Raw genomic sequence first — 72,089 nt, 5'->3', positions numbered from 1 at the left:
CAACAGTGCTGAAGGAGATGTACTATGAGGTGTGGGTAAGGAAGGCATCAAAGAACTGAGCCAGACAGTTAGAAATGGTGGGCTGAGTGAGGCCGCAGTGACTGACAGCACTGACTGCAAGCTACCAGTCAAAAAAAAATAGGAGACAACCCACTGCAAAATTGAATCACACAGCATAACCAGCAGCAGTGATCCAGGGAAGGATGAGTAGACAGGAGTTCATTCAAACAAGACTTTATTGGAAACAAACACCTAACCTGGCCAAGGTTTAGACAAACCTTCATCAAAGGTTTAATTCTATGCAGTTTGCCCCTTTTGAATTGAATCTTTAGTAGATTTATTGTTCAATATTTGTTCCTCCCCCCCCCTCCCCCAGGTGACAGAGGCTACCCCCAGTGAGCCTGGCTCATGATCCCCATTATACACCCCCAACATGAGGCAGAGGAGTGTTACTATAGAGCCCATGAGACGACCCGTTCCATCATAGAAAGGACCATTGGCCATCTAAAGAATCACCTTCAATGTCTCAACTGTTCAAGGGGGAGCTCCTCCACCCTTCAGAGAAGGTTGCCAAAATCTTCATGGCATGCTGCATGCTGCACAACTTTACCCAGCAAAGAAGACAGTCCATGCCATAGCCAATACAGCAGCAGCAGGCAGAACCGGATCCAAAAGGAGAAGGAGGAGGACCTCCCCCCCTTGCCTGCAGAGCAGACCAGGCACCACACCAGCTAGAGGTGCAAACCCAACAAATGATAAACACACATTTTAAATGACAGCATCTACCTGTCCCCTCCCCAACACCCTCTACCCTGACCACCACCACCACCACCTCCCCAACCCTGCTGACACACTTATCCACCCTAAACCAACCTACATCCAACCTACCCTACTGCCCACCCCTGATATACACACCCACCACAAACCAACCCACATCCAACCTACCTCACCTCCCACCTCCTTCACCACTAACACCATGCCACCACAGTGATTTGCCTCACAGTATACTCCCCATCCCGCTTCTGGCCAGCCCTGTGGCCCCAGTGGAAAGTCCAACCCCTTCCCTTTGGAGCCCTTACTGGCTTCATAGATGTTTAGGCATCCAACTGTTTCTGCTATCGCAGCAATATTTGGCCACCTGATAAGGCTTCTGCCTCGTCTGCTGCCAGTCACCATACCCAGGATTGGATTGTGCATCGCTCATGTGGGCCAGCTTTGTTCTGGGACAAACTTGGCCTGCCACTTGTGTGGCCAAGGCAACCACATTTGTCTGATGGGCCCATGTTGCTTGTTGAAGGGGATGTTGCCACGTCCACCCTGACTGGAGGCTGCTCAATGGGCATCTGTTGGTTGTGTGGAGGGTGGTGGTGGATGACTGTTGGTCCCCTTGGTGGCAGATGGGAGTGAGGGGGCCCGCTGGGTATTCCAGGCGGGGGTCTGGCTCTTGAGGTTAGCCTGTAAGTCCTTCTCACCACAAGCGTCCATCTGCAGCTGGTTCTGTCACAGGATATTGGTGGCCAGATTGAACATCTTCCATCTGTGGTGGGATACTTCCCTCCATGACACCCTTGGCTCCTCATCAACCTTCGCAGCCTTGTCATTACCATCCTAAAACAGGGAGGGTGGAAGGCGAGGGACAGCTTCCCTGTAGAGGTTTCCTGGTCTGGCAGCTTCTGTGCCTCTGTGGGCATGGTGGTACCCTCTGCTGCCACAGCCTGCGCCTCCACTTGCAAATTAAACTGGCCCTACTTCTGGCTGCTGGGACCCGTGTCCGCCTTGGAACCTGATTCTGGGCCTGCAAGGTAAGTAAGAACATTTGTCTCAGTTGCTACAGACACCATGTTAGACTGTCCAACCCTCCCAGGACACATCCCTCCATGTGCACTCTGCTCTCACAGGTGATGAGGTCTGTCACTGTCAGCCAGCATCCTATCTATGCCTCCACATCCCAAAGTGAAGGAGAAGATGGGAATTGTGCACTGTCCACCTCAGAACCCAGAAAGAACCACAGCCACACACCCAGGTGGGTAAAGGATATAGCTCAGCAATGTCAGGGGTCGGCGCAGGCCTGAAATGCTAAAGAGACACAAATGTCCATTTCAAAGGATGCACTTGCTCCCTTTATGCCATTCAGGCAGACAGAGTAGGATTTGAATGGGTGACCTTAGGGTTCCTAGACCACTGGGCTAACTATTATGCTGTGCTGATTGTTAGAGCAGTTCCCCTGCAAACCTAGTGCTCTTCCTGTAGTGTGCTGTGGGTGTTCCCTCTTGCAGATAACTATTAGGACAGACAGGATTCCTACCATGGCTCAGAATTTAATATCCGGTGTTATTTTAGCCGCTGCTGGCTTTCACACTGGATATTAAATTCCGAGCCATGTGAGGGCACCGGCATTGAATATGCAGGCATATGCAGTGGTTAAAACATATGCATGTAAGTGCAATATTCAGCCCTTAACCACATAAGGTGAACTGCATAAAGGAAGGACTGTGTTTTATGCAGTTACCTTATTCAGTTAAGAGGTGAATATCAGTACTTAGCTGCATCAGTGCCAACTCTGCCCCAGACCACCTACAAAATAGACAGTTTCAGTTTAGGTGCTAACTGGGCACATTCAGCAGCACTATCTGGTTACATGCCACTGAATATACCCAGGGAAGCCCCAGACAATTAATTTAAACTTCCAGGAGCCATTTCTGCCCATTTCAATTGCTTTGAATATCGACCCCTGTGTTTCTATGTGTGTTTTTCTTTATTATAAGGATTGTATTTATTATATTTTGTAATTTAAAATCATATAAATAACAAAAATGCATAGACAGACTAGTTTTGGTTAGATTAGTAAATTTCATTTTTTAATTTCTAATTTAGTTCACCATAGTGCTTTTTTTTTTTTCACAATAAGTCTCCCTCTGGGACATGTCACTTGAGGCCTGTGTTTGTCATGCTCATGGTGCAGAGGGAAAAACACACAGTAAATTCAATCTTTAAATTAAGCTGTAACCAAGCTTGTATATTCATTAGAGGAGAAAAATTCTCTTCTGAGAAGTTCAAATTGTTTATTGATTTTCATTTCTGTGTTCAAGTGAAGCTTGAGTAAGTCTGTCTCACTGCAGTCCCTCTGGGGTGGAGCAGTCAACAAGTGCATTGTATTTCAACCCAAGTGAGCAGTTGCCAAAAAAAATCTGAGAATTCCTTTAAAACTATATTAATAAATAGAGAATGAGATTTCCAGTTCCATAAAGCTGATTCTCAGGAAGCGAGTAAGAGTCTTGCCTTTGAAAGCTATAAATCACCAGCTCCAGGAAATGCTTGAAACCAAGCCTGACAACAGGTAAGTGAAAAGAGCCATTAGTGGAAGGGTGTCTGAAACCCCCCCCCCCCCAAAACAAATACATTTTTATTATGTTTGGCTTCAGTGTTGAAGCTCGTAGTAATGCTAATGATCTCGATAATCATCGGAGTGTGAGTTTATTATCATGCTGTGTGAGATTTTGGGAAATGGTGCCTAAATCCTTTAGAAATGATTGCAAACGCAAAATTCTGCATGTGCAATACCCTTGTTTTCAAAAAGAGAGCTGACCAATATGATAATGATAAACCTACATGTAAGAAAATTGGACAAATAAGTAGGTATAACGTCTCAGTGGATGTACCAGTTCAGGTATGAGTGTACAGGGAGGGCTATTTCTACTGGTAAAACAGTGTTTAACTCACTGAAATAAGCTTGTTGAAAACTCTCTGTCCTCTCTGCAGGTGTGTGTGTGTGTGTGTGTTGTTCCACAACATGTGTCCTTTCACCCGTATTTAGTGGGAGACATTGCCAGGAGCGGGGTTAGGGCAGAGATGGCAACAATATGAGTAATTTTGTATTTTCAAAAGTATGCACATTAGTGTAAGCCACTTTGAGCCTGCACACCTGTGGGAAAAAGTGGGATATAAATGTGCTAAAATAAAAATAAATACATAAATAAGTGTAGGTGTGCAGCTACTTTTTCCTTAGGTAATATTCAAAGCAAAAATCTGAACATACTTCTACTTTGTAAACTGGTGCAAACTCCAACAGTAAAAGTGGATTTTGCAGCTATGCAGGCAGTATGAAAATTGCCACCATGGAGGATGAGAGGAAGGTATGTTGTGCTTTGTATGTTTACTGTAGATAAGAAAGAATCAGCGCTTATGTGTAAATTTTATAATGTACGTCCATGTGAGCCAATCCCACCTCCACCCTACTTCTTTTTGATTCACAAAAATGCCTACATGAATATCTCATAAAAGTAGGCAATATATTTCCCCACTGCTATGAATGTGAATGTTCATGCCAGGGCAAAGTATAGATATAAGCACCTACTTGAGTATGTAAAACACTGATATCTGAGTAAACAAGAATAATTTTCCATAAAGATTTCAAATATAGGGACCTTTTTACTACGGAGTATTGGGGTTTGCTCCTATCTCGTTTACCTCCTAGACTACCAGGGATGCTAAGGTAGGCCCAGGGGGACCAGAGCTTATTTTGAGGGGGAGAGGTCTGAGATGGGGGCAGGTTACGAGGGGTACTGATCTTTTTTTGGGGGGGCAGGATGGGAGTTGGAATAAAGGGTGGGAGTGGAGGGCTGACAGAACCTTTCAGCTGCATAAGTGTTGACAGTCAGCACATGTCCAATCAGACTTGGACATGGCAGCATTGAATATCCAGGGCTAATTTAGTTGGTGACAGTCAGGGCTTAAAAAATACTGACTTTTGACAAATGAATATTAACTGGAAAGCTCCTACCCGTGAAAGGCAACATTATAAATATAACCAGGGCTTTTTTTGAGGGGGTACTTGGGGGTACTGAGTACCGGCACATTTTCCATTGTCTGCCAAAATTGACCCATGGTCCCCTAGTTTTAATGAAAGAGCTCAGGCTCTACACACCAATTCTGTCTTGTCATAAATTCTGTGACTGGTTGCAGGGGGCCTGGCTATTGTGGGGTGGGTCTCTCAGTGATCACCCCACCCCTGAAGGGTGGCCTAGCATTTGAGTACCAGCACCTTTTTCGCTATACAAAACGCACTGAATATAACACTGGACTTTAGAATACCAACACACTTCCTATTGGGAAAACAATACTAGTTGGGCTGCTGCAGATCCCATCACAGAAACTATGATAGCAGAATACTTCACCTCTGTCATCCATATGGGACACAAACAATCCTCATCAAATGCAGAATATGGACTGCACATTAGAAATAGAAAGCCTGAGAAATCAAAATCTGCATGCAGTGCAACATGAAAGAAAAATGTCTTCCTGTACTGTACAAAATAAAAGAGCATGAGATTCACATCTCCAAAGCTGATATTTTCAGTCAGCAAGCTTAAATTAAATGTTCTCTACATGTTTGTGCATTTTAGTTTTTCCTAATCATATTATTTCTGTTTTTTTAATACACATTCAGTGCCTTTTTCTATAAACTTTTCAAGCGCTGCCTTTCAATTTTCTGATTCTCCTCATTTATTTCACTTCTTTCTTTCTTCATATCTGATTCTGTCATTGATCTTTCACCTAATTTCACTGTCTTTTATTCAGCCCTTCCTGTCCCTGCTAGTCACCTTTCTAACTCTGCCCTCCATAGCTCCCTCTTCCCTCTCTCTTTCTTCCTTGTGATCCCCAGATATCTGACTCCCTTATCCTAAGAATATAAGACTTGCCATACTGAGTCAGATTAAAGGTCCATCTAGCCCAGCATACGGCTTCTAATAGTGGTGAATCCAGGCCAAAAATAAATGGCAGAATTCCACAAAGTAACAAGATTCAATGCACTTATCCCCAGGGATAAGCAATTGCTTTCCCCGAGTCTACATTAATAAGGGGTTGTTGCACTTTGCCTCCAGAAATTTGTCAAAACCATTTTTAAACACAGCTGTGCTAATCAGTTGCAGAGGTTAACTATACATCGAGTGAAAAAAGTAGGTTCTCCAATTTGTTTTAAAAATATCACTTTTGAAAAAAATATTTTAAAATATTATTTTTGAAAGAATAAATTTATTTTAAAATTTGTATACCACCATAGAATCTAGGTGGTTTCCAATAATATATACATAATAAAAATCAAACAACATAAAACACAAACAATCCTATCATTACCAACTGGAATTGATCAAATAAAACATAAATTATCCGGACTTTCCTCTGCAGGGGGTGGTCCGGATAATCATAAATCTGGATAATTGGAATAATAAAATTGCTTACCAGTACAGTGGTGTAACTTAGATGGGCCCTTCCACAGGCAAGGCACAGCACTCCATAGCCCCCCCCCCCCCCCCCCGAAGATATAAAAAAAACAATCATAGATTTTTTTCACCTACTCTGGTGCCTGCAGTGATTGAATTGTTGCTGCCTGCACCAGCTCCGCAGGCTTCCATCGGTGGTCTCAGCATCTGACCACCCGTCGCTGAACCCCATCTCTCCCTGGTGTACCTTACAGGCATCCCTGGTACCTGCAGTGATTCAATTATTGCTGCCTGCGCCGGCTCCGCAGGCTTCAATTGGCTGGATCCCACCAGCCAGGAAATGATGAAAGTAAGGGCAGGACTCGGCCAATGCAGGGCCGTGCCAAGGGTCTGTGGCGCCCCCCCTGCAGAAGATCAGTTGGCGCCCCCAGCGCCCCCCGCAGATGAACAGTTGGCGTGCACGCCCCCTCCCCCCATGAAAATGATTGCTGCCCTCCCATCCACGCTCCTCTCTCCCCTGCCCTCCCGCTCCCATGTCCCAACTGCCCGCCCTCTTCTCCCCCCCAACAAGATCCCTTTTAAATTTGCCTCTGTCCGGCAGCAAAGGCACAGCATCAGTGAAGGAGGCAGCGCTCCCGACGTCTCTACTAGTCTTCCCTTCGCTCAATGTCCCGCCTTCTTCTGACATCATTTCCTTAACTTCAGAAGAAGGCGGAACACTGAGCGAAGGGAAGACTAGTAGAGATGTCGGGAGCACCGCCTCCTTCACTGACGCTGCGCCTTTGCTGCCGGACGGAGGTAAATTTAAAAGGGATCTTGTTGGGGGGGGAGAAGAGGGCGGGCAGTTGGGACATGGGAGCGGGAGGGCGAGGTAAGCATGGTGCGGTGGGGCGCCCCCCAGAGGACGGCGCCCTCCTGCCGTACTTACCTCACTTACCGTGTTGGCACGGCCCTGGGCCAATGGCACGCAGGCACTCGCAATACAGTGGAGCTTCATGGGGGCTTCTTTCTATCCACCTCCGGATGGTTCCGCATCCTTCTGGTGAACAATTTTAATTTTTCAACTATCTGTGGGAAATGGAAACTGGGGACTGATGCCGGTCCAGATAATTGGACATCCAGATGATCAGCGTTGAGATAATCAGAGTTTTACTGTACACCATTCAATAGAACACTAATACAAATGATATGCACTTACTCATTCCACTCAACTCAGGATTTTGTAGACCTCTGTCATATCTCCCCTTAGCCGTATCTTCTTCAGGTTGAATTGCCCCAATCTCTTTAGCCTTTTCTCATATGAGTCATTCCATTCCATTAATCATTTTGGTTGCCCTACTTTGTTTTTTCTTCTAATTCCGATAGATCTTTTTTTTTGAGATGCAGCAACCAGAATTGCACATGATATTCAGGGTGCAATCTCTATGTATTAATAGAGGCACTATATTGTTCTTTGTTTTATTCTCTATTCGTTTCCAAAAAATTCCTAACATTCTGTTTGCTTTTTAGCTGCTACTACCTTTCATTGTTGAGATGTTTGGAGGTGCAATACAAGTTGTATACTGATGACATACAGTTTGTACTGCCTATGGAGGACTCTTTTGAAGATTCTTTTGTTAAATTGAGATTTTGGGGGGAAATCGTTTGAAATTGAACATTTCAAAAACTCAGATTATTTTCCTCTCTGGTACAAAGGGGTAAATTGCCCTAAGATTTTTTAACATTGACTTTGCTAATATCCCTATATAATGGAAGATGTAAAGAATTGCTTTTCAACCCTGCTTTCATCGAAAATGAACTCTGAAATCTTGTCTTTGACCGAAAGTAACTTTCCTTGTAAATACAAAAACAAGTTGGAATGCAGAAGATAAGACACAGCTCTAATTAATTTGGTAGGATGGTTCTTGTTTTCGGAAGTTCAGCCTGGCCACCTGGACTTGGAAAGCATGTGACCACGTTCCTACGGTATGGCTTGTTTACCTAAACAGAGAAGCATTCTGTAATTTTCCTTAGCTCTGAACATGAGTTCTGAGCCTAATAAAAAGGGGAGTTTCTTTCAGTGAAATCGGGAGCTCATCTGTGAATAACGTACGTACTGCACAGAGGACTTGTTCCTGGTCTAAAAAGCTCCTGGCTTTCGCTGTAACGGGCCCCCCTAGCTGATGATAAGAGCCTGGATGATGTAAGGACCAGTGATGATTGTATGTATAGTGTATTATTACTTCTTTTCCTGGTCTAAGAACTCTTAGCATTTCGTAGATGTAGAGACCAGTGATGTAACGATTGTTTATAAAGCTAATCATTGTATATACCTTAATCATTGTAGAATTTAGCACCTCTAATAAAGGTTTCATTTATCTAATATGAATCCAAAAGAATCCACGGTAATTATTGAGTAGTCTGTGTCAGTGAGACAGGCTGTAAATCCATAGCAGTACACCCTATTGTCCATCAGATTAGAAATGTGGAGGTGCAACTTGACACTACATTATCCATGAAAAACCAGGTTGGAAACATAATAGCAAAAGTATTTTATAAATTAAGAATTGTACAGCGTATTAGATCACTGGTTTCTGTCAAACTTTCATAAAATTGCTCAGTCTGTAGTTTGTCCACTGTTGGATTACTGTAATGGTTTGCTAATGGGGATGACCAGAAACAAGCTGAAGGCACTACAAGTAGTTCAGAACGCTATAGCCTGAGTGATTAAAGGAGGGTCTCATTATGATCATGTTACTCCAATTTTGAAATCACTGCATTGGCTCCCTGTAAAATTTCGCATTGAATTTAAAATTGTATTGCAAGTTTTCAAAATATTGAATGGTAATATTTCACCAACTCTTTGTGCCACTATAAGATGTTATCAACCTACTTGCTCACTGAGATCATCTCAGAAACAGCTACTTGACATGCCTTCATTTCAACAGGTTTATTTAGAATAATGCAGATCATCTGTTTTCTACATCAAAGGTCTGAAATTATGGAATGCTTTGCCCATTGAACTTTGTTCAATACAAAAAATGGACCAGTTTAAAAAAGCATTGAAAATTCATTTATTTCTTCAGGCTTTTGGTTCCTCTGATGTATAAATTATTTTAATACCATGTAAATTTTAATCTGCTGTATGTTTGAATTGTAGAGTTTTTTGTATAGTTTGTTGTTTAAAAGAAATAATTTTTATTGCTTTGTTTTTTTTATATTTTGTATGTGATTTGTTCCCCGCTTAGACTTTTAAAGATATAGCGGGTTATAAATAAAATTATTATTATTATTATTATTATTACTACACACACTGAACAGAAGACTTCAACATACTGTTCATAATAACAACATCTAGATCTTTTCCCTGACCTAATGATTAGTGCAGCCAGCTTTGATCCTCTTCAATGCTGCGTTTGGCACCTAACCCTTACCGTTCAGTGAATCCAGACTGCCCCAATTTGACTGCCCCTATCGGACCAACCGTTCACTTGTCTATTAGATTGTAAGCTCTTTGAGCAGGGACTGTCTCTCTTTGTTAAATTGTATAGCGCTGCGTAACCCTAGTAGCGCTCTAGAAATGTTAAGTAGTAGTAGTAGTGTATATGGAATTCTTAAGCGGATTTTTTACAACTGAATCAAGTTTTTTTAATACAGTTTTGAGAGACATATACAAAACATTATTAGAAAACTTGTCATGTTGTGACCATGGAAAATAGTGTAAAGGAGTGAAACTTGGAAAATTAACACCACCACTCAGTGGACAAGCCTTCAATTTTTTAGTAGATATTCTGGGTATCTTATTGGCCCACAAAAACTGAATTAGTTTTGATTCAATTTTCTTGTAAATTGTCAATTTTAGTAATATCGGTAACATACTAAGAGGCATATTTTCAAAGCACTTTGGGAGGCTAAGTTCCATATGTTTCTATGGAACTTTGGGAGGCTAAGTGCTTTGAAAATAAGCCTCTAAGTATATAATTGATTTTTGGTACAATCATCATTTTTATAGTTTCTAGTCATCCCCACAAATTCAGTCTCAGTGGTGACCATTTTTGAGTTAAAGCTTCAACAGTTTTAGTTATATTAGTGGAATTATAGTTAAGAGTGTCTTCTATTGTGGGGCCAAACAGAACACCCAGATACTTGATCTGGTGTTCATTCCACTGAAAGTGGTATTGTTGAATGATGTGTTTCATATAAACACAGTTTATAGGTAATAATTCAGTTTTTGTGGTGTTCAATTTATACCCAGATATTTCTGCATAATCCGATATAATATTCAAAATATGAGGTATTGAAGAAGGAGAAGTAAATAGTAATACATCTTCTGCATATGCAGCTAATTTAATGATGGTTTGACCGATCTTAACACCTTGAATGAGGGGAGCCTGTCGAAGAGCTGTTAGTAGGGGCTCAAGAGCTATATTAAATAAGAGAGGGGATAGGGGACAACCCTGTCTAGTACCTTTTGTTGGGTTAAAAGGTTTAGAGATACCATCATTTATTTGTATGCATGTGGTTGGTGATGTATATAGGACCTTAATTAATTTGATAGAATCTTCAGAAAAGCCATACCAGTGAAGAACTTTAAATAAATAAGGCCATTCTATACGGTCAAATGCCTTTTCGGCATCGAGACCAATTGCTACCAGCGGGTTTGAGCATTCTTGGCCATATATTAATATATTAGAAAAAATTCTTGTATTATCTGATGAAGATCTACCATGCATGAATCCATATTGATCTGGATGTATTAATTTGGGTAATATATTTTGAAATCTTTCTGAGATAATTTTTGCAAAGATCTTAGCATCTAGATTTATTAGAGATAAAGGTCTATAATTTTGTACTAATGTGGGATCTTTGTCTGGTTTCAGTAGCATAATAATAATGGTTTCAGTAAAAAAAAGCCTTTGATAATACCTGTTTCTATCATATGATTATAATAATCACATAGGATAGGAAATAATAATGTTTTGAAAGCAGAATAAAATTCTATAGGGAGGCCATCTGGTCCTGGAGCCTTTTTGGTTGCCATACATTGAATGGCATCATTAATATCATCAACAGTAATTTTTTTTTGATAGTAGCTCATTGTCCTTCTTTGTGATTGTAGGATGATCTAATTTGTCTAGAAAATCATATTTTACTGTTTCTTCCACAATTTCAGATGAATATAAATCCTTATAAAAGGATTGAAATCTATTTGCTATGTCTATATTATTGGTTAGGGGTTTATTATTCTCATCATTAATTAATGAAATGACATTCTTTTCTTTACGAACTTTCAAGTAATTGGCTAGTAGATGGCCTGCTTTATTACCTTCATAGTAGTATTGGGCCTTTTTTGCTAAAGATGTCCTTACTGGCCCTAGAGCCAAGTAATGAGTTATATTTAAGTTTGGATGATTTGAGGTTTTCTAATATTTGTATATTAGCAGAAACACATCTATGACTAGCTTCCAAGGATTTTTATTTTCCAGAAGCATAATTTCTTTATTTAGTTCTTTATTTCTTGACGCAGCAAATGTAATTATGGCACCTCTAATGAAAGCCTTGAAGGCGTCCCAAAAATTATGCCAAGAGGTATGGCTAGGTGAGTTAAAGGAATGATATTATTGTATTTCCTCAGAGATTTTTTCTATAAACTTGTTATTAGTTAGTAATAAAGAATTAAATCTCCAATGAGGTCTATTTTCTGTTGAATGACCTGTATGTATGAAGTTGGAGAGTGATATGAGCATGGTCAGATAATAATATATTACCAATACTGGTATGATAGACATCAGGTAACAGGGAGGACAATATTAGAAATAATCAATTCTGGAGTAAGAATTATGAAGATTAGAAAAAAACGTATAATCATACTCTGATACATGTGTTAATCTCCAAACATCACAGAGGTTAAATTGTGACATTAGATCGTGAAGTGTTTGCCATGCTTTAGGATTTTTATATGGATATTTAGACTTCCTATCTAGCGAAGGGTTTAGTATAAGGTTGAAATAACCACCTACTATGTAAGGAGTATTACCTTCAGATGCAATCAGATCTGCTAAAGATAGAAAAAATTCAGATGAATCAATATTGGGGGGCATAGATATTAAGTAAGGAAATTGTTTTATTGAATATTTTAATAGTTATTTTAACCCATCTGCCCATACTGTCAGTTTTACAAGAAAGTATATGCAACTCCTTATGCTTTTTAATTAACACTATAACACCATTTTTATTCCCTACTGCTGGGGAAAATATAGAAGGAAGGAAATTTTTAATGGAAATTTTACTAGACTCGATTACAGTTAAGTGAGTTTCTTGTCACATAATTATATCAGGAGTTAATTTTGAAATATAAGCTAAGATTTTTTTTCTCTTGATGGGATTCTTTAAGCCCTTTACATAAAAGTTATTATTTACTGAACATTCAAAGAATTTTAGGGATGTTCTGTTGAAATTTGTTCTAGAATAAACACTGTGACATAACAAAGAGAATGAGAGATATCTTAACAATCGTATGAAGATGATACTTAGACATGCATAACTGCTAATCTTGTGCATAAAAAATGGAAATGCACAAGTATCACGGTACAGGATGAAGAACACATGCCATGGGAGAGAGAGAGAGAGAAAAAGAATGCGCATTAGGAGAGAATCCCACCATTTTTTTTCTTGGTTACATATCTTGCATTCAGAGTAATGTACCATATCAACAACTACTACAGTAATATAATAGTAATTACTGACTTATATGAATATCCAGCTTATTTTCGAACGAGAAGGCCGGCCATCTTCCGACACAAATCGGGAGATGGCCGGCCTTCTCCTAAAGCCGGCCAAATCGGTATAATCGAAAGCCAATTTTGGCCGGCTTCATCTGCTTTCCATCGCAGAGCCGGCAAAAGTTCAAAGGGGTGTATCGGCAGTCTACAGAAGGCGGGATAGGGGCGTGGCTAAGAGATGGCCAGCTTCGGCCAATAATGGAAAAAAGAAAACCAGCTTTGACGAGCACTTGGCTGACTTTACTTGGTCCCTTTTTGTACACGACCAAGCCTCGAAAAGGTGCCCCAACTGACCAGATGACCACCAGAGGGAATGGGGGATGATCTCCCCTTAGTCCCCCAGTGGTCACCAACCCCCTCCCACCCAAAAAACAAAATATAAAAAACATTTTTTTGCCAGCCTCTTTGCCAGCCTCAAATGTCATACCCAGCTCCATCACAGCACTATGCAGGTCCCTGGAGCAGTTTTAGTGGGTGCAGTGGCGGACCCAGGCCCATCCCCCCCTACCGGTTACACTTGTGGTGGTAAATGTGAGCCCTCCAAAACTCCCCCAAAACCCACTGTACCCACATGTTGGTACCCCCCTTCATCCCTAAGGGCTATGGTAGTGGTGTACAGTTGTAGGTAGTGGGATTTGGGGGGCTCAGCACACAAGTTAAGGGAGCTATATACCTGGGATCAATTTGTGAAGTCCACTGCAGTGCGCCCTAGGGTGCCCGGTTGGTGTCCTGGCATGTGAGGGGGACCAGTGCACTACAAATGCTGGCTCCTCCCACGACCAATGCCTTGGATTTGGTCGTTTTTGAGATTGGTGTCAGTTTCCATTATCGCTGAAAACTGGGAATGACCATCTCTAAGGTCTATCTAAATGTTGAGATTTGGGCGTCCCCGATCATATTATCGAAACAAAAGATGGACGTCCATCTTGTTTCGATAATACGGGTTGCCCCACCCCTTCAGGGCACCGACCTTAGAGATGGGCGCCCTTAGAGATGGTCATCCCCGTTCGATTATGCCCCTCTAGGTCTCTTTGGCTTGAAAAAGATAAGGATGAGAGGATCTATGATAGAGGTCTACAAAATCCTGAGTGGTGTAGAATGAGTAGAAGTAAACTGATATTTTACTGATTTGAAAAGTACAAATACTAGGGAACACTTAAGGAAGTTACATGGAAATACTTTTAAAATAAATAGGAGGAAATATGTTTTCACTTAGAGAATAGTTAAGCTCTGGAACTCTTTGCTAGAGAATGTAGTAATAGCGAATCTGGGTTTAAAAGTCCATAGTCTGCTATTGAGACAGACATGGGGAAGCAACTGCTTGCCTAGGATTATTAGCATGGAATGTTGCCATGATTTGGGTTTCTGCCAGGTACTTGTGACCTGGCTTGGCCACTTTTGGAAACAGGTTACTGGGCTAGATGGACCATTGGTCTAACCCAGTATGACTACTCTTATGTTCTTATGTTATGTTCTTATCAAAAGAAAGCCTGCACAAAAAGCTGTGTTTTCAACATTTTCTTAAATTGCTGTATACCAGGGATCATATGTAACTGACCAGGCAAGGTGTTCCACAACAATGTTCCTGCAACTGAGAATGCTGTTGCTTGAGTAACTGCATAATGCCCTGAAGTCACCAATCTTAGATCCAAACATTTGGAAAAGTCAGATTTCAACGACTTACCAGTAGATGACAAAATAAAGACCTGATCAAAATACCATGGCACACTGCCATGAACCACTTGTAAAATAAGAATCAGAACTTTATACTGCACTCTATATTTCACCGGCAACCAGTGAAGTTGTTTTAACTCTGGTGTAATGTGATCAAATTTAGAAATCCCAATGATCAATCTTGCAGCCACATTCTGCACAACTTGCAACACCTTAAGTCGGTACTGTGGAACACCCAAGTAAAGAGAATTACAGTAGTTTATCTTTGACAAAACCATTGCTTGAATAACGGTCCGAATATCCTGTAAACTTAATATAGGTTTTAGTCGAAACAGCATATACAATTGATGAAAAGCTGATTAAACCACATGTAAGATTTGTTCTTTCATCGTAAGAGTGGAATCTAATATCACACCTAACAACTTAATTTCCTTCTTCACAGGTAAATGTATAGACCCCACACAAAGAGTGTGAGGCCAATACTCATCCATCATTCTCCGAACCACATGAAATTCCACTTTCACAGCAGGGATGTAGCCAGACCTCGAAGGGAGTGGGCCAGAGCCCAAGGTGGGGGGCACATTTTGGCCTGCCTCCCTGCCGCCTTCCTCCCACCACCACTTCTGCCCCCCCCACAGCCACTACCACCTCCCTGCCACCGCCTTCCTGCTACTGCTTCTGCCCCCCCTGCCGCCACTTCCCCCCCCCACTGCCACTGCTAAGGTACCTTGGCTGGCAGGGTCCCGCTATGCTTACATTTATGTTTTAATAAAAGTTATTTGTTTTTATGTGTTTAACTAAGTGAGCATATTTATGTGGTAAACTACTTTGGATGTTTTTCAGGAAGGCGGTATATAATCACCAATAACTGGGAGTTGTACATACCTTTAGCAATCATGGAAAATAAGATTCTAATTTCTGGATAAAGGTAAGATTGTAATTAATGTGCCATTTCTTGCAATGAAAGAGCATAAAGCATACAAGCCTATTTTCCATCATAATAAAGAAAAATCAAATAGAATAGAAACAGATATAAGCCTTTATATTTAAGAATGTATGTTAGAATGTAACATTCTTGCTTTGAAGACATAGGACCTAAACCTTTTCGTCATTACCTGATGCAGCAGTGACATTCATTGCCTTCCAAGCCAGCACCATACTTCACGCAGTAACTGGAAGCCATAACTGAACAATAACAGACTGATACATTAATTCCCAAAGCACCATGGGAATGTGGTTGCATTAGCTCAGGATGTTAATGCACACCCCTGTGCACTTTGGTAGACAAGATCTGACAAACGACAAGCCATAAGGTTTGATAAACAACACTTTGTGCGTGCCAGGTCTTTTCAGAAAGCTTGATGATTCCTGAACTGTTTGTGATGTGATTGCTAACGGGTATGAAACTTCTGTACTAAAAAGGGACCAGGGAACACAATATATTCTTGTTCCATATTTTTAAATCGAAGAGTACATTTGAAACTGAAGAGAGGAAGGAAGTTGGGGGAAGGGAGAGACTGAGGTGGGAGAGATGGGTAGAAGGAGAGGAAAAAGTCTGTGGGAAGGTTCTGTATGAGTAGAGAATCTTTCAAAAAATAGTTTTTGATGTAAACTTCATGAATTTTCCATAAAATTTGAGCATGTGGAAATTTTGGGGATTTTTGAATCTGGTGTGTACATTCCAACAGATTTTGAGATACTAGTGAGTTTGAGTGGATTTTCTTTAGATATTTTGGTAAAAGCTTAAGAAATATGGGGTCCTTATACTAAGCTGTGATAAGCACTAATGTGTGCTTACCACAGCAAAAACTGCCTTACCATGGTGCACGCTCAGGCATCCTACAGTAATATTGGGATCAGCGCACATTACCCACATGACATTACCCAAATTTAGCTTTTAGCATGGGAGTGGGTCGGGGGCGGAGAGTCGGCATGCTCTGTGCTAATGGGATGGAACAGCTACATTGTTGCATGTTAACCAAAGAGAGTGTGGTTAATCAATGATCCCTTAACACCTTCAAAATAGATGGCGGTAGAGGTTCATGCACTAATGGCCATGTGCTAATGGAAAAATTAGCATATGGCCATTAATATTGCAAATAGAAAAATTAGCCATTTTACACCTGCGGTAAAATGACCTTAGTGTGTGGGAATGACCTGCGTCAGGATATGCTAAGGCCACTTTTTACCACATCTTGGAAAAAGGGCCCCTAAGTTATTAGTTTAGTATACTAGGAACTATATTGAGCCTGGAGAGAGCTGGAACTTTGCAGGTTGTGATGCTTTTCCATGACACAATATGATTCCTGAAAGATCTTGTTTCATGTGATGTTTCAAATATTTTAAAAGTCCTGTGAGTGACCCATGAAAAGTCTATATTTTAAGCAGCAAAGAATCCGATGTTTCAGAAATGTGAATATTTTTAGTTCAACTTTCGTAGATTCTATTGCTGTAATTTTGCATGATGATGATCTATCAAACTGCTTTTGCTGAACACCTGGAGAATGGGTTGGAATTATAATAATGATCTAGAATCATAATTGTTTAGCTTATATCTATAAAGAAATGTTTTATTTTTTTTTAAAATCTAAGCCATGCCAAAGGTAATATTCCTTTACATTTCTCAAAATCAATACATTTTATAAATCAATTCAAACACCAAGGACCTGATTGGAAAAGAAAAGCTTAGTAAATCAATCAGAGCAGCATGGGTAAAACTCCTTTATGAATCAGGCCCTAAGGAACACAGATGTGCTTCATAAATATATATGGAATGATATGTATTGCAAATTATTGGGATAAGAATTGGCTCCTACCTGAATAAGTCTTACTGACTGGGTTATACCAGGATTTTATGCCGCACTTACTTGGATAGTGCCACTGAAAATCCAGGCAGACAGCCTTAGTACAGAGTCTGAGCAGATCTGGGAGTTACCCAATTAGTAGCATAATTCAGTCCACTAACTGGGTAACTATCCAGATAGATTCATGTGTAAATTACAGAACACACCTAGGCATATTTCATTTCGGTGCCAATTTTTTTTAGGCGTGATTATATAGAATCTAGTCCTAAGTGGCTCAGACAGCGTTCCTACTGAAGTAGAGTCAATAATGTCTGTAAATGTTTGTCCATAGGATCTACTACCAGGGAAGCATCAGTTAAGCTACTTTTCCCTTTGTTCTTCCATTTGCCCATCTTAATAACAAATAAATTAAAGATTACCCCAAAATAAACAACAGTCTCTTCCAGAAGATAGCTCTAAATTGGCTCCAAGGGGCTCCCAATGGGGCGCAATTTTTACAACCCTTTTACCCTGAGTGGCTTCACTGTGGCTCACACTTCTGCTGCATTAGATCCCAAGGGTCCTGTGATATGGCTGGGGGTAGGATCAGGGGATAGGGTGTGGAGGGAGTCTGGTGGGTGGCCTGCTTGAAGTTATTTTTGCCATGGGATGGGTGTTAGCCTTGGGAGAGAGCACCATATGGTGGGTACATGCCAACAAGTGGGAGGGGGTACTGTGGAGGGCTCATTTGGGGAGAATCCTTGGGGGCCTGCAGTCTGGAAGGTTGTCAAGGGGGCTAGAAGCCATTGGGGGGGTTTCATTCCAGGTGTAGCTGCCATTTCGAGCTAGTAGATTTGATTTATTTGATATACTGCTAATTATAATATATGTGTTTAAGTTGTTTACAATAAAAATTTAAATTAACTATATGAAACAACACAATGTCATGAAAAAACTAATAATATATTAAATGATATACAATAAAAATTGTAAATAACCCATATAAAACAACACAATCATTAAAAATCATAACTAAGTAATCATAATTAAATTCCATGTAACTAAAATATTATAAAAGCAAATCAATTTCAAAAGGTAATTACAAATAAAAATAAAAATATACAGAAAGTATAAATCTCATAAATCAAAACAGAAAAAAACATAATTCTTTTGAAACAACCAGGTTTTCAAAGCTTTATGAAAAGTAAGATAACTAGAAATCTCATGAAATTCAATATGCAAAGAATTCCAGAGACAGTTGCCAATATATATATAAAAAAGCCCTGTTTCTAGTACTTAACACAAGGATGGAAGTTGTAATAATTTTTTCTGCAAAGAATCAGTGGCGTATCTAGGGTAGTTGACACCAGGGGCCGATCATTTTTTAACACCCCCCTCCAAAATCCAGTACTAGGCATACCGAGAATACAAAACACTCAGGACCTATAGAGCAATTCTACCATACCATAAGCAGTCATTTCTATGAGTCACACAAGGAAAAAGAAAGCATCTTAAACACTACAGTGAGCACTAGAACATCAATTCACCTATTGTAAAAACGAAACCAGACAGATAGTACAGATCGTCAATGCTGCACAGTCACTGAAAGTCATGTCTTTTTCACAAACACAGATACACCCTAATCCACTATAGAACAAGTAATCATAAACTTTCTATTTAGACAAAAATTAAACTGAACCCCCCAAATGCCAGACTCTGCATACAATGCAACACCACAGAAACAGAAAATGTCCCCTAGTACTGTGCAAAATATAAAGACAGCAGATGTAAATTTGGAAAAAAAAACTAACAAATACCAATCACCGCTTTACAAATTAACAAATAGAAATAAAACAAATACAGAAAATAAAATACCATTTTATTGGACTAATACATTTAGCTGTCAGAGGCCAAAACCTTCTTCCTCAGGTCAATACAGTATAGTGTGTTACAGTATCCTAACCTGACCTGAGGAAGGGGGTTTTGTTCTCCGAAAGTTAGTCAAAATTTATTAAAATTAGTCCAATAAAAAGATTACCTTATTTACATGTTCTATTATAAACATTAACACAGCTACAATACTACTTTAACCTAAAGCAAAAAAATAAATAAAAATATATATTTTATTTACAGTTTGTTGTCTCTGGTTTCTGCTTTCCTCATCTTCTTTTCACTGTCTTCCTTCCATCCAGCATCCGTTCTTTCTCTGCCATCCAATGTCTGCCCTCTCAGCTGTCGCCGCCATCCAATGTCTGCCCTCTCTCCCTGCCCCTTCCATGCACTGTCTGCCCTCTCTTTCTCCCACTTCCATTCACTGTCTGCCCTCCCTCTCTCCCCCCCATCCATCCAGGGTCTGCCCTCCCCTCTCCCCCCATCCATCTAGGGTCTGCCCTCCCTCTTCCCCCCCATCCATCCATCATCTGTCCCCTCTCTCTCTCTGCCCCTTTTTTCAGCCCCCAGTTCCAGCCCTCTTATCCCACCTGCCCCTAGTTCTAGCCCCAGCCCACATCTCTCACTTGCCCCCCCCTTTTCAGCCCCACTATCCACCAGTCCGCAGTTTCAGCCCCAGCCCTTTCTCTCACCAGTCCTGAGCTTCAGCCCCAGCCACTTCTCCCTGTCCCCTTTCAGCCCCCAGTCCCCCCAGTCCCCCCAGTTTCTGCCCCTGCCCCTTTTCAGCCCCCAGTTCCAGTACTTAGCCCCCTTATCCCGCCTACCCTCCTTTTCAGCCCCCCAGTTCCAGCCCCCTTCATCCACATGCCTTGCATTAGGGACCCCTTTTCAGCCCCAGACCCATTTTCCCACAAGCCCCAGGCATGGCTCCCATTTTCTCGCATGGCCCCTTCCCCACCCCCCTTCTCCCCACCCGTCCCCTTCTCTCCTCTTCTCCCATCTGAGATCCCCCTCCCCTCCCCACCCCCTTCCCACCCCAGTCCCCTTCTTCCATCTGAAACCCCCTCCCCACCCCAGTCCCCTTCTCCCATCTGAGACTCCCCTCCCCACGTCCCCTTCTCCCCTCTTCTCCCATCTGAGACCCCCTCCCCACCCCAGTCCCCTTCTCCCATCTGAGACTCCCTCCCCACATCCCCTTCTCCCATCTGAGAGTCCCCACCCCCCGCCCCACCCCCCTTCTCCCCTCTTCTCCCATCTGAGACCCCCCACCCCCCTTTTCCCATCTGAGATCCACCTCCCCACCCCAGTCCCCTTTTCCCCTCTTCTCCCATCTGAGACCCCAATCCCCACCCCAGTCCCCTTCTCCAATCTGAGGCCCCCCTCCCTAGTCCCCTTCTCCCATTTGAAAACCCCCTCCCCAGTCCTCCTCTCCCATCTAAGCCCCCCCAACTCGACCCACCTGCTACCTTCGTGGAGAGACGACAGCCCTCGTCTCCTGCCTCCTTCCTGCTGTGCCTTAAAGAAAAATCTAAAAAGCGGCATGGCAGGCATGCTTCGTGTCTGCCCTGCCTGCTTGTAAAAGAAAGCGGCAAATTTCCTCGTCAACGTCGCAACGCTGCGTCGGGTCTTCCCTCACTGGGTCCCGCCCTAGCTGCTGTGTTTTGGCTCCTAAGCACTTGCCTCAGGAGTCTTGTGGAGTAATAAAATGATGTTTCCAAGTTCCATGGCTGTCTGGAAGTATATCTCGAGACTTTGGATTATGACATTAGCTTGGTTTTGGTTTTGTTTTTCTCCTTGAATTTCACCTTGGAAACATCATTTTATTACTCTATAAGACTCCTCAGGCAGGCACTTAGGTGCCGTAACTCGGCAGCTGTGTTGAATCGTTTGGTACTTTTCAATAAAGACCTATAATTGCATACACGTCTCCCTTGTTGTTTTGAAAGAGTCAGCCTACCCTCCTTTCTAGCTTGATTGACTCTCGTAGGGATTGAGTGTTCCTCCACTTCTGTGGTTGTTCCTTTGTACCATGGGACAAGCTCAGGCATCCTGTGGTAACTTCCAAATCTGCACATTCTAAGCACACACTAAAAAATGTCTCCAATTTGTTTTGAGGAGGTATATCAGGGACCAAGAGTGGGTGCTCCTGTGCTAACCAGATAGTGAATCTACATTACGACGCACTAAGTGGGTCTTTTACAAAGGTGCACTAGTGGTTTTTAGTATGCACTAAAAATAAGCATGCACTAAACGCTAGAGACGCCCATATATTCCTATCTGCACCTTTGTAAAAGACCCCCTAAGTGATTAGGAAACAGATAACACAGGCGCCCTTACCACCTATAAAATGGTTGGTAATAAGTGCTCATGTAGTAATTTTTTTTTAAAATGGCCATATGCTAATGAAAACTTTTTTTAAAAAGCCAGTTTTATGGTTGCAATAAAAATGCCCTTAGTGCATGGGGAAAGACCTGTGTAAGTGTGCGCTAAGGTCACTTTTTACTGCAGGTTAGTAAAAGGACCCTTTGAGTTCCTAAATACAAGAGCATAAATATGAATTTAAACTTATGTCTTATGAGCTGTATGTATGGATAGTGAGAGGCTATGATGAACCAATCACTGCTCTTCATATAAGAGAATTTTTGATCTGTTGTACATGTGTGTTTTAAGTTTGTAGGAATGATAATCCAAAACCGAAAGACAAATTGTAGGGAATTATGAAATTATCAAAAGGAATTTTCTGGGGTCCTTTCCTAAGCTGTGGTAAAAAGTGGCCTCAGTATGTTCTTATGTTTACCACAGCCACAAAATGGCTGATTTTCTATTTGTTATATTAATGGCCATGCGCTAATGTTAAAAATGGAGAGTTTCCATCATTCCACAACATGCTACTCATTTAAATCCACCAGTCATCTCCTATCTGTCATTTCCAAAAGTATATTTTGAAGAAAGAAAAAGAAGTGAAGGTCTGATAATGGAAGTGAGGAAAGTGTAACTTAATTGCATTACATTCGCCTCTAAAAAAGGACTCACATCATATAAAATGTAGTAATACAAAATAACGTCCAGTAAAGAATGATGTCTTAAATAAATAAATAGAATGCAAGTATCTTAATGTTGATGAAGATGAAGAAAACATCCTCCTGACATTTCCCTTGTAAGCTCCTGTCCTTTGTGTAGCAGAATCTTCCTGCCTCCCCCCTCTAACTCTCAAATTTGTAAATAATGCCATTCCAGTACTTATAAATAAATGTTTTTTCCACAGTTTGGAAAGAAATACAGGACTTTCTTGCATTTTTTGTTTAGTGTCATGATACACATACCTATTTGAAAGGCTAATTTTAGTCAGGTCGCCATCAACTTGACCCTCTGTCTTCACGGCAGACTAGCATGGGAGCATTCTCTCCGCAGCCAGCTGAAATATGATGTGCAATCTATTCCCCCATCAAAGCAAATAGGCAGTGCACTCCATATGTCACAGATACAGATACCAATGCTAATTCTATTAGAGGCAAGTAGCAACTTGTATATTAAAACAGGCCAGCTTTTGACCTGGCTGATCCCTTGGACGTTACACATTTGTCACCAGCTAAATTAGTCCAGAAATCCTGCAAAGACAAATATGAATTATTCTTAACAGATACCTCGCTCTCCATAAACTCATCATTCTGATAAACATAAGATCAGCTTAATTAAAAATATTGGTTCTATAGCATAGGCAATTCATCCAATTCTGCACATACCAAGGAATTTTTGAGCAAAACTGCTTCAGGTTCATCTGTAGATATCCTGTCTTTCATGAAGTGTCCAGACATATGAACACTGGAGTTGCTTTGCAGAACAGGTCCACACATGCTCTCTCTAGACTGTCTTTAATAAACCATTCATCTTTTAATATTGTTTATATAACGATTGTCTTTACATAAGTACGTAAGTATTGCCATACTGGGACAGACTGAAGGTCCATCAAACCCAGCATCCTGTTTCCAACAGTGGCCAATCCAGGTCATAAGTCCCTGGTAAGATCCCAAAACAGTACAATACATTTTATACTGCTTATCCTAGAAATAAGCAGTGGAGTTTCCCCAAGTCATTTTAATAATGGCTTATGGACTTTTCTTTTAGGAAGCTAGCCAAACCTTTTTTAAATCCTGCTAAGCTAACTGATTTTACTACATTCTCTGAATGAAGAAATATTTTCTCTGATTCATTTTAAATTTACTACTTTGTAGCTTTATTGCATGCCTCCTAGTTCTAGTGTTTTTGGAAAGAGTAAGCAAGTGATTCACGTCTACCCGTTCCACTCCACTCATTATTTTATAGACCTTTATCATATCTCTCCTCAGCCATCTCTTCTCCAAGCTAAAGAGCCTTAACCACTTTAGCCTTTCCTCATAGGAAAGTTGTCCTATCCCCATTATCATTTTCGTCGCCCTTCTCTGTACCTTTTCTAATTCCACTATATATTTTTTGAGATGCGGTGACCAGAATTGCACACAGTATTCGAGATGTGGTCGTCCCATGGAGGGACACGAAGGCATTATAAAGTCCTCATTTTTGTTTTTCATTCCTTTCCTAATAATACCTAACATTCTATTTGCTTTCTTAGCTGCTGCTGTACACTGAGCAGAAGGTTTCAACGTATCATGACACCTAGATCCCTTTCCTGGTCAGTGACTCCTAATGTGGAACCTTGCATCATTTAGCTATAGTTCGGGTTCCTCTTGTGCATCACTTTACACTTGCTCACATTAAACGTCATCTGCCATTTGGATGCCCAGTCTCTTAGTCTTATAAGGTCCTCTTGTAATTTTTCACAATCCTTTCACGATTTAACAATCCTGAATAACTTTGTGTCATTAACAACCAATTATTGGCACCAATTAGATTTAATTGAAATATATGCACATAAATTTAGGCACAGGATCAGTGCCTAAACCTTAATGCGAGTTCAAAAAAAAAGGGTGCAGAAATGGGAGGGTCATGGGCAGAACAGAGTGGAGGTGTAGCCTAAAGGAGTGGAGGAGCAGCCTAATGGTTAGTGTAATAGGCTTTGATCCTAGCAACCTGGGCTTAACTCCCACTCCAGCTCCTTGTGATGTTGGGCAAGTCACCCGCCATTACTCCAGGTACAAAAAAACTTCAATTGTGAGCCCTCTAGGGACAGGGAAAGTACCTGCAGATGTCTAGTAGCACTATAGAAATGATTATTAGTAGTAAATCAGGGCATTTACACACATTATAGAACAAGGGAGTTCACACCTAATTTAGGGCCCCTTTTACAAAGGTGTACTTGCATTTTTAGTGTGCACTAAAAATAAACATGCACTACATGTTAGAGACACCCATATATTCCTATGGGCATCTCTAGTATTTAGCACACGCTAATCATTAATAAGCTAAAACATTAGCACACCTTTGTAAAAGACCCCCCCCCCCCCTTAGGCACATACATTTCCACCATGTTTCTTTTGGTGCAAATGGCTGCAACTAAAGCTAGCCACAATTCCCAGGCATAAGCACTATTCTATAAACTGCGCCTAACTTTAAGCACAGTTTATAGAAAAGCTCTTTTTTTGGTGCTGATTTATTTTGGCATCATATATAGAATTCACCTCTTTATGTGTGCATGCCCCTATGCAATTTTCTAAGAATCATTTTCTGTGTGTAAAGCATGTTTTACACTTGGAAAAAGCTTTATAAACATACCTCCTATATTTAGGAATAAATATCTATTATACTTTATGTGTGTGCAGTATAGGTTACCAAGTTCAAATGCTCTTCTATTTTAACTCTAAAATTTATGATCTCTTCTAAGTAAAAAAGCCCCCACGAGATCCATGGGACTGCATGGGCTCAGGCTGCACAATGGTATGGTATTGTAGTGATAAAAACTGTATTCCATTAGGAATTGGAACCAAACATTATAGTCTGAGAAATGCATTACTGTAATGCATTTATATTTTCTAAAAAGGGCAACATAAAAGTCTGAATGCAATAATATATCAGTATATGTATTAGTGCTTATTGTAATAAATGATATGGTGCTCAAAGGGTATGTTTTCCATGTGATTGTAGAACGGTTGATATAATCATCTATATTCCAATCACAGTACAAATCCTTTATTAGATTTTGGTTATAATTATAGCTGTGTTGACTTCACAGAGATATATTTACAAAAAAAACAAAACAACAAAACAACAACCCAGCAACAACAACAAGAACCAGAATATGTACCAGAATGACATTTTTTCCATTGCCTTTTTAGCATTATCATTATTGAGGTACGTGAGCATCCTGTTAAGAGATTTCTTGGTTGCCGAGCAAAACTTTTTTTTTCTACCTTTTGATAGGTATTTCACAGCATCATCTAAAAATACCTCTAGCTATCAATACTGTGGCAGGCTAATAAATGAAACCCAATGGGAAAAAAGTCCACTTTTAAAGTCGCTGAAAATATAATCTTATATGATAGAATATAAATATTTTAGAACTACAGCATTTTGATTATACAGTCTAGGTACTCTCTGGCAGTGTATTTCTGATTTTACTTAATACAGTAAAGCAGCTTTTGTCATTCTATTTCTTATAAGCTAATTAGATTTGAAATAATAATCCTATGATTCTGAATTCAGCTAGTAAATGCATTACAGCCACATATGCCAAAAAGACACTGCCAAATACAATACAACCATACCTCGTTACACTTGAACAGGTGAGGAGATGAATTACTACACGTGGAAGGGGATAATCAAATGGGGACGGCCATCCCTAAGGGCGCCCATCTCTAAGGACGGCGCCACAAAGGGGCGGGGCAACCCGTATTATCGAAACAAGATGGGCATCCATCTTTCGTTTCGATAATACGGTCGGGGACGTCCAAATCTCAACATTTAGGTCGACCTAAGAGATGGTCGACCTAAATGTTGAGATTGTCGAACTGAGAGATGGGCGACCTCGGTTTTCACCGATAATGGAAACTGAGGACGCCCATCTCAAAAACGACCAAATCCAAGCCCTTTGGTCATGGGAGGATCCAGCATTCATAGTGCACTTGTCCCCCTGACATGCCAGGACACAAACCGGGCACCCTAGGGCACACTGCAGTGGACTTCAGAAATTGCTCCCAGGTGCATAGCTCCCTTACCTTGTGTGCTGAGCCCCCTCAAAACCCCCCAAACCCACTCCCCACTACAGTGGGTTTCTGGTGGGTTTTGGAGGGCTCACATTTACCAGCACAAGTGCAACTCCATGTGACCCTGGGCAAGTCTCTTAGCTCTCCATTGCCCCAGGTATAATATATAACTTAGATTGTGAACCCATTAGGGACAGTGCAAAGTACCTGTAGTAGAAATTGTAAACCGCAGAGTCACCTCAGGGATCACTTGTGGTATATCACTTGCTGAAAATAAATAAATAAAATAATAAAAAATAAAGGGGCCCAATATTCAATGGAAATTACACATTCACTGGTGGCCAGGAAAAGTTTAACTTTTTTATCCGTGGTTTTTCAGCCAATATTGAGGGGGAGGGGTGTGTAATTCTGTATTGGACTCCACACTGGCTTCCAATTAAGGAACGTATCGCATTCAAAATCTGCACGACAGTTCACAAAATCATCTATGGCGAGGCACCGGGATACATGACAGACCTCATCGATCTACCACTCAGAAACACCATAAAATCAGCACGATCATACCTAAACCTCCACTACCCAAACAGCAAAGGACTCAAATACAAATCCACTTATGCATCCAGCTTTTCCTACCTGAGCACACAACTGTGGAACGTCCTACCAAAAGCAGTAAAAACCATACTCGACCACCTGAATTTTCGGAAAGCACTAAAAACAGAACTGTTCAGAAGGGCAAACCCCACCGACCCAACATAAAAATCTTGGACATTTGCGACACAACGTAACCAAAGATCGTCAACGGACATATCCTTATTCTTCCTTCCCTTACTAAGTTCTCCCCAATTGTCTTTACCATACATGTATCTCACTCTACCATAATATCACCTTGATATTACTCGCAACTTGTAATTGATACACCGGAATCGGTTAACGCCGATCACGGTACCATGTAATCCACATTGAGCCTGCAAAGAGGTGGGAAAATGTGGGATACAAATGCAACAAATAATAATAATAATAATAATAATAACAGGTAGGGAGAGATGGGCCTGGGTCTGCCTGCCTGAAGTGCACTGCACCCACTAAAAACTGCTCCAGGGACCTGCATACTGCTGTCATGGAGCTGGGTGTGACATTTGATGCTGGCATAGAGGCTGGAAAAATGTTTTTTAATTTTTTTTGGGTGGGAGGGGTTGGTGACCACTAGGGGAGTAAGGGGATGTCATCCCCGATTCTCTCCGGTGGTCATTTAGTCAGTTCAGGCACCTTTTTGAGGCTTGGTCATGAAAAGAAATGGACCAAGTAAAGTCGGCCAAATGCTCATCAGGGACGCCCTTCTTTTTTCCATTATCAGCTGAGGACACCCATCTCTTAACCACGCCCCGTTCCGCCTTCGGTACGCTGCCGACATGCCCCCGGGAATTTTGGTCATCCCCGCGATGGAAAGCACTCAAGGATGCTTTTGATTATGCCGATTTGGGCGCTCCTGAGAGAAGGACACCCATCTCCTGATTTGTGTCGAAATATGGATGCCCTTCTCTTTTGATTATGCCCATAACAGGCAACTGGAGTCACAGGAGGGTATGATATCTTTTAAGGCACCAACAGAAAGGATGTTGTAGAAAATGAGTTGTTAAGTCCTCATACATTCCTTCTTTAGGTCCCAAAGGCTTATGTACTACAGCATAATATTTTTGTATTTTAAAAGGTGTCTCAACTTACAGTTTTCTCCAGGAACAATGTGGCTACCAGAACTGCACTATTCAGAGACAATGGAAGTGAGTATTGAGATGGTATCTGAAGAGAGGTAAGGGTATGCACGTCAGGTTTCCATTCATTTATTTCATTCTATTTAGTGGTGTTTCCAAGTTCTTTCATTTTATTTTCTGAGGGGTTTTTTTTTCAGCTTTATTTCATCTCATTTTACTTTCAGTTTTAATGCATGTTATTTGCAAATAATCAAGGGTAATTTATATAGATCAGCAGGGAAGTGTGTTTCAGTAAATGAGCTGCCCAAAAATATACCCTATTTGATAAACTGTGCAGCAGGAGGAGCACAGTTTATCAAATAAGCATAGATATCTGCATCCAAAAAATACACGTCTACTGGTCAAATGTATGCACTGAGAAATCCACTTGCACAAATCTGTAGACGTATGTTTCTATGTGATGTTTGCACAAACGTACATGGTTTATGGTTTTTTGGCTTTAATATATTGCTTTTTTGTAAGCGACATCAAACCAGTGTACAATAGTTGAACAAAGAAACCTGGAAATGAACTACAATATAAGACAAGAAAGATAAAAGAAAATATTAGAGAGATGATAAAAAAAGCACAACATGGTCCTCAAGTGAAGAAACCTTACTTTGGGAGTGAGGAGCCACCCTCCTCCTGGTGCAGTTCAGGGATGACATGGCCAGGACATAGTCTTCCCTCTCACCTCTGCCAGTAGTCCAAGACATAATGATGCTAAGTAGAGCGCAGAAAGATCTCTAATTACCAGACTCTCTAAGGAATAATGTTCTTTCAGCAACACAGATGCCTAGGTTAGCTCTGAAGCCATTTGGCTCAGGGACTGAAGTTAGGTGAAAAGAAATAGTAAAGAGGCTCAAGAAATGTGACCTTGCCATTCTAGGAGAACTGTATCCTTTCCAGAAAACAAAAAAGTTCCACAGAGATAACCAGAGCTGCTTTTAGAAAAAAAGTGGAGTTTGCTGAGGCAATCAGGGTGGATAACAAGTACCAGACACAAATCATGCAGTTTGGAACCCAGCGAAGTAGAATAGGCACATGGGCACAGACAGGGGTTCTAGACCCACTTTATAAATGTGAATGTAGGAAAATCATATACAATTTGATAGGGTGTGTTCGGCCTACTTAATGGTCAGTTAGACTTGTATATTCCTATTTTATAAGCTTGCATGGCCTCACCCAATACAAGCATAATAGCTGCAAAGCTAGCCCTCCTTTATAGTGCAGGCTCCATCAAAGTCTCTGCCTACCACAAGCAAAATCTGTGGCAGGGCATTTATACCTAACTGGATGCTATCTTCCACAATAACTCAGCCCCATGGACCTCAAAGGAAAATGGAGAGATCCTTGGAAGAAGGCCAGACCAAACAGGTGGCCAGAGATTGGGAACAGCATTTCAGCCAGGTCACTCTGTTAAAGATAAAGTGCCAATTCCCCACACTCTAATGATGCTGCCATACCTGGGATCAGCCAGTTGGATACCTCACATACTGCAGTAAGAGAACTTAAGTACTTGTCAAAGTCATATTTTTGTGGTTTTCAAGCATGGTGCACAGTGCACGGTTTCCCCCTCCCTGTATGAAGGCCTCTTATTCAGAGCTGCCAGGGTGCATCTTGCCCCTCCAGACTGCCACTCTTCTAGTGGACTAAGCCTATTGCCTTAAGACCTCTCTGGCACCTGAGTACAAGGGTACTATAGTAGCCAAGAGTTATAAAACATATGGGGACAGGCTTATGAACCTCAACATATATACACTGGAAGAGGGGCTGGAGAGAGGGGATATGAGATGTTTAAGTACCTCAGTGACATTAATGTACAGGAGATGAGCTTTTTTCAAATGAAGTAAAACTCTGGAATGAGGGGGCATATGATGAATTTAAGAGGAAATAGGCTTAGAAGGAATCTAAGAAAATACTCTTTCATGGAAAGGGTGGTGGATGCAAGGAATGGCCTCCTGGTGGAGGTTGTGGAGACAGGGTCTTTGTCAGAATTTAAGAAAACATGGGACAGACATGTGGGATCTCTTAGGAAAAGGAAGAGTTAGTGGTTACTGAGGATGGCCAGACTGGATGGGCCATTTGGCCCTTAACTGCCATCATGTTTCTATGCAGACCCAATCAGAAGACTTCAGTAGTATATTGCACCTGATCGGATCGGAACTTTTTATCAGACTGAATACTTCACGTGGACAAACATAGTTGAATGGGACAGAGTCAGCACGGGTTCAGCCATGGGAAGTCTTGCCTCACCAATTTGCTTCATTTCTTTGAAGGCATGAATAAACATGTTGATAAAGGTAAGCCAGTTGATGTAGTGTAGCTAGATTTTCAGAAAGCTTTTGACAAAGTTCCTCATGAGAGACTCCTGAGAAAATTAAAGTCATAGGATAGGAGGCATTGTCCTTCTGTGGATTAGGAATTGGTTGTTGGACAGAAAAAAGAGGGTAGGGTTAAATAGCCATTTTTCTCAGTGGAGGAGAGTGATTAGTGTAGTGCTGCAGGGATCTGGAAACCAGTACGATGAGTGAGGTTATTAAAGTTGCAGATGACACAAAACTATTCAAGGCTGTGAAAATACATGCGGATTGTGAAAAATTGCAGGAAGATCTTAGAAAACTGGAAGACTGGGCATCCAATTAGCAGATGAAATTTAATGTGGACAAATGCAAAGTGATGCACATTGGGAAAAAGAATCTGAATCACAGTTACCTGATGCTAGGGTCCACCTTAGGAGTGAGCACTCAAGAAAAAGATCAAGGTGCCATTGTAGACAATACGCTGAAATCTTCTGCCCAGTGTAGCAAAAAACGCAAACAGGATACTAGGAGTTATTAGGAAAGGAATGCAAAATAAGACCAAGAATGTTATAATGCCTCTGTTTCGCTCCATGGTGCAACCTTACCTTGAATATTGCATTCAATTCTGGTCCCTGTATCTCAAAAAATATATAGCGGAATTAGAAAAGGTTCAAAGTTCAGCAACCAAAATGATAAAAGGGATGGAACTCCTCCCATATGAGGGAAGGCTAAAGATGTTAGGAAAAGAGACAGCTGAGGGGGGATATGATTCAGGTCTATAAAATCTTATGTGCTATAGAACATGTAAAAATGAATCGCTTTTTCACTCTTTCAAAAAGTACAAAGACCAGGGGGCGCTCAATGAAATTACATAGACGTACTTTTAAAACAAATAGGAGGAAATATGTTTTCACTCAAACAATAGTAAGTTCTAGAACTTGCTGCTAGAGGATGTGGTAACAGCAGTTAGTGTATCTAGGTTTAAAAAAGGTTTGGACAACTTCTTGGAGGAAATATCCATAGTCTGTTATTGAGATGGACATAAGGCAAGCCACTGCTTGCCCTGAGATTGGTAGCATGGAATGTTGCTAGTAATAGGGTTTCTGCCAGGTACTTGTGACCTGGATTGGTCACTTTTGGAAGAAAGATATTGGGCTAGATGGACCATTGGTCTGACCCAGTATGGCTATTCTTATGTTCTTATGCTTTCTGTTGGGTTAATCTCTTGTGAAAAGTCTTCTGTCCATATTTTTGAGAAGCTAAGATGTTGTGTTTGGCTTCTTTGGCTTACAGGCATGGGGTTGCAAGTTAGAAAAATCCCTTTGATTTTTCCTGAAGCTTGGTCAATCCAAGGCTCAACCAGAATCTCTAAAATATTCAACCTACAACTAAATCTGAAAGTGTTCCTTGTGAGATTGGAGGGTGAGAAAGGATCTCGCTCAACATCTTTAGAAGTTCAGGATATCCTCAATAAATATTACTCAGATATATTGCCCAGGAATCCAGTTAATTGACATATTTTAGTTATCCTGAAAGCCAATACTTGTGTAGCTCTTGAGGACTGGATTGGCCAACCCATGGTCTAAGCTTTTGAACTTCCACACAGAGCATTCTGGGATGGTGAGTACAAAGTTTAAACCTCCAGAATGCAACAGGGGCCTTGTATATTGAGTGAGTGTTCTCTATTGTGCAATGTTGTGAGACTCTGGAAAGACTGAGTAGTGATATTCATCTACTGAAATTTGTGCATAAAATGGACATTTTTCAGACCATTTGAAGTGGCAAATCTTTTGACTATGAGGCATATGTATTTTATGCTCTCAGTACTACTTTTCCAAGGTCTCAGTGCTCAGAAGGGAGTTTGCACCCAGGTGCACCAAGCTCCTTGAGATGAACATACCCTTTGATTTGCAATATCTGATTAAATGGAGAATATCCTATAGAGGGGAGAACCATTTCTTTGATAAGCCACAAAAAGCAAGAACATTTGTGGAGAGGCTGATGAGCTGGAGAGAAATTTAGTGGATCTGAACTTGAAAGAGGAACTCAATGAGCACACCATTTGGGCTTGGGAGGCAGACTCTGGCATATGAGGAATCCAGGGTGGATGCTGGGAGGGACATTCTGTGACTGGGGAGATTGCTAAAGGGCGTTTCAAATTTCAGTGAAGCGATACCATAGGTAGACAGTACACATGAGATCAAATTCTATAAATAACACAGAAAATTCGGCAGCAAAAAAACTCCGTGCTATTCTATAAACGGTGCTGAAAGTTAGGCATTGTTTATAGAATACACTTAGCACTGGGACCAGCGCCTAATTTTAGATGTGAGGATTTACACCAAGTAAACCCTGGTGTAAATTCTTCCATCTAAATTAGATGAAGATCCCTTTTACTCTGTAACAGCATGCATAAATTGTAGGAATGCCCCTGATCTGTCCCTTGCCCTGCCATGTTCCCCTTTTTGGAGCTGCGTGTAAAATTACACAAGGATCGCCGCCACTAAAAGTACACAAATAAATTTCAATTAATGCCAGTTAATGCCAGTAATAGATTATTAGCACCCAATTATAAGTGCTAATTGGTTTGCTATTCAATTACATTGTGCATACAAATTGGGTGCATGCCCAAATTTGCACATTCAATTTTAAGCACCATTTATAGAATTTCAGGGATGGTGTTGGGTTCTTAGGACACTGGAGACTAGTCTGGATAGTTTTTTTTAAATCTTCCTTCCTTTTGAATTCTGGTTTTGGCTCTTGTAATTACTAAAATTGATTACTGTAATTCTCTCTACCATGGTCTCCCAATCACACTAATCAGGAGACCAAACACCCCAATTAAATTACTCTTTGATAATAAAAAAAAGGTATGACCACATTCCTCCCATATTTCAATCTGACCACTTCCGAGTGGCTTATCATATCTCTGATGTTATGGAAATAATTAGAAAATTTATCAAACTCTTTCAGGCCAATGTCCAAAACTAACACCAGTGCTAGAGGTGATTAGTGCTGGACTCATGCTGGCATTAATGTGCAGAATGCTCAAAGACTGTTGTGCAGTAAACAATGTGCAATGCCAAAGATTAGCGCAAATTGTATTCAAATGTAGTCAAACAGATGTTAATGAGGTCTTTTGATATTCCTTCCCAATGCTCAAAAAACAGCACTGCAATGCACAGAGGGATTTGATAGCTTCTGATGCCAAAAATTAATGCCAGGTCTGGGCAAGCATTAGGGTTCAGGAGAAGACTGTTGCCAAACTTTTACCAATCAAAAACTGCAGATTTAACATGTTTAAATTTGTAGATGAGACAAATCTATTCAAGGTTGTTAAAATACGTGCAGACTGTGAAATATTGCAGGAAGACCTTAGGAAATTGGAAGACTGGGCATCCAAATGGCAGATGAAATTTAATGTGGACAAATGCAAAGTGATGCACATTGGAAAGTATAATCTGAATCATAGGGTCCACCTTGGGGATCAGCACTCAAGAAAAAGATCAAGGTGTGGAAAATAATACGCTGAAATCTTCTGTTCAGTGTGTGGCAATGGCCAAAAAAGCAAACATGATGCTAGAACTTGTAAGGAAAGGGATGGTGAATAAGACCGAAAATACTATAATGCCTCTGTATTGCTCCATGGTGCGACCGCACCTTGAGTATTGCGTTCAGTTCTGGTTACCATATCTAAAAGAAGATATAGCAGAATTAGAAAAGATTCAAAGAAGAACAACCAAAATAATTAAAGGGGAAGGAATTCCTCTCATATGAGGTTAAGGCTGTTCAGCTTGGAAAAGAGACGGATGAGGGGAAATATGATTGAGGTCTACAGAATCCTGAGTGGTGTAGAATGAGTAGAAGTAAATCAATTTTTTCTCTAACAACTGTTAAATGTAAGCCACATTGGACCGAAACTTGATTTTGGATAATTGTGTGATATAAATATGAATAAATAAAATAAAAAACTAAAAATGTCAGCATACAATTTGAAAACACATTTCATGAGTGCTACTTGTATTGCTTTAAATTATAATAATAAAAAAAGCAGGATAAAGCATTTTACTGTGAAACGGCATGCAGACGAAGAAGTCGTTCCCCCCCCCCCCCCCCCCCCCCCCGCACTCAATAGCCACGCACATATTTTCTACCAAACCGGAAGGAAAAATCACGGAGGAGAAGTGCTTCTTACTTTGTTTAGCGTGTCTTCTCTGCGTGTTTTCAAAAGTTTGCTGAGTATGTTTTCTCAGCGAAATGTCTGCAGACGGATGGTTCTCATTGATGCACCCGTGCAGAGGACAGGATGAAGAACAGGCAGGGAGAAGAGAGGAATCCCAGATTTTGAGGGCCCTTAACAGACCTTGACAGCGTGTATATCACACAAGGGGGTCTTTGGAAGGGATACACGATACCGAGGTGGTAGAAAACTACTGTTTGAACAGGACTGCTATTTTGGCCCTGTATGAAAAATATCCAATTTGATATTTGATTTTTTTTTCAGTTCGTCACATTTGTAAAATTATTGTGCATCCTGCAGTTCCTAGCTATGGGGTCAATCCAGCAAGTTGTAGGAGGAGCAATCCACATTTTCAAGATACTTGACGCAGGTTTTGTGTGGCCTGACAAAGCATTTCCAGGAATTTAACCATTTCCTGGAGCGTGAAGCTCAATGACAGGAATTAAAGGTACAATTTTTCAGGGATGCGGGTTTTCAAAGTATGTTGGGTGAAATAGATTGCACCCATGTACCATTCACCCCATCAGTGGATAGAGAAGCAGCATACCGCAACAGGACGTTGCCCAGCATCCTGTTTCCAACAGTGGCCAATCCAGGTCACAAATACCTGGCAAGATCCCTGGCAAGACGTTGTTGCAAATTTTCCAGGGAGCTGCCATGATTCCTGCATATCTTCCCACTCTGTGATAGGTCACAATTTTGCCACTGGTAAATTCAGTCATGGCTGGTTCTTAGGTGAGTAACTCTTAGAACATGCAGAAATGGTACAAGAAATACAAACTTTTTTTTTAAATATTATGCCATCCTTTTACTCTTTGTAGCTATATGTACCTTTATCTGGTCTAATAGGGCCAATGCTCAACGATCTACTCTCGAGGGAAAGTCCGCACGGAGCCCCCCCCCCCCCAGCTGGCCATGGTTTTTTTAATGTGTGAGGGAGTGTCGAGGGGGTCAGGGACCAGGGGCCAGGGTCATTGGATACTCCATATTGATGCTGTTGTGGAAGTTACATGTTTTTCTCTTTAGGGGCTTGTGTGGCAGGGTACGGCTAAACAAGTAATTGACCATTCACTGAGGTGGGTGGTACCTTTTGCAGTACCAAACATTCATATGCTTGTTGTATTCTGTTTGGTAGGAGATACTGGCAGTGGCGTAGGAAGGGGGGGGGCAGTGGGGCGGTCCGCCCCGGGTGCACACCGCTGGGGGGTGTCGGCGCCGCTGGTTATCTGCTCTCTCTGCCTCGGAACAGGTTACTTCCTGTTCTGGGGCAGAGAGAGCAGGAAACCAGCGGAGCCGATGCAGCTCCCAGCGACGTGCAGTCAGGGCAGATCGGCCCTCCCGCCCATCCCTCGCCGCTTTCCCTTGTCGTCTGACGCCTTCCTTTGTAATTACGCGCTCGGGAGGGGGGTGCGCTCCAGAGAGGGGAGGGTGCGCTCTGGAGGGGGGAGGGTGCGCCGTGCTGCACCCGGGGGGGGGGGGGGGCACAGCGGCGACCCGCCCCGGGTGTCAGCTGTCCTCGCTACGGCACTGGATACTGGATATGGCTGCAAGCTGTGGCTGATGACTCCAGTGGCAGAACCATGTACCCCTGCAAAGGAATGCTATAATGTTTGGACATCAAAACTAGGAATGTAGTAGAGCATACCTTTGATTTGATGAAGAGCAGATTCTGCTGTCTACATCTTTCAGGAGGGTCATTGTAGTATTCCCCACAGAAAGTTGTGCAAATGGTTGTGGCATGTTGCATGCTGCACAATATAGCGCTGAAGCATGGGCTGGAGATCCCCATTCACCCTGATGTGCAAGCAGAGGCGGATTTTCACCCAGCAGCTGCCAATGGGACAGATGCTATCAGGGGGGAATGGGATCAGGTGAAACATTATAGAACAATACTTCTCATGTAAGTAGAAAAAAGTCATGTTGAGGTTTATACTGCTTTCATACAAGTCTTTGTTTTGGGTTTGTTAGGTGCCAGATCTGTTTAGGAGAAGAGTGAAGAGGAATCCAATCATAAACGGTCCGGCAGTTGAAATTCCATCCCAGGTACTTGTCAAAGTTTCCCTGAAGTATTTTTGTGCCTGCCCTAGGTATATCCCAGATTTGAGTCTTTTGTAGGAATAGGATTGTTGCCTACAAAGGCCCATGGAAAGAGTATTCTAGACCCGAGAGGACACATAATTTTGAGATTTCATGTGTACTTTTCTGTTACTGTAAGGTTCTGAAAGGGATTGTGTGGCTTGTTTCATTGTTGCCTGTCTTACTGACACTGGTTTTATGTCTCCGTGCAGAATACATCTTTCCCCTCTGGACTGCTGACTGTGTTCCTGTCACTCGACCTTCAGGTCTTTGCCATCATATATGATTTATAGTATATTGTGTTATTATGTTCTGTTGCGGTTTTGACACTCATCATTGTTCCTGTTTTCAGCTAGCAATTGGAATAAAATATTTCGTTCTGTTTGAAGAAACCTTTTTTATGGATTACAGCCTGGGAGACTAGTTTCATAACTATCATTTTAATTTTTTTGTAATGTTATAATCAACCATGTAAAAACAAATAAATGCACACAAAAAAACATTGCACAGCAAAACCCACAAAGCCTTCCCTACTACGTGCCCCTTCCCTCCCTCCGCCCTGTCCTGCTTTTCAGGCTTTCAAAGTATCACAGTAAGTCCAAAGAAATGTAAGTGAAGCAACAATTATGAACATTGCCAGGAGGACGGATGGGCTGGGGTGGAGTTGTTTGGGGCAGGAGAAGAGGGGGAGAAAGAGGTTTGTTGACCCCAAACATTAGGGAGATGGCATGATTGAAGCACTGTGCTGGGCAATATGGTCTTCCGCCCCTGTGAGGTGTTCCAGAGTGTCACAGATGGGGGTAGGTATATTGCCTGCCAACCCCCTAATTTCCATTATCTCCCCCAGGATGCCAGCGAAAATGCTACTGTTCTCTTCACGAAGTGCAGTTGTGGATAGAACTGCAGCAATAGGGTGCACCTTGGAGGTACATGTGCCGGCATCCTGAGAAAGTGTTTCAGAGATGAAGACCACCTTGTCCTGTTCCTCTACTTCTTTTGCAATGAGCGCCTCGCCATCTGTGTATGCCTGTCCTTCTCGTGCAGGTGGATGATGGGGCATGGGGGAAGGGAAAGCTGGGGCAGGTTAGATGTAGACTAGAAGTCTGGGAAGTATGAAAAGGAGAGGGTGGAACTGCTGTGGGGAGGCCTGACCAGGATGCTGGTCTGCTAGCGGAGCAGGTCCCTCATCGTGGTCCAGGAGAGTTGTGGCTTCCTGAAGCTGTTCAGGAGGTGCTGTGGGTCCTGGAGGTGGTTCTATTCTGCAAAATACTCATAGGAGTTCTATACGGATTCTAATCACAAGAAGCTGGCAATGAACTACAAGGAATCATAAACATAATGATTCAGATTTGGCAAATAGAAGTAACCTAACCTCATGACAAATACTTCTTAAATAACCATGGTTTAAAATTCTTTCTAAATGTTAGGTAGTCTCGAATAAGTCTGATAAAAGTTGGCAAAGAATTCCAAATAAGTGGTCCTTGATAACATAGTGAAGAGCTAAACATATTTTTGCATTTAATCTTATTGGCTGAATGAAATTATAAAAACATCTGGTCTTGAGTTTTACCCGTAAGATTATTGTTTGAAAACTTTACCTAATTACTTAAATAAGAAGATACCAAACCATATAATATTTTAAAAATCATCGTACATAGCTTAAACTGAGCTCATGCCGCCACTGACAGTCAATGCAAGCTCAGCTGCAGTGGGGTCACTGATTTAGACTTACATGTTGAAAAAACTCAACTTTGCTGCAGAGTTCTGGATCAACTGTTGCCTCCTAACTGGGTTCTTAGAACAATCAATATAGATTACAATAATCTAGTCTAGATAAAACCAAAGCCTGAACTAATAGGCGAAAATGATAAAAATCAAAGTATTTACTGATAGTCCTTAATTTTTTTAATATATGAAAAGATTTCTGAACAATATGCCTAACATGAGTAGTAAAAGTTAACAGTCAATTGACTTCTTCCTAAAGTACTGGAAGATGATTCAAATTTAAAACTATCTGAAGCAATAGAGAAATTCTTGGGGAAATCAGGTCTATTCAAACCCAGTCATAAAAATGTAGGTTTTTAATCCAGTTTAGTTTAAGATGATATTTAGAAATGCAATATTCTATCACTGCGAAATATGGGCCAAAGTACTAGACCAATCACAAGAAATAGGTAATAGAAGCATTATATCGTCAACATATATTTAAAAAGGTAATTAATGGCTATCTAACACTGCACCCAGAGGCTATAACAAGATATTAAAGAGGGTAGGGGACAATGCAGATCCTTGGAGCATAAGACAGCCAGGACTCCAACTTACAGATAGCTTACTATTTCTTTGAACTATATAGCTACGGGTAGATAAAAAGTCATGAAACCAGGATAAAGTCCTACCAGTAATACCTAGTTCACTTAAGGCCCTGTTTACTAAGGTGCACTAGCATTTTTAGTGTGCTTTAAACTCTAGAGACACCCATATATTCCTATGGGCATCTCTAGCATTAGCGCCACTAAATTTTAGCACAAGCTAAAAATGCTAGTGTGCCTATAGCACGACTTAGTAAACAGGGCCCTTAACCTGGACAGTAAGATCCTATGATCAACTAAATCAAATGTACATGATAAATCAGATTGTTTGATGATCACATTTTAGTTCAAACTTAATAACAATTTACCCTGTGCAATTATGGGTCCCACTACTGTTTCCATGCTATAATTCTTCTGGAATCCAAATTGCGATGGATATAGTAGGTTATGGTTGTCCAAACAATCATCTAGTAGTTTGACTAGAAAACCCTCCATTATTTTCACCAATAAAGGGATAGATGTGACCTGATGAAAATTTGTAACATCTAACAAATTGCCCTTGGGATTTTTGGGAATAGGAGTTAATACAATGTTACCGTATTGTGCTGGGAAAATTCCATTAGGCAATTATTTAGCTATACAATTAATCTAAAAACCAAAGTCTGGCACACGTCCTTCATAAGATATGTGGGACAGGCATGCAGGCTACAGCTCTGCTTAGTAAATCTAGTCAACAATTGTCTAGTGTTTTTATTGTCCATAGGTTGGAAGTCTTCCCAAAATCAATCAGTTGGTATGCTCCTTGATGACAACGGTGTCTCAAAATCTAAAGCATAGCTTGCAGTTTTCTGTATACAAAACAGATCTAATTTTAACTACTTTTTCTTTTTAAAAAATTGTGCTAACGCTTCAGCAGATGAAAATTCATTATCCTGTTCAAATAACAGGCCTTCGACTGTAATTAAATCATCAACTTAATTCAATAATTTATGAATATCTGTAGATGATTCACCTACTATCTTTGAATAAAATTCCTTCTTTTTAAGATTTATAGTATTCTTATGAAAAGATATCCTGTAAGAGAGAACAGTTATTCTGTTGCTGTCTGGGGCATGTGCTGCACGGCTGAAGGGATGCCCCCCTCCCTTAAGAAACCTTGAACAACCCCAGTAAAATGCAGAGCTCCTGAATGCCTGCTTCCACATTGTCCTCTTAAATACATGTATACCCTATTTAGTGTAATTTTGGTTTTTTTTGCACACAGGCATCCCAACTTTCCCACCACCCCTCAATCCAACCCTGGTTGTTGCAAGCTTGTTCCGTCAGTTCCCCTCCTCCCAGCCCTCTTGCACATCTACCCCAGAGATGCACCTAGGAGTGGAGGCCATGGACACAGGTGCAGCTCCGGGGCAGATTGACAGCACATTGTGCAGCACCAAGGAAGAACGCTGAGGGGTGTCACAGCAGCTGCAAACAATAAGCGATATGCTCAACCAGATTCTTTCCAGGTTGGAGCTTATTGCCTTTCACATTGCCCCTGCTATGACACCTCCTGAAGCAGGGCCCCCAACCCCTCGCCCTCCTCCTTTCTCCCTCCATCCCTCCCTCTCTTCATCCATCTGTATATAGCTTTTGTTTCTCAATTACAGAAAACATGTCATGACGAATACAATATATTTGTTTTTGTTACATTTGTACCCTGCGCTTTCCCACTCATGGCAGGATCAATGTGGCTTACATATTGTATACAGGTACTTATTTGTACCTGGGGCAATGGAGAGTTAAGTGACTTGCCCAGAGTCACAAGGAGCTGCCTGTGCCTGAAGTGGGAATCAAACTCAGTTCCTCAGGACCAAAGTCCACCACCCTAACCACTAGGCCACTCCTACATTATTTTCATAGTGCAACAAATGTTTTCAAAACAAAAATGCAGAACATTAATTTTTTCCTACATGATATATGTGTACATAATTTAGTGCTTAAATAATTTTAATTAAAAAAAATGTGGACAACAGAATGGATTGAATTGTGAAACAGCCCTAACAAAACAAAACAAAATGGCACTGGGATACGAGACCCCACTCAGCACTCATTTACATTGAAGGTGTCAGGCAGGCCTGTTGACACAGCAAAAGAAAAAGGCACCATCAGTAAGGAAACACATTGAAGGCAGAGAAGTTGGCTTTCTACGTAATAGCATAAACACAGTTACCATGGAACAGCAGAGGGATGGTGCACATAGGAGAAAAGAGGAAGACAGAACTTACAGTGTATGCTGGGGGTGCACTTGGCTGTTACAGATACTGGGCCTGTGAAGGTAGACGGGGAAAAAGCATTAGAGTCGGTCGCAGTGAGCAGAGAGATGGGAAGGGGAAATACGAGACTAGACTTACCATGCAACACGGGAGTTTGTGGCAATACACCAGGCACAGGATAGGAAGTAAAGGGCGCAGTGGGCCTGGCTTCCTGGAGAACTGCGCAACACAGAAAGATAATTAGAGGCACATGAATACAGCAGTTGAGAAACAGCAGGAGTGAAGGGCTCGAGAGGGAAAAGAACCATGACTCACATGGGAACGCATGAACTGTTCAGTGGGAGATTTCCCACAGGATCTACGCCATCCTCCACATCGCAGTGCGCATGTCCTTCATCCCATCTGTTGTGCATTTCTCTCACATCTGCTCCCAGCTTGCCCAAAGAATGGTGGACAAGGCGTGTCTTCTGGCACATGTTTTTGAGCAACTTGAGTTCCATGGTTCCACTCCACCTGCCTTTCAATGATGTCTGTTTGTGCTAACACATAGGACACCGCCTTGGGGGTTCCCTACTGCCACTTGGCTGTGGTTCTTCTATGGCACAAGACCTAACTACCAGTGACTCCAATGTTAATGTGAGTGTCACTGGCTCACTCCCAAACTCAGGGGACATCTTTTCCTCTCCTTTGGCAGCAGGTGTAGTGGGAGGCCCCTCCAGTGGGCATGACACTGGCATGAAAAGTTAGGAATACATAAACATCATACCTCTATAACCTATCCCTTCAAATATATTGCATTGAAAGGTACTGCAAACAGCTGACTCACCATTTTCTGGCACCTCCGAAGTGTCAAAACCATCTGCCAACCCAACCACAGACTCCACAAGCAGAGTACTGTTCACCAGCTCTTCGCCTGATGTTAGCTGCATGTTGGATGGAGGGCCCCTACCCATTTCTCGGTGTGATGCTTTGTATTGTGAAACTCTATCTTTCACCTTGGTGGGTATATCATGCTACCGGTGTTTGATCTGCTCCACACTGCGCTTTGCCACTCCCAGCGCACTCACTTCTGCCACAATCTGCGCCTAAATTTTATTTTTTTGCTGTTACACTGCTACGTAACCATGATTGTGACTGGGGGGGTTTAAGTGTGAGAACTCACAGATATGCTTTAGGAGCAATTTATTTTCTGTGTCTGCGATGTGTGCAGACTGTGTTTTTGTAATGTGCCTCCAAGACACGGACATAGATTCTCCAAGACACGGACATAGATTCCTGCTGGCAGCTCCCCTCCGTGCCTACTTCAGATAAAAACAAAGAATAACACACTAAAACAAACATAGTACAAACATACATGCATATTTACACTCACCTTGATAACAATTCAATATTGTAGAAAAAAATACTCAAAAGCCAATGGAAGCAAGTACGCATGCAAGCTGTTAAAAAACAAACAAACAAACCCCTATTTCAGAGAAAGAGAAAGAAACAGGGCTACAATCAGGAACACTTGCAGGAAAAGCACACATTACCAAAACATGGCCACCTTTATACTCATGTCTATACAGTAGACAAACCACAGGCTACTGGAGGAACAAATGCCTATGCAAGCATACAAGCACCAGGCAAGCAAAGACAAAAGCCTAAAAAGAAAAAAAAAAGGTTAGAAAACCAATAACACATGCTGAAAAACACACATCACTGAACACGCATGCATCTTACACTCACCTCAACCCCCCCCCCCCCCCCCCCAAGAACAAGACCAACGATGATAGCATGCAGAAATACAATGGAATCATGCACAATGTCGATGCAATGAAACACAGAGACCAGCGTGCTGAACTACTGGTCATTAAAAAACCTATTTTACATCACTTTTTCAGCAGTATTTCCATCCTTTATGGCACGTTTACATGGTGCATGCACATGTTGTAAGCCAACCACTGCACTTGCGAGGGAGAACTGCAGTGTTCTGTGTTTGTATCAGTGCATGAAAGAAATGTGCACAAATTCCAGCTACTTTGCATTCGGTTAGCACATTTATATTGCACATATAATTTGAATAGAAAACAAAGAAACACAAGAAGCCTTCAAGTTAGGGTGTCTCAGCTATGCTTTATTGGTCAGACCCGACATGGTCCGTGTTTCGGCGTGAAACGCTTGCGTCAGGTGTCTAATATTGACATTATTGCCAAGGAATCATTCATCCATTTTGTGCCTTTAGTCTTGAGAAAGACAAATGTGCTGGAAACTCATCAAATAAGACTCCAAAAAATGTCAACGCAGTAACAAAAAGATTCCATCAGTAAAACTTCCCATGCTGTGCTAATCAAAAACTGTCATGTATACATTCAATAAAGCATAGCTGAGACACCCCTAACTTGAAGGCTCCATGTGCTTCTTTGTTTTCTATTTGACTTTTTGTTTTTGGATTCCCTCACATATAATTTGTATGCCATTAGCTTATAGCATTGGAGCGCTGTTTTTCTGCTCTGCTCCTGCAGTATAAGGCGGGCGCTGTTTCTTACAGCATGGGAGTTTTGAGCTGTGGTCCATTTGTTAGGAAGGAGGGCGAAGTGTATTCTCCAATGCTGCTTACAGGAAGACATCCCCCCCTCCATCTTTTTGGCAAAGGCACAATGTTTTGTATAATCTCATGTTAAGATCTTCTTCTAATGTAAGAAATCCTTTCTGGCACCGTGAGAGGATTACATACAGTCTCTGTCACTTAGAGTTATTCCTAGATATTCAATGCTGGGCCATGTCCAGGCTTCATCATTGAATACCTGGTTTATGTGGTACCGGCTAACACATAGCTAGTTAAATCAATATTTAGAACTTAACTGGCCATGGGTTGTCGTACAAATGGAATAGACTTCCTGAGCCGGTACGTCAAGCTCTATCTCTGGCCATCTTCAAATCTAGGCTAAAAGTCAACCTTTTTGATGCTGCTTTTAGGGGTCCTTTTACAAAGGTATGCTGAAAAATGGCCTGCAGTAGTGTAGGCGTGGGTTTTGGGTGCGCGCAGAATCATTTTTCAGCGCACCTGTAAGGCCTTTTTTCTTGCCGAAAATGTACGTGCGGCAAATTCAAAATTGCCGTGCGCCCATTTTGGGTCTGAGACCTTACCGTCAGCCATAGACCTAGCAGTAAAGAATTTGGGCGGTAATGACCTATACGCATCAGATGCCACTTGGCGCACATCCACTACCTGTTCAAGAAAATAAAAAATATGTTTTAGACGTGAGTAGCGGACGCGCGCCAAAAATGAAATTACTGCAAGAGCCACGTGCTAGTTGAGCGGTAACTCCATTTTGGCACACGTTGGGCACGCATAGACGATTACGCGGCTTAGAAAAAGGATCTCTTAACTTCTAACCCTTACTCAATTGTTCAGTATTCATTTTTATCATTCCCACCTTAGTAATGCCCTTATCCCTTATTTGTCTTGTTTGTTTGTCCTAGTTAGATTGCAAGCTCTTTTTCGAGCAGTGACTGTCTCTTCATGTCCAGTGTACAGTGCTGCCTATGTCTAGCAGCGCTATAGAAATGATAAGTAGTAGACGACTGTGTTTTATGTGGTCCAATTTATGCAGTTACCCTGGCCAGTTAAGTGCTGAATATCGGCACTTAACTAGCCGAGTGCTGACTCCGCCCTCAGAATGCCCCCCAAATAGCTGATTTTCATTTAGGCATTAACCGCTAATTACAGCATTGCCATACAGGCGAGGGGGATGGGAGGGGTTTGTATTAGAACCTTGTGTATTGGTGACAATGCTAGCCATTGATTCTAGCTGATGTAGCAGTTTCAGTCTTGGTACAGAGGGCACCTTTGTTCTTTTCTACTGTGTTGTTGAAATCTGGTCCCCAGTAAAAGGCTTTTAAGATGAAAGCACACCTCAAAGTAAACATTTTTTCTGTTAAAGTCACCTAGCTAAGGCCTTGCAGCACTTTGCTTTCCCTGTTCATCAGGATTCAAATTACTGAGCTAAACAAATTCTTTTGTGTATCCTCTTTGGGATGGCAGCCAAAAAGTCACCAGCTCAATGGACCAGAGCTACACATTTTTGGCTTTACATGGCCTCACTCCATGGTAACATCAGCAATTACAGTATACTTAATAGATCATCTCTGTCTCTTTTCTAGTGGAGGGATACATGAGATCAAACGGTGAAATATAAAGAACATGTATATCATGATAGATCAGGGAAAGAGGTCTCCAATTAAATGAAAAAGCTTTGCTTCACAACATCTCTTTGGCCCCATTTGTGAACACTGCGTGTGACTGGTTTCATTTGCTAAACCTCCTCAATGACACACCTTTGAGTTTTGCAGAGCTGATACCTTAATTCCTTACAAAATATTTTGCCGACAGGATATTTTAATTCATAAAGCAGCGTGTGCATTTCCAGCGCTACAAAAATATTTTCTATTTTTCTAGCGCCTGTGCTTACCTGATGGTAGTTCCTGCCTGGATACTGCTCGGTTTGTGCGGGAGTCCTTACTGCCACCTCAATGGGTGGTGTAGTGCTCCTCCCCAAAATGGCAACTCAGTAAATGGCTCACTTACTGCACGGCCATTTCTTTTCGGGGGAAAAAAACAACAGCTTTTTACCCGCTGCAGTAAAAGGGGGCCTCGGTGATCATCAGAATCACGAGTTGACGCTTGCACAGGCCTCCTTTTACCTGTAGTTTAGTAAAAGGACCCCTCAGTGTACACACTTTTCCACCTTGGGTGCATGTGCACGCTGTTGGAAAAGAGTGTGCACTATGTACACATTGAAGCTAATTCTAGTTTCTAAGTTTCCAGATTTCCAAGTTTATTTGGCACTTAATATCCCACACATCATTTAAAACAAAATATCTATGTGGCTAACAAATCTAAATAGGATAGAGGAAGGAGTGGAAAGAAGAAATAGATGGAGAGAGGGTTGGCAGTGGAGGGGAGAAGAATGAGGAAAAGGAACTACAATATAATATAGGAAAGTGGGGGTAGCAGAAGATATAGTAGTGCAGGCACATTTTGGGGGAGGGGAGGGGCAGGGCAGCCCCCAGAGGGAACAGAATTAGGTTAATGAAAAGGCATCATCAAAGAGAAAGGTTTTAAAGTTGATTCTGAATTTTTGTAATGAGGTGTGTGATCTAAGCTGGCCAGATAAAGCATTCCAGAGGGTGGGACCAGCGACAGAAAAGATGGAGTTACGGGTAGTATTATATCTAATGTGATAAAAGGAGGGAATCACTAAAAGATACTGTTAGAAAGAATGGAGAGTCTGTGATGGAGAGTATGGGGAATGGGAAGCGAGTGAGCAGCCTTTAAGACTGATGTGACATGGTCAATTTTTTTTTAGATTTGGGGTTGTAAATTTAGATTAGAATCCAGAGTAATGCCTAAAAGTTTCAGAGAAGAGACCAGTGGGACTTGTACATTTTGGAGAAGTAGTAGGATTGTAAAGGCCAGCTTGGGTAGGTTAGAGAATAGAATACTCAACGTAATGATCAAACACAGATCTGATTCACTACATAAAACTGTAGGTCAACCTACTACTACTACTACTACTACTACTAATAGCATTTATATAGCGCTACCAGACGCACGCAGTGCTGAACATTTGACATAGAGAGACAGTCCTTGCTCAAAGAGCTTACAATCTAGGTAAAACAGACAGACAAGACATTACGGGCAAGGGAATTACAGGGTAAAGAGGAACAGGGGAGGAGGAGGGCAATGAGTAGCGGCTAGGAGCCAAAGGCAGCAGTGAAAAGGTGAGCCTTCAGCAAGGTAGAGATGGAGCTAGACATATGGGCTCGGGAAGATGGTTCTAAGCATAAGGTGCAGCAAAATAAAAGGAACAAAGTCTGGACTCGGAGTTAGCACTGGAGGAGAAGGGGGACGACAAGAGAGACTTGTTCAGAGAGCGGAGTTCACGGGGAGGAATGTAGGGAGAAATGAGAGAGGAGAGGTAATGAGGGGTCATAGAATGGATGAATTTAAAGGTCAGTAAGAGAAGTTTGAATTGTATACGGAAGCGGACAGGGAGCCTGTGAACCTCAGCATAACAGTGAATCCCCTTATTTTTGTTAGTGTTTTAGATTAAGGGAGGAAAAAGACCTCATACGACTGTGGCAAACGTCATAAAAGTAGGGATCACTGGATCAGTGAATCTACATGCACACAGTTAAAACAGTAAATCTTAGGTCAAAAAGCCTCCACTTTTCCTTTGTGTACAATCAAAAATGAAAAGTGTCTAATATTCCCAAAAAATCTTCATCATACTTGTGCCATATAAACTCTAGTCACTGAAAACCAACACTTATCTTTTTGATAATCATATCCCAATGGATGGTCGCTCAGTCTTAGCAGGAAGAAGTAAATAACAGTGTGGTCCTGACGGACCCATTTTGCTTCCAGCTTCTTTTGGAGACCTCACTGTACCACGAATTAGTAGTATTATGTTGATGCTTATGATGTATGATTCTCAAGTACAAAAGAGAGGGTTCCAAGCAGTGGCATAGCTATGGGGGGCTCACGGGGGCCTGTACCCCCCAAATTGGGGTCCCAGGTTTGGCTGGCGAGGGTTCCCAACCCCCTCCAGCTAAAGCATTTGTCCCGCACTGGTCTCACATTGCCTGGCGCCCTGTCCTGTTTTCAGTTGCCATTAAAACGAGCGTGCACAGCGACTGAAAACAGAACAGGGAGCCAGGCAATGTGAGACCAGTGCTGGACAAACGCTTTAGCTGGCGGGGTTGGGGACCCCCGCCAGCCAAGGTATCTTTGCAGTGGCGGGGGGGGGGGGAAGCGGCAGTGGGGAGGTGGTAGCGGCCATGGGGGGGAGGGGTGGGGGCAGGGAGGCAGGCCAAAATGTGCCCCCTACCTTGGACTCTGGCCCCCCCTCCAGTCGAGGTCTGGCTATGCCCCTGGTTCCAAGTGCACCAGGAAACAGGAAGCAGAAAGCACAAGTGGACCTCCAGAAACAAGACAAAGAGAATGCTTTATTGAAAGGACCCGACATGGGCCGTGTTTCTGTGACCCACTGTCTGCATCAGGGGTCTGCTCCTGCCACACTGCCTCTGAGACCGCCACCTTCAGGCTGAAAATACCGCCGCTAGCCATGCACAGTTACGGCATCCCCATAGTCTGTCTAAGTGCACACAAATCCAAAATTGAAATTCCCTGATTGGATAGTCTGCAACCCAGAGAAGCGTGACCTGCCAAACCACGCCCAGCGCTTGGTCACCGAAACACGACCCATATCGGGTACCTTCAATAAAGCATTCTCTTTGTCCTGTTTCTGGAGGTCCACTTGTGCTTTCTGCTTCTTGTATGATTCCCAGTCAGGTTTTAGAAAAGGTTTTAGTACAGAAACTGTTTTGGGAATGTTAGTTTCAGAGATAAAAGTCTGGCTAGGAAGAGGTCACCAAGTTCTGACGATTCAGTTCGATTTAGTAGCAGTATTTGATGCTGCTGATCATGAAATTCTATCGTATTTATTGGAGGAAATTGGGATTACAGGACCCATGTTGAATTTTTAAAGAATTTTCTTACCCTTAGATCATATTGCGTGAAAACGAACAAGTTAGTTACTCCATCTTAGCTATCTAAATGTGGGGTGCCTCAGGGCTCCCCTCTTTTGCCTATATTGTTCAATGTATTGATGTCATCATTGTGTAAAGTTTTAGATAAATTTGCAATAAAGAACTATATTTATGCTGGTGACAACACATTGTTGGTATCAATAAAGGATGTGTTGGTTGATATTAATGCCCAAGCTGAATTTTCAGACGTAGGCAAACCCATTAAGGGAAGGCTGCACACAAATGGGCTGAAGGCTAGTGAAGACTGGAGGGGGGGGGGGGGGGGTTGGTCAGCAAGGGGGATGAGTGCAGACAAATAGCATAGCAATCAAGGAAAGGAAAGGGTTAAGGAAATAGGGAGGCATACAGAGGAGGAGTAAAAGCAAGGGAGAAATCGAGAGTAAGTGGCAGTTGGAGAGAGGAGAGCATACAGAGAGCACCCTATGGCTGGAGCGGTAATAGTCGTAGCTGGGCTTTATGTTATGTCAGTTATACGTTGCCAGCGCCGGGTACACAGCATCTTGACAGATAAAAGTTATAAGTTTGGTGTTAAATATTTGGATTACAGTTGAAATGTATTTAAAGAAATAGATGCCATATTGGTAAACCCAAAACAAACTATCAGCTGCTGCATCCACATTGTCGTTGTTCATTGTTATTTTATCTCAGTTATATTTAGTAACATGCCGGCTTGTGCAGCATATGGATGTATACAGAGGAACTAACACAACGGAATAACCTTTCATCAGAGTAGTAATAAATTTCTAAATTGTAATCATTGTGCCATTTAGAAAGGCTGATTATAGAGACACCCTATCACCCTAGCAGGTGTTGTATTGGTGCTGAGATTTTTTCACCTAGTAAACGGCCGCCAAAACCGACATCATGTTATTAGAATCAGGTGCTCAACATTCAGGGCCTTGTTTACTGAGCCATGCTACAGGCACACTAGCGTTTTTAGCATGTGGTAACAATATAGATGCCTATAATATTCCCTTGGGCATCTACATGGTTAGCATGTGCTAATTTTTAGCACATGTTAAAAATGCTAGCCCACCTTAGTAAATAGGGCTCGCAATGGGTCCTTTTACTAAGGTGTGCAAAAAAATGGTCTGTGCTGTTGTAGATGCGTGAATTGGACATGTGCAGATCCATTTTTCAGTGTGCCTGAAAAAATGGCCTTTTTTGGCTAAAAATAGACGTGCGGCAAAATGAAAATTGGTGCGCGTCCATTTTGGGCCTGAGACCTTACCGCCACTCATTCACTTAGTGGTAAGATCTCACACGCTAACCGGGTTGTATTCATCAGCGTACGTACAATGCCGATTACTGCCCAGTTAGTGCCGCACACAGGAAAATAAAATATATTTTCTGGCATGAGTACTGGACGCACGTAAAAAATGAAATTACTGCCCGGGCCATGTGATAGCCAGGCAGTAGTTCTGAAATCTTCTGCTCAGTGTGCGGTGGCAACCAAAAAAGCAAACAGGTTGGTAGGAATTATTAGGAAAGGGATGGTGAATAAGACCAAAAATATATAATGCCTTTGTATTTCTCCATGTTGCAACCGCACCTTGAGTATTGCGTTCAGTTCTGGTCACCTTATCTCAAAAAAGATATAGCGGAATAAGAAAAGTTTCAAAGAAGAGTGATCAAAATGATAAAGGGGATGGAACTCCTCTCATATGAGGAAAGGCTAAAGAGGTTAAGGCTCTTCAGTTTGGAAAAGAGACGGATGAGGGGACATATGATTGAGGTCTACAAAATCCTGAGTGGTGTAGAATGAGTAGAAGTAAATCAATTTTTTATTCTTTCTAAAAGTAACAAATAGGAGGAAATGCTAGCGTTATCTGGGTTTAAAAAGTTTGGACAAATTTCTGGAGGAGAAGTCCATAGTCTGCTATTGAGACAGACATGGGAAAGCAACTGCTTGCCCCGGGATTGATAGCATGGAATGTTGCTGCTAATTGGGTTTCTGCTAAGTACATGTGACCTGGCTTGGCCACTTTTTGGAAAACAACATACTGGGCTAGATGGACCATTGGTCTGACCCAGTATGGCTACTCTTAAGTTCTTATGTTTTTATGGTATTGCTTCTTAAATCCAAAGGAGAAACCGAAAGGTGGTTGAACAATTAAGCATGAACTGTATTGTTTCTGATACTTGTTTTGGACTGCTTTGGGTCCTACTGATCTGTATACCTGTTGTCTAGAATTTTGGAAGATGGAAATGAGGAAATAAAAATTAAGTTTTAGATGTACTCTGTAGAAATTGTTGTTTACTTTTGCAATGTGTATATGGATGTCTGTTCTGGGGCGTAAATGTGACAATATTTGAATAACTGTCTATACTTATGGCTATGATTTCTGAACATGCGGCATCATTAAAGGATAGACTTTTAAATATCCTGTAGGGTATATATGCTAATTTCAGCTTTGTTAAATGTTTCAGATATATTCATCTACTTGATCCTATGATGTTACTAAATTCTATTTTTCTGTCTCACTGTATTTTCAAATGTAAGCCAAATTGAACCCGAGTTTGTTTGAGATTATGCGGGATATAAATGTAAAAAATAAAAAAAAAAATCCTTTATCCTCCACCTTTTTAAGGCACTGCCTATCCAACTAGATGGTGATAGATGAAAGCAAGTTTGGTCCAGTGGCCAAAAGCTCATGATTTCCTATTGGATCTTGGCTTACATTAAAGGCAAAAAATCAGGAAGAACAAATCCAACAAACCAAGTTAAACCATAAACTCACTATAATAAACTTGGGTTCAAAATAATTTATCTTTTTTATATATGCACTTTAAAATGCTACAAATATTATAAAGTGTTTTAAATGTGCTCAGACCACACCGTTTACACCCATTATATCCCCAAGAGGAATATGTGGTTGTGTCACAATAGAACCATCATTGCACATACGATGTTCCGCCTCCTAATATTTGTGTATGTACATACAGCTGAGCCCAAGTGGATCTTTATCACCAGTGTATGCATATATCTATAATAAATATGTATAGGTCATAAACTACTCACATTAAATACTGTTAGGCTTGAGCTCAAACCTCCGCCCATACATTATGGTGTATTCCATATTACCATCCAATACATAGATAATAGAACATACAATACAACATTTGTTTGAATCTAAAGGAGGTATATGTTAGTTCATGACACCCTGATCTCACTTCCCCCACATACCTTACATAAACCAACCCACAATGCGATATACACATATATTCACACAGTTATTTCACTTCCCTTGGGGTATATTGTGCTCGTGCTTGTGCTTCATTAAAATCACATATCATTCATCCATTCCAATCTTGCCATTATTGTGCATGATAAAAATTAGCAAGTGCTAACCATGTACACACACATAGGAATATTATGGGCATCTACATGATTAGTTTGTGCTGAGTTTTAGCGTGCGCTAAAAAAGCTAGCGTGCCTTTGTAAACAGGGTCCTAATTAAATGGAAGAGGTTCCCCTCACCCCATCAAATCTGGCATTTTGCTTTATTGGGAAGAGTATTTCAGGAAAATAAACAGAGAAAGATCAATTTATTAAAAAAGTGAAATCTAAGAATGGGTAGCTGTTGCACAAAAACATCAGCAAGTGACATGTTCCCAGAATGTACATTATTAAATGATGACAAATGCATGCTAGTGATGTGAATAATAAGTTCCAGCGGGGGTTAATGTGAAGATTCCTACAGTCAAAGGTCAATGGGAACTCATCATCCCATCCGCAGACACTAGCACTCACCCGATCACAAATCACATAAAGTAGCCTCAGCCTGCCCTTTCTGATGGTAATTTATAAACATAAAGGAAATAACATTGAGTTTACTTCCAGTCTTCAACTTATGACCATCAAGGATAAAAGTGGAAAAAAAAGCAATTCAGAATTTTTTATATTGTGTGAAATATCCCTGCTGCAGACAAATTACAGGTGTGGGAGAGACACTCATAAGCTGTAGAAACCTAGAAGTATGCTTTTACTTATTCCCCACATTTCAAAATGCAAGCGGCCTTTTATTTTTACAGATGACCTAGAGTTTGTGATTCTGGAATGACATCTTAGAATAGATGGAAACTGTAAATTAGCTGAAGAAAGTCAATTAGAAGCAATGTTTTGTTTTCTCTGTGCTTTTAACTTCAAGCATAAAAAGATGGCATTTATTGACACATGATATTTATTCTCTGACTTGCCATATAATATTAATGGAAATTACTATCTAGGGTTTTCATAAATGGCAGCATTAGGGATTGGCTAAGAAACCAACGGACTCCAACCCTACTCAACAGAGGGTTAAAAACTGAAAGCCATCTTAATTAAGACTTCTTTAAGTATGCCTATATCGATTTTGCACATAAATCTTAGAATTGTGACTTGGAAGTTTATTTCCTTTTTAGTCGAATGAGATTTTTGGATAAGTGTAAATAAAAATGCAGGCTATTGCCTGGAGTCCTATGTTCCTGTAGGTCTTATGAGCACAATTTTAAAATGTCAGTGTAGAAATACATTTTAATGTGATTTGCAGAAGGGATCCTTGTATCATGGCAGAGGCACCCTACGTTTCAGTGTTTATTTCCCCCAGCAAGCACCTAATCAAGACTGCCTGATACAGCAGAAAGAGAGATGTTTCAGTGAAGTTGAGTCAAATACAGTCTGCATGAGAAGGATTCCGATAATATGCATTACATATTGATGCTTATCAGCTTTGAGAATCCGGCTATGTTTTATTCCCTGCTCCTTTTGCAAGTTTGGCAGGAATGGCACCCAATACAGGCCTAATCATATTAATTTATGCCCCTATCAATTATGCATTCGGACTCCCTTGATAGATTGTCAGATTTTATTCACAGTTTTCTGAAAAATACGCCTATTACAGTTACAGAGCAAACAGTGGGACTGTCAGCAATGAAGATTTAAAGAATGTTGCTGAAAAGGGGTGGATTTGCTCAATTTATAAATCTTGTATTATATGTCATGCATTTGTTAGCTTTAGAATAGGTGACACAGCGCAGAGACAGATGCCACATCAAGTCCTTCTGGAGATGAGGAAAAAAGTCTTCTCAAAGCAGGGTGATTTATTCAACTTTTCTTAAAAGCAGACTGGTCTGTGGTCTACAGAGGCAGTAAAACATCATTAGCTTTGTTAGTCTAATGGAAATGCTGGATATGTGTCGCTTAAATGAAGCACGTCAGAGTATTTAAATAAAGCAATCATTTTCACCTCATAAACTGCTAGTATACCTTCCTGTCAAAAAAAATTTCCATATAAAAAAGTTAGGGCCTCTTTTACCAAACCGTGCTAGTGATTGCCGTGCGGCAATGCCGACGAAGCCTATTCAAGGTTTTCACACTTTACATGTAAAAAAGGCTTTTTATAAAATTATACAGCCATATATGCATGTGAAAAGAATATGCACTGAAAAATTGTACGTACTTTTACACGGTCAGCATGTAGTTCCCAGGGGTGTGTAGTTTGGGCAGAGTAGAAATGAAGTTGCGATGTACATACAGGTTTTATAAATATGCAGGAGCATGCCTAGAGTACATCTTATTTCATCTTCAGAGCAGAAATAAATTTATATATTTGAAATTGTGCACTACTGGGGCTGGTTCTGGGTGCCTATTTTATAAAGACACAGGAACTTATGTTACCTTTAAAAAAAAACAGAGGTAAAACAGTGGCGTAGCCAGAAGTCACTTTTTGGGTGGGCCAACAGGTTGGATGGGTGGGCACTAGACAGTGGTGTGCTGGTAAATGTTTGACAACAGGCTCTCTCCCCAGTCCACCTCTGCGCCCCCCCCCCCCCTACCCGTCCACCTGTGCACCTCCCCTCAAAATTGCAGAGCTGGCTATAGCTGGGAAGAGAGCCTGGGAGTTGGGGGAGGCCATGCATTACTCTCTCCAGGAAAAAAAACATTAAATGATCCCAGGTTCCAATCTAATTCATGTTTAATGTGGTATAAAATGCCATAAATAAGTAAATAAATATAAACTTTTAATGTTGAGCACCTGATTCTCAAAGTGGACATGTTCCAATCATTATAATGAAAATAAAATGATTTTTTTCTACCTTTGCTGTCTGGTGACTTTGTTTTTCTGATCATACTGGCCCAATATCTGATTCTGCTGTTATCCTCTTTACTCCATTTCCAGGGCTTCCTTTCCATTTATTTCTTTACTTTCTGCCTTTCTTCTTCATTTCTTGCTCTGGGTCCTCCGTAGACTTGACTGTCCAGTGGATCCAGCTTCTGCCTATTTTCTTCATCCATGTGCAATTTTCTCCTCTCTTCCTTTTCCCTCATCTCATCTCCTTCCTCACTCTTCCCTCCCCTCCATCCATGTCCAGCATTTCTTCTCTCTCCCTTCCCTCCCTCCATCCATATCCAGCAGCCTCCTCTCTCCTGCCCATGTCCAGCAACCCTCCTCTGCCCCCTGCCCTCCCCTCCATCCACCCATGTCCAGCAACCTTCCTCTCTCCTCTTCCCTCCCCTCCATCCACCCATGTCCAGCAACTCTCCTCTCCCCTCCATCCATCCATACCCAGCAATTCTCTTCTCTCCCCTGCCCCTATCCATCCATCCCCAGCAATTCTGTTCTTGCCCCTGTCCCCTCCATCCATCCATTCCCAGCAATTCTCCTCTCTCCCCTGCCCCCACCTCCATCCATCCATCATCACCAGCAATTCTCCTCTCTCCCCTGCCCCCACCTCCATCCATCCATCCATCCATCCCCAGCAATTCTCCTCTCTCCCTTGCCCCCCACCTCCATCCATCCATCCATCCCCAGCAATTCTCCTCTCTCCCCTGACCCCCACCTCCATCCATCCATCCTGTGACTCTCCTCTCTCCCCTCCCCTCCCCTCCCGCTCCCATCCATGTGTCCAGCGATTCTCCTTCACCCCCATGCATCCTTCCCTCCCATTCCACCTGCCCGCCCTCTCTCTGACGGCAGCGCTTCCCAGACGCTGCCTACCACTGCCACGATCTACCTCCTCCCTCTGTCTCACTCTCAACAGCAGCGGTAGTGATTCAAACACGCTACCTCCTGCTTCTAACCCGGAAGCGTCTCCTCTGCAGGAGGAGGAGGCAGCGTGTTTAAATTGCGACGCTACTGCTGCTGTTGAGAGTGAGACAGAGGGAGAAGGTAGATTGTGGCGGCGGTAGGCAGCGTCTGGGAAGCGCTGCCGTCAGAGAGAAGGAGGCAGATGCAGGATCAGCGCTGCCTGCTCCCTCCGCTCCGCTGCTGGGTGGGCCTGAACCCAAACTGGGTGGGCCTAGGCCCATCCAGGCCCACCCGTGGCTACGCCCCTGAGGTAAAATAGGGTCTTTTTTGGCCTTTGAACTTAGCTATCCTATTTGAAAATCGCAACATAGTGTTTTTGTTTTGTACTCATGCAAATACAAATCACTGCTAATGTTCTGTTGAAAAGTAAAATGCTCTGCCACCAAAACTTATATCAACTATCTCATATAATCTGAGACAGGGTAGAGTACAGCATGGAATCAAATACCATGACTTACTTTTCTGTATGCGGGTGCCATGTCTTCAGTTAGCTTGGTGTTGTACCTTTCGTACACAGTAGAGAAAGAAGCAATGAGCACTGTGCATGAGACAAGGAAGCAACATGGGATGGCTGACTTCAAATGTGTTGATAATGTTGTTAAAAAGACATTTTGGCTTCCTGTTCACCATCCAATGTTCAATGTTTGTGTTCCATTGTTGCACTCCTTAATGACACTTCGATTGTCTCGCATAATTCTGCACAATGTAATCCATAACCAATTTGTAACAAATTGTACTTCCATCATTCATTTCTTATTGTAAGCCACACTGAACCCGCAAAAAGGTGGGAAAATGTGGGATACAAATGCAATAAATAAATAAATAAATCTCCAGAGGCAACCAAACAAAACTGAGCTTACCTGAGGTGAGATGAGAATAACTGACTTGAGACAAGCAGAACTGAAGTAGTCTTTCCTTTGAGGAAGGCTCAACTACTAATACAATCTGACAAGAAACTAAGGGGCCCTTTTACTAAGCCACGTAAGCGTCTACACACACCCAACGCATGTCAAAATGGAGTTACCACCCGACTACCATGTGGCTCTTGTGGTAATTTCATTTTTGGTGCGTGTCCGATACGCGCGTCTGAAAAAGATTTTTTATTTTCGGGCGCACGTAATGGATGCACGTCAAATGGCATTTGGTGCCTGTAGGTCATTATCGCCCGGTTACCGCGAGTCTTTACTGCTAGGTCAATGCCTGGCGGTAAGGTCTCAGACCCAAAATGGATGCGCAGAAATTTTCATTTTGATGCACGTCCATTTTTGGCAAAAAAGGCCTTTTTTACAGACGTGCTAAAAAATGGATCGGTGAGTGCACCCAAAACCCACGCCTATTCTACCGCAAGCCATTTTTCAGCGCACCCTAGTAAAAGGACCCCTAAATTGTCTTTAAAAATGTGGTCACAAACATAAGAACATAAGAATTGTCATCCAAAGGTCTATCTAGACAACTATCTTGTTTCTAACAGTGACCAATCCAGGTCACAAAAAAGTAGATAGTTTCCATGCTACTTACCCCCAGTGAATGGGCTGTGCCAACATTACCACACAGACAGCCACTAGCGCGGCTTTGTAAAAAAGGGAGGGGGGGGGGTAAATGCCAGAGATAATGTTTAAATTAATACATATCTTCAGTGGCACCGAATATACATAGATTGTGTGGACAATAATGTGAGGATTCTATAAAGATGCATGTGTAAATTTTTAGACATGGATCCAAAAAGGAGGTGTGGCAGTGGGAGGGGCATTGACAGATCAGGGTGTTCCTAGAATTTGCACAAAGTGTTATAGAATCAGGCAGATCTGCACCTAATTTTGCTCTGAGGATTTACACCAGATTTCAGTTGGTGTAAATCCTTGCGCCTAAAATTGGGCTCAGATCACGGCACTAAGCTCTATTCTATAAACAACACCAATCTTTGAGCACCATTTATAGAATAGCATTTACCATTAAATTTTCTGGTGCCCAAATTTGGGTGCCAAGAATTTCATCCAATATGTTTATTATTTATTTAAACCATTTACTGCCAGATTCTATATATCGTGCCTAGCGTTCCATGCCAAAATCCAAAAGTATTCTATAACAATGCACGAACCCTAATTGGCTCAATAAGCCAATTAGCATTTTTACCAGCACTTAAGCAATAATGAGCTCTAATTGGCAATAATTAGAATTTACATGCACCATTCGTTAAGCGTATTCTGTATCACACAGTACTTAAATTCTAATGCATGGAGCCAAAAAGGGACATGGTTATGGGCAGGGAAATGGGAGTTTTGTGGGCATTCCAAAATTTACACGCACTGTTAAAGAATATGGTACTCTGTGCCTAAATCTACGTTCCGGTATTTACACCAAATTTTCCTTGGTGTAAATGGATGTGTGTAGTTCTAGGCACTGGGATATCAACTAAGCACTTTCCATATACCGTGACTAAATCTAGGCACCACTTATAGAATACACATAGGCAGAAATGTCTCATCCTGCCCTCACAATACAACACAAACAAACCCAATACCATAAACACCCCATAATACACCCTGCCGGTCTCAGACAGCCTGAAAATTCTGGGAGTCACAATCGACCGAAATCTCACATTCGAAGATCATGCGAAAAATACAGCAAAGAAAATGTTCTACTCAATGTGGAAACTTAAAAGAATCAAACCTTTCTTCCCAAGGGAAGTATTCCACAGCCTAGTACAATCAATGGTGCTCAGCCATCTAGATTACTGCAATGCCATTTATACCGGATGCAAAGAACAAATCATTAAGAAACTTCAAACCGCTCAAAACACAGCAGCCAGACTCACATTTGGGAAAGCGAAATACGAAAGCGCCAAACCCCTAAGAGAAAAACTATACTGGTTACCACAAAGAACGAATTACATTTAAAGTTTGTACCCTGGTACACAAAATCGTTCACGGAGAAGCTCCAACCTACATGTCAGACCTTATAGACTTGCCTATTAGGAATGCAAAAAGATCATCATGCACATTCCTCAATCTCCATTATCCTAGCTGCAAACGGCTAAAATATAAATCCACATAAGCGACCAGTTTCTCATACATCTGCACGCAGCTATGGAACACACTTCCTAAGGCCATAAAAACAACACAAGACATAACCATCTTCCGAAGACTACTGAAAACAGATCTCTTCAAGAAGGCGTACCAGAAGCATCCATCTTAAACACCAAATAACAACACTATACGCGATCTATACTAAACCGAACTCTTATCACATGACTGATCTACCTCTTTGATATCAATGATTGAGCAGTACCACTTTAACCTTATGTCGAATAGGGTCTCCCTATAGTTGATGACCTAATGTGTATTCTTATCCAATTTACTACTCAGGAACCTTCATACACCACCTAATTTATTCTTCTTCACCATGTATGTATACATATACATACCATGTTCTGTTCTATACATACCATGTTCTGTTCCATTCATGTTATGTTCCATGTTTGCTACCAGGCATGTATGCACCTTAACACAATATCATTTGTAATTCTGTTACCCGGAAATGGCAACCGCCATTATGGCAAATGTAAGCCACATTGAGCCTGCAAATTGGTGGGAAAATGTGGGATACAAATGCTACAAATAAATAAATAAATTCCACACGGATTTTTCAGGCACCATATATAGATTCTAGCCCTTAGGGGACAATTCTATAAGTGAGCATCTCTATTTAGGCACCTTAAGAGAGCCTATTCTATAATGGCACCTGAGTGTCCAGATTCCATTATAGAATACTTGCATAACCCGGTATCTACGCACTTTGATTTACATGATCACAGTTACACCAACCATAGACCTAGCATAGCTGTGGTTCCATAAATGCAGCAGAGGATGTGCACAACGGAGTATTTTCTGAGTTACTGCTTAAGTTGAGAGTCACGCCTATGACCTGTCCATGCTCCGCCCATGATGTGCTATGACACTTATGTGCACCATTACAGAATAGTGCTTAGGTGCCCTCATGGGTAAGTGTGCACTTATGCATGTAATTTTTAATGTTCTGTAAATTTATATGTGCATGGGTCACTTAAACATGGGTGCCCAGTTCAAGAATTGCCCTTTATATACTTACCTTGGCCTGCTGAATATCACTGCTATCTGGATAAGTAGAAAATGTGTTTTTGCTCCTCCCCAAACCCAGCCCCTTTATATGAATAGTACTGAGCCATTCAGATAGATTTTTGCCCCAGTATTACTCATATAGAGGCCTAAAAATTCATGAATACTGGAATTAAGGGTTCAGCGGCTGCTGGCAAACATATAATTTCCTTTGAATATTGCTTAATTGTTAATATATAAAGGTACAGCATAGTCTCGATTATCTGATGTAAATAGGACCAACCCGCTGCCGGATAAATGAAAAGTCAGATAATACAGAAAACAATGGTAACCCCTTAAAAAATGCTTGGAAAACACACTTTATGCATTGTACTGTAAAATAATTTAATGCTTCTTTTCATTCATAATATTTTAAAATGTATATTCTTTGTAAATTTCTAAGTAGATAAGTCAATTTGTTTTAATTTAGAATTACAAATGAGTGGTGGCAGTCTATTTTGGCACTTTTTTCAAAGATAATTTAACATATGATCTCATGAAGAGAAGGACTGTCCAGAGACAGAGTTTTGGCATGCTTTCTTCATTCTGATCTTTTGCGGTCAAACAACTGCAGTGGAGAGTATTTGACTTTCTGAATTATCTGTTTAGTATTATAAAGAATGTTATTAATGATTTGTGTCAGTATTGCTAGATACATTTTTTTAATGTTTTAGTCACAGGCAAATGCCTTTAATAGAATTTGTCAGCATTAAAAGTCAATGTGAGAAGATAATGTTCTAGACAGAAGTCATGCACCTCAAAGCTCCTGGTATCTAGATAATTCCTCTAATTTTGATGGTCTGAAAGTACAAAGGCAGACCCAGGACTTTTGGTGGACTTGTTTGTGGTACGTTTATTATCGACACCCAGGGTGGAATGAACTCTTAGGGCTGCAGTGGGCCCAGAGGAAACCTTGTCCTCCATTGGTCAAAGTTTGCCATTCTCCCCCAGAAGGAGAATTGCACCACCTCCCAATCTCTACTTTTTTATTTTTCTTACATTTGTACCCCGCGCTTTCCCCACTCATAGCAGGTTCAATGCGGCTTACATATTATATACAGGTACTTATTTGTTCCTGAGGCAATGGAGGGTTAAGTGACTTGCCCAGAGTCACAAGGAGCTGCCTGTGCCTGCAGTGGGAATCGAACCCACTCAAACCACTAGGCCACTCCTCCACTCACTTTGGAGTTTTTCCACCTCCAGTGGGGATAGCTTTGCTTCCTGGAACAGCACTATTTCTATTTTCTCCTCTTTTATCTCCATAAGTACTTTTTTTTAATCTTTTTGTAGGATGGAGACCCCCAGCATCCCAGGTGGCAATCCTGTACATGTCAACCCCCATCTCCAAACATTATTTGAACTCTTCTTCCTTCTCCCTTACATCCCCACATCTTCCCCCTAGTGAAAATACAGATTTCAAGCAGCCACTCCCTACCCGAATAATCCTAACCCATCTCCTCTTCCTACCTCTCATTGCTCCTTCCCAAGACTGTTCAGTTTGCCTTCCGCAAGAGGTCACACCCTTCCTCCCTCCCCCTGCTCTTCTTAAATATTCTTCATCCCCATGAGCATCACACATACTTACTGTTCCTCCCTTCCTACACTCCATAACCTTAACCGACTCACATCACATTTACCCACACCCACACATCCATACACCCCTCTCTAACCTTCATTCCTCATTAGTGTCCCCTGTAGGGCTACTCCAGTGCTGCCGATGAAACTTTCATATTAAGACGTTTGTAAGAATGTACTCCAGAGGCTCTATAGCACAGTAGCTCGATTCTCACGCATTGTATATCACTATGTCTCACTTTACCTCCTGACTTCTCAGCATTTGCAAGGTCAGCGTGTATTGCCAGAAGTCTCTCTCACATCATCTCCACACTAAGGTCTAGAAGCACCGGTATTGTTGGGTTCTCAATTGTATAGGATTTATGCTGCCTTGCAATCTTAAGCACATGTCCCACCTCAGGGAAGAGCAGCAATTTTACAATTAGCACTCTGGGCAGATCTCCAAGTCCAGTTTAAGACATAGTTCTCTGTGCACCCTTTCTACCTCAGTACTGGATTCTCACCTTCTACTTCTTCAACCAGGCCAAATATTCTTATATTTGATATCCTAGCATGGCTTTCTCGATCTTCCAATTTTTCATTCAATTAGCCAGGATCTCCGCCTGCTTTTGCTCTCTCTTGTTCCTCTGCAATTTCATGGAGCTTTTCTTCCATTTCCTCCATCCTTTCACTACACCTCTCCAGTTGGCTGATTAGTGCTGTAGGAGTTGAATGTGGCTAAGTTGAAGATTGCAGAAACAGTAAAGTCAGAGCGTTCTCCTTATTCATCTCCTCCTTCCTACTCCCCTGCCCTTATTCTGGCTCAGGTGAACTTATGGTCCCGCTTCGATCTCTACCATATCTGACTCTGAGGTCTTGCTGACATACATTGCCTTAACGGAGAGGGTCACTTTCAATTCCAAATTTGTGGCATCAGGCCCCCTGTGCTACCAGCTTCCCTTTCCAAATATGTTCAGGTGTGGTCTGATCTGCAGATTAGGCTCAGAAAGTTGCTCTCTGAGGGGTATAAGTGGAGAAAGCATGAAGCAAAACTAATCACGTCCATCTTGCATTGTTGTCAAACTACAACATTTTTTTACTTTTATGAGCCTTCCTAGATAGTGCTATTTTTTGAGTTATATGGGACTAGATTCTATATATCATGCCTAAAAATTCAGCACTGAAATGAAATCCACCTAAGCTCATTCTACAAATTATGACTTCATTTAGGCATACTTTATAGAATAAAGCAGTCATGACAGTGCCTAACTCTAGCTGCGGCCATTTACACCAAGTAAAACTTGGTGTAAATACTAGCGCCTAAGTTAAGCACAGAGCAGGTGTATTCCATAATATTAGAATTTACGTGCACCAGATTGCAGAATACGCTTAACAGGGAGTGTACATAAATTCTAATTCATGCCAATTAGTGCTGATATTTGCTTGTCAACATCCAATTGTCAATGCTAATTAGATTGATAACTAATTAAGTTATGTGCATTGTTATGGAATATGCTTCGATTTCAGTGCGGAAATCTCAACTCAATATATTGAATACAGTGGAAAATGGCTACAAAGGCTGAAGTAATGCAGCACCCTCTCCTTAATAAGGCCTTCAAGGAGATTGCCTTAGTTTGTACCTCTGTTTAGAACTTTTCTTCTGCCTTTTTCTTTTTTTTTTGGTGGTGATTATCTGGAGACTTCTCATGTTTTCCTTGGATCCCTCTAGTGGACTGTCATTATTGAAATAATTTGTGTTATTTGTCTTGTAATTATTTTTTCTTGGAAGCCTGTAACTTATGTGGATTGGGATGGATTATGTGAATATCTCAATAAATCTCTGCTCAAGTTGTTTTGTTCTTGAAGTAAATGTAAAATGTGATAATTAAAAGTCAGTATGTTGGTGCCTTTACTAACAATACACTGGTATCTTTAATGGTGCTTAGAGAAAAGGCAAAGATGTTTTGGTTCTGTATGTTGTTCTTCCACTGTATGAGATAAATGAAGGTGGGTTTGATCATGTTTTTTTACGAGCATCATTTGATAACAGAAATACATGCTCCACCTTTTTTTCCAGTTTTCTTTTCATTTTTGTAGTATCATCTTGTGGCTAAGGGGATCTTTTAGGAAAGGGCTATATCAGTGGTTCCCAAACCTGGTCCTGGAGGTACCCAGCCAGTCAGGTTTTCAAGATATCCACAATGAATATTTATGAGAGAGATTTGCATGCAGTGGAGGCAGTGCATGCAAATCTCTCTCATGAATATTGATTGTGCATATTCTGAAAACCTGACTGGCTGGGGTGCTTCCAGGACCAGGTTTGGCAACCACTGGCCCAGGGGTGTAGCCAGACAACAGATTTTGGGTGGGCCTAGGCAATAAGTAGGTGGGCACCAATTGCTCTCCCTCCCCCCAACCACCATCAAAAAAATATCTCAGCTGGCAGGAAAACACTTCTTTCCACCTTGGCAGTCTGAGCATGTGCAGGTGCCAGTATTGTGAAGTGTTTTCGTTACCATCAGGGGGAAGTCTTCAGTTTGCAGAGTTTGGGATCCCCACCAGCTACCGCTAAATGTGTGCTACTGTTGGGTGAGCCTGAGCCCTAAGTGGGTAGGCCCTGGCCCACCTATGGCTACGCCACTGCACTGGCCTATATACTTGTTTACTGTTTTAGTTATAATTCAGTGTTAGAAGAATGTCCTAACTTTATATGCTTACTGAATAAGTATAAACAATTTGAAAAGCTAAAGGTGGACAAAGCCGTGGGACCGGACAGGATCCACCCCAGGATATTAAAGGAGCTCAGAGAGGTTCTGGCGGGTCCTCTTAAAGATTTGTTTAATAAATCATTGGAAACGGGAGAGGTTCCATGGGATTGGAGAACGGCGGATGTGGTCCCTCTTCACAAAAGTGGTGATAGGGAAGAAGCTGGAAACTACAGGCCAGTAAGCCTCACTTCAATTATTAGAAAAGTAATGGAAGCGATGCTGAAGGAAAGGATAGTGAATTTCCTGGAAGCCAATAAGTTGCAAGATCCGAGACAACATGGTTTTACCAAAGGTAAATCGTGCCAAACGAATCTCATTGAATTCTTTGACTGGGTGACTGGAGAATTAAATCAGGGATGTGCTATAGACGTAATCTACCTAGATTTCAGCAAAGCTTTTGACACGGTTCCCCACAGGAGGTTCTTGAACAAACTGGACGGGTTGAAGATAGGACCCGAAGTGGTGAACTGGATTAGGAACTGGTTGACGGACAGACGCCAGAGGGTGGTGGTAAATGGAATTCGCTCGGAGGAGGAAAAGGTGAGTAGTGGAGTGCCTCAGGGATCGGTGCTGGGATCGATTCTGTTCAATATATTTGTGAGTGACATTGCTGAAGGGTTAGAAGGTAAAGTTTGCCTTTTTGCGAATGATACTAAGATTTGTAACAGAGTGGACACCCTGGAGGGAATGGAAAACACGAAAAAGGATCTGAAAAAGCTAGAAGAATGGTCTAAGGTGTGGCAATTAAAATTCAATGCGAAGAAATGCAAAGTGATGCACTTAGGGAGTAGAAATTCACGGGAGATGAATGTGTTAGGAGGTGAGAGTCTGATAGGTACGGATGGGGAGAGGGATCTTGGGGTGATAGTATCTGAGGATCTGAAGGTGACTAAACAGTGCAACAAGGTGGTGGTCGTAAGTAGAAGGTTGCTAGGCTGTATAGAGAGGGGAGTGACCAGCAGAAGAAATAGGTTTTAATGCCCCTGTATAAGTCGTTCGTGAGGCCCCACCTGGAGTATTGTGTTCAGTTTTGGAGGCCGTATCTTGCTAAGGATGTAAAAAGAATTGAAGCGGTGCAAATAAAAGCTACGAGAATGGTATGGGATTTGCGTTACAAGACGTATGAGAAGAGACTTGCGGACCTGAATATGTATACCCTGGAGGAAAGGAGAAACAGGGGTGATATGATACAGACATTCAAATATCTGAAAGGTATTAATCCGCAAACGAACCTTTTCCGGAGATGGGAAGGCGGTAGAACTAGAGGGCATGATATGAGATTGAAGGGGGGAAGACTCAAGAAAAATGTCAGGAAGTATTTTTTCACGGAGAGAGTGATGGATGCTTGGAATGCTCTCCCACGTTAGGTGGTGGAGAGGAAAACAGTAATGGAATTCAAACATGCATGGGATAAACATAAAGCAATCCTGTTCCGAGGGAATGGATCCTCAGAAGCTTAGCCGGGATTGGATGGCAGAGCCGGTGGTGGGAGGCAGGGCTGGTGGTTGGTTGGGAGGCGGGGATAGTGCTGGGCAGACTTATACGGTCTGTGCCAGAGCTGGTGGTTGGGAGGCAGGGATAGTACTGGGCAGACTTATACGGTCTGTGCCCTGAAAATGACAGATACAAATCAAGGTAAGGTATACACAAAAAGTAGCACATATGAGTTTATCTTGTTGGGCAGATTGGATGGACTGTGCAGGTCTTTTTCTGCCGTCATCTACTATGTTACTATTCAGCTTATAATCGAAAGTGATCTCCGGCCATATTCTGACACAAATCGGGAGATGGCCAGCAATTTCTTAAAAGCGGCGAAATTGGTATAATCGAAAGCGGCATTTTTGACAACATCGCCGCTTTCCTGTCGCTTCACCAGCGAAAGTTCAAGGGGGTGTGTCAGTAGATTAGCGAAGGTGGGACATGGGCGGGCATGGGCATGGCTACCAGATGGCCGGCTTTCGCCGATAATGGAAAAAAAAAAAGCGGCATTAAGCAGTATTTCGCCGGCTTTACTTGGTCCTTTTATTTTCACGACCAAGCCTCAAAAAGGTGCCCCAACTGACCAGATGACCACTGGAGGGAATGGGGGATGACCTCCCCATACTCCCCCAGTGGTCACCAATCCCCTTCCAAACTAAAAAAAATAAAACTAAAAACCTTTTTTGCCAGCCTGTATGCCAGCCTCAAATGCCGTACCCACCTCCATGACAGCAGAATGTGTTGTATCCTCCGACAGCCTTTGCCTGGTTGCGATGTGGCTCTCGGGTGAGTGTGACATCTTTTCTGTTAGGTGCCCTGCAGAGTCACATTAGCAATGCATTGTGGTGGGTGTAGGGTACTGGGCTGTACTCCCATGGTGCTTTTCCCCCCTGCTAACTGGGTCAGAGTGTGCCCTGTTTGTTTCCTGTTGTAGTCCATGCGGTAGTGGCCATTTTTGTAAGCCAGTTTTAGTTCCCTTTCCTGTGTTACCCACGTTAGAGAACATAGTTCTTACCTTGAATGGTGCTGAAAGAGGGCATTGTACACCATTGTGCCAGCTCTGACCTACTGCTAATCTTATTACCAGGGGACTCTTTGCCAGTGGGGTACAACCTCTGATCTACAGTTAACTGTGAGTAAACGTGGTTATTTCAAGAAAGGACTTTATCGGAGAGATTAGTCTTCAGGTGTGAACTGGTGTGCCAAAGTTAAACAGCAGCAATAAGTCCTAGAGGCTGTATGCAGGTCCCTGGAGCAATTTTAGTGGGTGCAGTTATTTAATATGAATTTTTAGATTGTTCACTGCTTTGATCTTCCATGTGGTAGTTAAAGGCGGCATAGCAATAATACTAATGAAGTTCAAATACATGCACAGCAAAATCAGTTGTCAATAAATATGTAAAATATTTTACATAACTTCAATAGCTGCATCCGAAATCCACATACCTGTCTGTCTATCTATCTATCTATCTATCTATCTATCTATCTATCTATCTATCTATCTATCTATCTATCTATCTCCATATATACTAACCCCTTCACTCAAATTGCTATCAAACGTATGCAAACTGGCTTTGTTGTACACCAATTGTTCACTACCTTGCCGTGAGGAGGAACCATAACTCAGAAGAATCAAAAGATATTTACCCATTACTTCCCCTCACCCGTAACTGTCTTGTCTGTCTGTATTATTTAGATTGTAAGCTCTTTTGAGCAGGGACTGTCTCTTTGTATCAGGTGTTCAGCGCTGCGTGTGTCTGGTAGCGCTATACAAATGCTAATAATAATAATAATAATAATATTTAGCCCTACCCAGAAGTGTAGACTATAATAATGGAGTCCTCCTTTCTTATTTATTTATTTATTTATTTATAGCATTTGTATCCCACATTATCTCACCTTTTTGCAGGCTCAATGTGGCTTACAATTCATCGTGGATACTGAACATAGAAAAGAATTTACATTTGGTTTTACAACAGGTATTGGTGCATGGTGGAGAGATACATCGTAATGGAAGTAGAAAAGAATAGACATTTGTGTTAGCAGAGGTTTTGTGTGTATGATGGTGAGATACTTGATAGTGTTAAAGTTATGGGCATTAGGTACATGATAGTGAGAGCAAAAGGCATTAGAGAACGTTCCTGGGTCTCTTAAAGAATGTAGTGTTACGCGTGTTGTCCATTGTGATATATTTTGTCGAAGAGGTAGGTTTTCAGGAGTTTGCGGAAATTGGTAATTTCGTAGACCGTTTTTAGATTTCGTGGCAGTGTGTTCCAGAGCTGTGTGCTTGTATAAGAGAAGGTTGATGCATGCACTGATTTGTATTTCACGCCTTTACAATTGGGAGGGTGAAGGTTGAGGAATGTGCGGGAGTACTTTCTTAATAGACTTAATAGACTTCAGAGGGAAGCTGTCCCCGAAATGAGTATTCTAATATTGCACCCACTCCTTCAACTATGAACCAATAAACATAGCAAGGTAAAACAACAGAATTTGTATTATTTCAGAAGTCAGGGATTGAATAAGAGAACTGCATATAAAGGGAGGTGGAGAAGGCACCTATTTTGGCGCCATTTTAAAAAGATACAGAGGTGCCTGTCGGGCTCATTTTCGAAAGAGAAGGACGTCCATCTTTCAACATAAATCAGAAGATGGACGTCCTTCTCCCAGGGATGTCCAAATTGGTATAATCGAGGCTTGATTTAGGACATCTTCAACTGCACTCCATTGCAAGGACGGCCAAAGTTCAAGGGGGCGTGTTGGAGGTGTAGCAAATGCAGCACTTGGGCGTGCCTAACACTTGGACTTCCTTGACCCATAATCGAAAAAAACAAGGATGTGCCTGATGAGCACTTGGACGTTTTCACCCAGCTCTGTTTTTCTTATGACTAAGGCACAAAAAGGTGCCTGAAATGACCAGATGACCCAACCCCATCCCCCCCTACTTGTTATGTTTGTGGAGGAAACAGCGAGCCCTCCAAAACCCATCACAAACCCACTGTACCCACATCTAGGTGCCCCCCTTTACCCATAAGGGCTATGGTAGTGGTGTACAGTTGTGGGTAGTGGGTTTTGGGGGCTCAGCACACAAGGTAAGGGAGCTATGTTCCTGGGAGCAATTTAAGAAGTCCACTGCAGTGCCCCTAGGGTGCCCGGTTGGTGTCCTGGCATGTCAGGGGGACCAGTGCACTACAAATGCTGGCTCCATGCCCAAATGGCTTGCATTTGGTCGTTATTGACATGGACGTTTTTGGTTTCGAAAATCGCCAAAAATCAGAAACGTCCATGTCTAGGGACGTCCAAATCTAGGGATGGCGAAATTTAAGGATTTGGATGTCCCTGACGGTATTTTCAAAACAAAAGATGGACGTCCATCTTGTTTCAAAAATACGGGTTTCCCCACCCCTGGATTTGGACGTTTTGCAAGGACGTCCAAATCGCAACTTGGATGTCCCTTTCGAAAATGCCCCGCCATGTGACTTTATAAAATACTAGCACAAAACCAGCAGCAATAATGCCTGACAGGTAAAGCTGAGGTACCATCAGTGCAATATTGGATTCAATGTAATCATCAAATTTCGGATATCTGATGGTGGATTATTGACTATGTTATAGAAGAGTGGGAGGGTGGCAACATGAAAAAATTACTTAATTACAGAGAGCAATTTTGTTTTTTTTATTTTGAAAGCTGTCAATCCTGGAGGATTGAATAAGGAAATTGACTGTATGATGTTGATTTAATACTGATTTTGGATTGGATGGAAGTGCCTTATCCCCTGGTTCTGATTGGTGCTCATTTATTCAGCTGATGTTGATCTAACATAAGACTGAAAAAATGCCATGACCATCTTTAAGCCCGCGATGAATAAGGACCTATATGGTTGGTACTTTTCTTGTTGGAAATAAATATTTTTAAGTAAGATTTTTGCTATAAAATTGTTTTTTCGATGTACCTGAAGTGCAGCAGGCTTCACTTTTCTTCTGCTTGTTTCGAGATGCCTAAGCATTGGGGAAAGGCAGCTGCTTGAGCCTTCCAGCCTCCAGAACCCACTATAGGTCCCATGGACTGTCATTTACAAAGTCAATGGTTGGAGCAGAGGTTGGGTGCGGTCCCAGTGGAGTCACCGGCTCTAGCAGAGGGAATGGCGGCGTCTCCAGGGCTAGAGACGTCTTTGAGCCCCCACGGAAGAGCTCCTCCCCCACAGCCACGAGGATCAAGTTTTCCCCTTCTAGAGCCGGTGGTACCTTTAGCGGGAGATTTACAGGGTACTGCCGTGAGTGAGGCTCATTTACTCCAAGGGGAGACTGGAGGAGAGAAATTGGAAGTGAATCCTCCAGTGAACAACATTGCAGCATCTAAAATGCGGGATTGAAGAATGCCTGAAATTAGACTGATAAGTGAGTCTTTTGAATCTGTGGGTGTCACAATTCCTGAATTTCTCCAAAGAAGCCCTCTGAGGTAACGTTGGACTCTTTATGGCATTTAATTTCAGACCTAGGTAAAACTCTCTTTTCACAAACTGGTGTTCTTACACAAAAGCTCTCTAAAAAAAACTGAAATAGAAGTGAAGGAGTTACTTTCTCGAGTAAATCAAATTGATAAAGATCTTTCTACAGTTCAACATTTACAGACCTCATTGGTTAAAGATTTGACTAATCTAAGAGCTAAATGTGAGACTTTTGAAAACTTTGCAAGGAGTAATAACCTCTGCTTTTTGAACTTTCCAAGGATTCTACTACTACTTCTACTTAACATTTCTAGAGCGCTACTAGGGTTACGCAGCGCTGTACAAAATAAACCAAGAAGGACGGTCCCTGCTCAAAGGAGCTTACAATCTAAAGAACGAAATGTCAAGTTGGGGCAGTCTAGCTTTCCTGGGTGTAGAGGTAGAGGTTAGTTGCCGAAAGCGACATTGAAGAGGTGGGCTTTAAGCAGAGATTTGAAGATGGGACATGTTCCTACAGTTAGGCCCCTGGAAATGTTGAAGAGATATATGAATTTAATGGATGACAAATTTCTTTCTTTCTCACAAGTTTACTATTTGCAGAGGAAAGCAGTGGAGCACCAACAAGAACTTTTGGACGTTTCCGCTATATTAGAAACTTCTGATTCAGAAATAGCCACCGCGGCAACATTGGTTGCCACGGTGGCATTATCAACTGATAATGTGATAATGAAACAGCACCCTCTACAGGAGGCAAAGTAAGTGGAGGACTCCCACACAGCTTAGAAGAAGCACTAGACATGACCTGATTTTTTTAGGAGCCCGTTTACATACCTAACAGCATTTTAGGTGAGAAAAAGGTTCATAAAGTTTCTCTCATAGGGTTTATAGACAAATATAAGCATCTATACACATCACATACTAGTTTTCAGTCTTACTCTGCCCTTCGAGTCAAACACTATGAATAATATGAAACCTTATATTTACTGCTATAGCTTTAAATTATCAGTGAGCTCACTATAACCCTTGAGATTGGATCATTACATTAATAACTGGGCTCAGTAATATACATGTATGGACACATACAATTGTCCCCAGGTCCTCTGAGAGCAACAGGCAGTAATGAAACATACACAGAGTTCAACTGGGATGTGCAAAGGGATGCCCCTTCCGCACCTGGGGTAAAATGATCAGACTGGGAATTCAAAATTAAATGTTTAGAAACACAGAACTTGGGCTTGGCTGTAATCTGCAGGCTCATGTATAATGTAGATGAAGCCATACTGTTCAAAAGACCATGGCGATAGCCAATATTTTTTCTTGCTAATATTTTTGGATATCCTCTTTATTCACAAACATTTTTGAAAAGAAAAATGTTGGCTATCACACTGGTCTTCTGAACAGTATGTTTGCATAGAGTGTCCAGTAGTTTCATTGAGTGGGTAATGTAGATGAATAACTGCATTTTTAAGGTGATGATGGAAGACTAATCTGTATAAGAGCCCTGCACAAATTTCTTCCTCTGAGTGTTTATGCAACATGATACTCGTGCTCCCGAGGATTTTTTCTGTGTCGTGTTCTGCACTCTGCTCTATGAGACATCTATTCTCTGCATGTAGGTTGCAGTGAACAGTGCTTGAGTCACAGA

This window comes from Microcaecilia unicolor, chromosome 3, assembly GCF_901765095.1.
Source record: "Microcaecilia unicolor chromosome 3, aMicUni1.1, whole genome shotgun sequence".
NCBI classification, from domain to species: Eukaryota; Metazoa; Chordata; class Amphibia; order Gymnophiona; family Siphonopidae; genus Microcaecilia; species Microcaecilia unicolor.
The sequence above is the reverse complement of the archived record's forward strand: the minus strand, read 5'-3'. Positions refer to the sequence as shown.